Source organism: Chenopodium album, chromosome 4, assembly GCF_948465745.1.
Source record: "Chenopodium album chromosome 4, dcCheAlbu1.1, whole genome shotgun sequence".
Taxonomy (NCBI): Eukaryota; Viridiplantae; Streptophyta; class Magnoliopsida; order Caryophyllales; family Amaranthaceae; genus Chenopodium; species Chenopodium album.
The window spans coordinates 19,396,699-19,468,787 of NC_137837.1; the positions used below are offsets into that span (position 1 = coordinate 19,396,699).

A 72,089-nucleotide genomic window follows, 5' to 3' on the forward strand; every position below is an offset into this window, starting at 1 on the left:
GGGTTTCAATTACAGTGGCCCGTGGGTAAGGTTTTAGGCTAGTGGTGGTGGGATTGGGGGTTTCGAGTTGGTGGGTGCAAAATGGGTACTCGGAGTAAAGGTTTCAGGCTATTTGGTCAGTGAAGGGGTTTCAGGAAGGTGGTGGGTGGGCTAGGGTCGCTAGTGACAGAGTGGGAGGTGGTTGTTGGGTGGTTTTTGTTTTTTGTTTTGTTTTTTTTTTTTTTTTTAATAAAAAAGTTAAAATCAATTTATTCATAAGATAATTGTACAAAAAAAAAAGAACTTATCAATTACAAAGTGTCACATGTAATACTAACCCATTAAGGCCTTGTTCTTTTGAGCTTCTGGGCACAACATAGCAGATTGAAGCAGAGCTGAGAGGAGCAGGGCATATTTCATTATAATTATTATTATTTTTATTTTTTTATTATTATTCTTACTACTACTGCTACTGCTACTGCTACTGCTCCTGCTACTACTACTGCTACTGCTACTGCTGCTACTGCTACTGCTACTCCTACTCCTGCCACTCCTTAATAATATTAATAAAAATAATTAATATTTAATAATAATAATAATAGTAATAATAATAATAATAATAATGATAATAATACTTTCTCAAAAAAATAATGATAATAATAACAATACTTATTATTAATAATATTAATAATAATAATATTTTATTTTTTATAATAAAAATTAATATTTAAAGATAGTAACTAATATTTAAAGATAATACTAATTATTAATTTTTAATAATAATAATTAAAATAATAATTACTAATTTTTAATAATAAAAAAAAACAATAATTAAAAAATATTTAATAATAATTATTATAATTATAATAATTAATATTTAAAAAAAAAACTGCTGCTACTACTGCTACTCCTACTGCTACTACTGCTACTCCTACTGCTACTGCTGCTACTGCTACTGCTACTGCTACTACTGCTACTGCTGCTACTACTACTAACTACTATTACTAACTACTAACTACTACTACTACTACTACTAACTACTACTACTACTAACTACTACTACTACTCAAAATTAGTAATTATTATTTTAATTATTATTATTAAAAATTAATAATTTAGTATTATCTTTAAATATTAGTTACTATCTTTAACTATTAATTTTTATTATAAAATATTATTATTATTATTATTATTATTATTATTATTATTATTATTATTATTATTATTATTATTAAAAATAAGTATTATTATTACTATTATTATCATTATTTTTTGAGAAAGTATTATTATCATCATCATTATTATTATTATTACTATTATTATTATTATTAAATATTAATTATTTTTATTAATAATAATATTATTATTATTAATATTATAATTATTATTTATTATTATTACTATTCAATATTAATTATTAAATACCAATTATATTATTATTATTATTAAATATTAATTTTTAATAATATTATTATTAAATATTAATTACTTATTATTGTTATTATTAAATATTAATTTTTAATATTATTATTATTAAATATTTATTATTATTATTATTATTATTATTATTATTATTAAATATTAATTATTAATATAATAATTCAATATTAAGTTTTTTTTAAGCAGGGCAGAGCAGTGCAACTCTAAAGAACGGGGCCTAAATAGGTTACCAACCTGTTTCGTCCTATTTTTGGAAGATTAGTGTCAAAGGTCGTATATAGGGGGATTATCAAAGATGGTTTTATTTACGGCCGATCGTGCAAAGGTCATAATATTCCTGTCAATTGTTTCATTTTAATAATGGAATTAATTTTCCATGAATTAGAATTTCCCATGGGAATTTACTTCCTACATCAACTAAACAAGGCCTTGTCACATAATGTTTTTTTGTTGTTCCACCTGGATCACCCTTTGGCTAATTCGGATTCATGATCAGTTTTGGGTGATTAGATTCCAGTTCCCTCCCAATTATTATTGTGGAGGATTGAATACGAATCATCCCTACTAAGTATAATCCCAATCATCGATTACTTGAACGCCACCCCTTTTTCTTTCTTCTCTCCACTCTCTTCTAGGGTTTTAATTTTTTTGGTCGTTTAGGCCGGAAATAGTCTAATTTCTTCGGAATTTAGACTATTTCCGACCCTTTTTCATTAATTCAATTTAGTTTTTTGTTTTGTTTTACGTTTTGGTTTATTTGTTTTGTTTTGTTCGATCTCTCCATCTTTAAGAGTCTATCCTAATTTTCTGGGTTTTTCCCAATTTTCTGGGATTTTGATTCTCATCTATGGATGAGAATTTTATCTTTAGGGTTCTTATAATAATTGGGAAGGTGATTTGGATTCCTATGGGTCTGGGATTTGTCATCAACCGGTCGATCAAAACATCAGAGCAGATTGCGGAGGTCTCAACTTGGAAAGATGCAAAGACATCGAAAATCATTACCCGCGTCAAGCTTGAAGCGATGGAGTATGAGATATGCCAAATATGCAAATTAGTTATGATTTTGTTTGTAAAAGTTATGATATTTTCTCTAAATCTGTGGTTTACAGATCCTTATTATTGTAGATGCCGTATGGCTTTTATTTAATGATATTATTCTTCCCGTTCAAAAAAAAAATCCCAATCATCATTAAACCAACATCCAATTGGCAGGTGTAGCAATGGTGGGGGGTGGGATGAAGATGTAGTAAGGGCGAATTTTATCCCCTTTGAGGCTGAGGAAATTCTGAATATGCCATTGCCGTCAACCATGATTGATGATATGTATGTTTGGAGCTATGATAAGTCAGGGTCATACACTGTAAAATCGGGATACCATTTTATTTCTTTCAACAGGAAGCTGCAGGAAGGTGGAAGGGGCTCTTCAAATCCGACAAATTTGTGGCAAAAAATCTGAAAATTGCGTGTTCCCCCAAAGGTGAGAGTGTTTGTCTGGAGATTATGTTGTGGGGCTCTCCCTACTAGTAGAGGTCTTCACAGGCGCATTGAGAGTATCTCCCCGATTTGCAGAAGGTGTGATAGAGCTGCTGAATCTGAATTACATGCTATTTGGGGCTGTAAGTTGGTGCTAGGGGTGTGGGAGGAGGTGAGTATGATGGCTTGCTGTCCGAATTTCTATGAGGTGGCGGATTGGGTTGGTTGGGTGTTAGACTTGAAAGATGCAGAGGAGAGAAGTAGAATTTTGATGACTGCGTGGGAGATATGGAATGAGAGAAACGCTGTGGCAAATGGTGCTGTCCCTAGAGTCCCTGAGGAGATTGTAGCTGCTGCTGACAATCTGCGGAACGCGTTCAATGAGGCACAAATTCCTGCTGTTGTCTCACGTGCTATCCCCGGACGAAGAGAGGTGAACTCTAAGTGGTGTGCTCCCTGAGAGGGAGTGCTAAAGGTGAATGTAGATGGTGCTGTCCTTGGTGAAGCTGGGTCAGGTATGGGGGTGGTCGTTAGAGACCACTTAGGGGAGGTGGTGAGGGCGGGCTGCCAGCAGGTTCATCAGTCTTGGGACGCGAGCATTGTTGAAGCAAAGGCGATGGTTCTTGGGCTGAAATTGGCAGTGCAATGTAATGTGAAAAGGGTAATTGTTGAGAGTGATTGTGAGCGTTTGGTGAAGCTAGTAAATGGGGTAGGGAAGGATGGTTCTTTTCTAGGATTATTAGCTAAAGAGATCAAGTGTGTTGCTGAGTTTTTTGATAGTATTGTTTTTGCTCATGTTTTTAGGGAAGCTAATAGTGTAGCCCATGCTATGGCTCACCTTTCCCCTTTAGAGTACTCTACTCGTGTATGGGTTGGGTGTTGTCCAAGCATGGTTGATGATGTAGTTGCGTTGGATTTTGTTTTGAGTTACAATAATAATCAGTCCATTTGGTAGGCTTTCTCAAAAAAAAAAAAAAAAAATTGGCTTTTTTTTTTACACAATTGTCACACAACGTGGAAAGCCCAAAAGGCAATTAAAAAAAAAAAAAAAAAAAGGTTAAATTGTACGACTATACCCTTCTCCAGTTCTCCTTGTTCTTTGTAACTTGGCCATTTTCAGCCTGCGGAGAACAACCTCTGTTGTCCCCATTCTTGGAGCTCCACCATGTGGAGAACCTCCCTTTCTCTCTCTTCTAAGAGACTACTTTCTCTCTCATCAAATCTAAACCCTAATCTCAACCCTAATCCTATTTCTTCTCTGCAAAAACGTTCTCCATCGTTTGATTCTAGTTATGGCGGATTGAGCTCTTTCTCTCAGCTCTACTCTTCCACAATCCCTAATGAATCCACTAAAATCGGATTAGGGATTAATCAATTAGGGATCGCTGCTACTGCTACTGCTTCTGTTGATGCTTCGTCTTCGCTTTCTCGCGATCTTGTTGGTGTTGTTTCTCATTATGGTCGCTGTTATTGGGAGCTTTCTAAAGCTAAATTAAGGTATACTTGAATTTTGCTTTATTTGATCCATTTTTAGCCTGATTTCGGATCGTAATTTTGTTTATTTGTTTGTTTATTTTATGTGAATTAGAATTGTTTGTTGATTTGGGGATAATGCAATTTGTGATGTTACTAGATCATCAATTTGCATTTGGGGCTGTTTTGTGTATGAATTGAATGTGGAAAGGTAAACTCTTGTGCTTCGATTAAGTATTTGCAATAGTATTGGATCATTATAGCTGTAGGATGCTAGTTGAGATCTTCAGTTTGCCGTTGAAGGGAGGTGTCGGCTATTCCGACGAGATTAAAAAGGTGTTGGATAAGAATTGGAAGGACCTGTATGGTTGTAGAATTGGAAGGTGTTCAACCAATGGAAGCTAGGACATGATTGTAATGTTGCATATCTTGCGATCATACGACAATTCGATTGAAGTTTGAACTTGCAGGTCTATAGTTCTATACGACTGAGGGTTAATGAAAGCTTCCTTCTGTGAAAAGTATTGAGGCTAAAAGTAATGAGATGTATTGATGCTTGACTGCTTATTTGGTGTTATAGGAGACGGGGGCATATAATATTGCCTTAGGTAAGGTTCAATGCTTATCCGAAAAAATAAAATAAAAAGTTTGCAGCACTTACTGATTAGCTAAAAGGTTGAAGATATTTTAGGTTGTTGAAGCAAATTTACATCTGGTATGGTTTAGAGGTAATTTGTCAACTTTGTTTAGTGTAATATACTAATATATGGAGAAGGATAAACATGCTTTGCTTGGTTTTCTTGTGTTTCTTATATGTAGTGATGCCCAGATACATAGCTAGTTAAAACATAAGAAGGTGGGTGATTAGAGGTTAACATCGCAAAATATGGTTAAGTCGTTAAGTTGAAGTCTATTGCTGTATGTCTTGTTTGAAAATCCGTATAGTATTAGTTATCTATAGTTAAGGATGTTGGCAACATTTTTGATCAATGTCTTGATTTAGATAATAGTTGGGAGAAGGGTATAGGATCTTCCGATTTAAAATTGATTCTGCTATTAATATCTAATGAATATCATACTTTCTGTTTGTTTTTCTTTTCTGCTTTATTAATGAAAGATGATTTTCTGACTCTTTTATTTATTTATTTATTTATATATTTGTATATTAATTTGTATCATTCTGATTATGTGCATAAATCTCAGCATGCTGGTGGTTGCAACTTCTGGAACTGGATATGTTCTTGGCAGTGGCCAGGTCATTGATCTTGCTGGCCTTTGTTATACTTGTGCTGGGACAATGATGGTTGCAGCATCTGCTAACTCTTTAAATCAGGTTAGCTGTTAGATTTTCATTGTCACCTGATGCCATATCCCTAAACGTTTGGCTGCTAAATGATAAAACACAATTGTTTTTTTATTTCATATTATTACGTCATTGCTCCATTCTCAGTTTTATACTTTTACCCTCCCATCCTTGATACCCTATTCAGTACCCAAACATACCACTTAATCAATCTCTCCCACTAATTAAGGTTAGGCTGAACATAAACTTTTCCATACATACCATGTGAATAAAAAGTGTGCCAAGGTGCAAGACAACATGGTCTATTTTTTGACCCAGGTATGACAATTTTTCTGTGGTGCACCAGAGGCATGCCTAGGCGCACATCTTTAATTTTATTTTTTTCCTGCACTGTTAAAAAATTAAAACTAAATTAAATGCACCTTACTACAGATATGCCTTGAAAAGTTAACCAATTTGTCAACCCACATAAAGTGATGTGCATATAATATATTGATATTTTTCATACCCACAAATATACGATGAAATTAGGGGTTTCTTAGTTAATTAAACTTGAATGGATTGCACACACAGGGAGGGTATGGATTCAAATATTCATATCTGTGTGGTTGTTTGGTTTAATCCTACAATGGACTGGAATATGCAACATTCATTCATGACATATGTAGTTTTTTCATAATAAATCCAAAAATTATAGAATCTGTATACACTTCGCTTAAGGGAAAAATAAATAAAAATTGAATGTCACTGTCATACATGCAAAATAACAAGGAAAAAAAAAGTTAAAAATAATTTAAAAAATTACCATAAAAAATAATAAATTTTACACCCCAACTTCAACTAATATCAATACACCCACCTCCTCTAAATAAGAAAATTTCCATTGCGTCAATGAAATATTCTATCTTATCAACCCAACAATTTGGGAAAAAAAAGTCAGTCACATTGTCAAAGGAGAAGAAAGGTGGTTAGTGATGTTGGTTGGACCTAAGTTAGTAAGGAGCTGTTGCTCTTGCTGCTGTTGCTTTTCTCTCATCTCTAATATAAGTTAGGGCTTGTATCAGGGGTGGAATGGATTGTGAATCTTAGGGGGTGAGGTGGGTATGAGATTTTAGGGGAATAGGGTGGAGTTAGATCCCTATTACTATGAGGTTCCATATAATTTATAAGTTGGAATATATTCTAAGTCTATTGCAACCTATTACAAAGTTCTAACCAAACATAATCAAAGTTTCATAACTTTTGTAGATAAATTTTTATAGCATATTGTTTTTATAAGTTTTTATAGCATATAATTCTAACAATCTAAAAGACGAATATGGCTTCCAACTTTCTAATTCCTGATATGTCTAAGTTAGAACCCCTCGATGAAAAAAATTATAAACATTGGGCTGTTAGGATACGTTTTTATTTAGAACAAATTGATGTTGCTTATGTGCTTGATGAAATCGTTGAACCTGATTATAAGAATGCTTTATCTGATTCTTATCTCAATGGGATACGAAAATACTTCAAAGAGGGAGGCAGTTTCTCAATCAGAATGACAACAAGGGTTATATCACATTTCAGCACCCATATTGATACATACATTCTCATAAGCATGCACCTGATCAATAATAGGTTTATCACCCTAAACTTTAAAACACAACCAATTACTAACAAAATAACTTTTAGTTCCATCATCATCAGTACCATACTTTTTCTCTTAAGTAACCTAAACATCCTTAGCATGATAAAAACATATATATATATATATATATATATATATATATATATATATATATCCGTTCTTTTTAGTTGCTACACTTTTATTTTTATGGTCTCTTAGATAGTTTTTTAAGAGGAGAGAGATAGAGGGAAAAGATTGTCAAAATTGGAAAGTGTTGCAACTAATTAGAAATTTCCAAAATAGAAAAATGTAACAACTAAAAAGAAATGGAGGAAGTATATCCAACAGATTATACGACATATAGTGCAACAACATGCCTTCACAGGTTCTATTATCCTTAGTAAACTTAACATCAGAATCAAATAAAGCATTCTTAACATTAGGTTCAACGATTTCATCAAGCAAATAAGCAACATCAATTTAACCAGATAAAAACGCATCCTAACAACCTAATGTTTATAATTCTTTCCATCAAGGGAATCTAACTAGACATATTAAGAATCAGAAATTTGGAAGTCATATTCGTCCTTTAGATGGTTAGACTTATATGGTATAAAAATAGTTAAAACTTAGCTCAATGGGATGTGAACCAAATGACACTAGCCGCGTCGTAGATTCTAAAAGACGATTTCCGCTACCTCCCGGTGGAATAGATGCAAATTGGTCGCCTTGCAGGATAAGCACGGTGCAGGAGTTTGTGTGCACTTACAAACCCGACTAGAACTCAAAATATTTGCCCAGAGAGCAATGTTTAAAAGTTTAGAGAGAAGAGAGTTTCTTTGATTGTGTATTATGGCTAGTGAAAGCACGTCTATATATAGGGAAGAAGCAGGCGACGTTAACCCCATTAAAGTGTCTAGGTTCGTTCAACCAAGCGACTAGATACGTTACACCAAAACGGTAAGAAATAAATTTGTCAATGAATTAGCCGAAATCAAGGGCTCTAATTAAACTCTAACAATCAAAATATAATTGAGAAAATTCTGTTACCAAAGCAAGAAAAAAAGATAAAAATTTCTCCAAAAAGATAGAGAGCCCACAGCCCACACATTCCCGCGCATCGCATTCCCCTAGACAGCAAGTCCATGAGTCCCGAGGCCCAGTGCTTTAAAAAGCGCGCTGAGGCGCAAGGCGAAATGGGATTAGCGCTTAACTTGGTCTGGCGAGGCGCATTTGGTTAGGCACACCAAAAACGCACAAGGCGCATCCGAGGCGCACCTGAAGCAAATTTCTGCTAATTTTTCAACTGCTTGTACAGTGCGCCTCACTTCAAAGAGGCACACTAAGGCCCTAGGCGCACCTAGGTGCTGCATAATCCTTCTCGGCTCTTGAGTTTTTATACATGGTTGAGGCCTGAGCCCAATCCGGCTCGGCGGGCGCGCATGTGTGGTATAGTCAACAACCCACTTCCCACTTAATCAACTAGTAGGACTAAGGTACCACAATATTTAAACAAGAGAGCACTCTTTTTCTTTCAATGTGGGACATTTACTTTACCTTTATACCACTCTTTTCTTTTTTTTTTCATCAATAATTTCCAACAAAGGTTTGGTTAGCAGTGTTTGAAGAATTGATGTGCTTAATATTGTTTTGCATTTGGGGAATCTGGTTCATATGGTTAATTTCTCTGATCGAGGTTTTCAACTTTCCATTGTCACGAGGTTTTCTTTAAATGTACATATTTCGACTAGTTTTTTCTCTTCCTATCAATCAGTTTTCTCCCAAATTTCCGTTAAATTTTGTGTCAGACTATGGAGTATTGGGATAGATGATCTATGATTAAATATATATAATTATTTTTCAATTGTATGCTATTAGAGTTGTTAGAGTACACTATTAAAAATTTAAAGCCATTGTTGGGAAAACTCGAGGTGTAACCTTCAATTCAAGGTGATAGGAACGTTTAGATTAAACAGCTGTTTTTGTAAACACCCCACCCCTTACTAAACCAGGAAATCTTGGTTATGTCAATTGAAAAACCTTTACAAGACGACCTAACTGAAACGATGCAGCCATATTTTTGTACCATAATATATGTGGTTCTTTCACTAAATTTAGATGCCCTTTTTATCCATTGCTGATACTGCATATAATCTCATTGCAACTTTTTATGATGATGATGATGATGTTTTCTTGTCGATGTTGCTATTTACTTCAATCTTTTAGGTTTTTGAAATTAAGAATGATGCTAAAATGAAGAGAACGATGCAAAGACCATTACCTTCTGGGCGTCTGACCGCATCACATGCACTTGCTTGGGCATCTACAGTTGGGATAGCAGGCACTAGTTTATTAGCGTGCAAGGTAGCAAAATGATGTTCCATACTTCCATTACGTTTATGTTGTTCTGCTTTCTTTTTCTTGCTTACTGCTTTATGAGACCAAGTGACTAACATTGCTGATCCTGCAACAAGGTTTTTGCAGGCTAATGCCTTGGCAGCTGGACTAGCAGCCTCAAATCTCCTCCTGTATGCATTCATTTACACTCCAATGAAGCAATTACACCCAATAAACACATGGGTTGGAGCAGTAGTTGGTGCTATTCCACCGCTTCTTGGGTAGGTTTTCTATAACGCTCAATTGCACTGTTTGTGTTGTAGATTGTCTAGTTAGCTCAGCTCATGCTTTCCTTTGTTTATCTTAGGGTTTTCTTTTACTGATTTTTGGCTTAGTGCTTGAAATCTCTCACACTCTAGATATCAAGTAATTCTGGTTCATTTTCTGGGTTCAAGTCCAATTTCTTGTGGACCCTCTTTCTTTATGAAGTTCTTACAGGTGGGTAACATTGAAGTTTTTCTGATGCTTGCAAATAAATGATAGAAGAGATAGAAGCTCTATTTTGATGTATCATGAGTTTGTTAACACTATATATTAGTTTGAAAGAGACTTATTCTCGGTTTTCTCGATAATTAGTGCGTGATGGTTTTGAATGTCAGTGATAAACAAAGTAAACAACACAGTTTAGATCATTATATCCTACTGCAGACTGAATCAGGAAGTGTGACCATACAGTTTACAAGCACAATGGTTTGTTCTAAAATCTTACTTTCTTTGTGTTTAAATAAGTGTTACACTTTGACCGGCACATAGTTTTAGGCAATTTAATTGACTTAAATAAAATAAGAGTTGAGTGGAGTAGTTGGAGTATTATAAAATTGTAAAAGAAAGGTAGTGGGGTTAATAATTTATTGAAAAGTAATGAATGTCAGGAAAGAAATAATAAAAAAATAGTAGTGTGTTTAGGTTGGAACCATGAGAGGAGAGAGATATGTTATAAAACGTAGCTTTTTGCCAAAAAAGAAGTGTTAAACATTAAAACACGGCCGCATTTGGTAAGTGTAACACTTATTAAAACACGGAGAGAGTACAAAGGATCTTTTGAAGTGTTGAAAATAAGCCAAAAAAAAAAAAAAAACAAGGTTTGGGTGAGGAAAAATTAATTTGTCTTTTTATGTGTTTATTACTTGAGGAGTTGAGGTGTCACCGTGTCACATGATTTCTTTTTTCTGGCAGCTTCTCGCCTTCTCCTTCTCCTGTATTCTTATAATTACTATTATTGTATTTCCTTGCAACTTTTTTATTTACTGGAAAAGATTAATTATTTATTTTCATATTTTCTTAGCAAAATAATTTCTAAAAATTTTACAAATGTAATTTATTATACTTTAGCTGCCAAGCCCCTGTACCTGTGTACAAATCTCGGACTGAATTTCGAGATTGGCATATTGAACACTCAGATCTGACTCTGTATCTGTACCCGATCCACCTCCCCGAGTCCATGTAACTGAGGTTATGAGAGTTGTTAGGATCACAAAAGGGAGGGGGGGGGGGGGGTTGAATTGATGCAAGGAATTCTTAGCTAATTTTTTCGAAATTAGTTAGGCATGTTCAAGAGAATATTTTCATGATGACAATTTGACAATGTCCAAGGCCCAATAGGAAGTGAGAAATTGCAACCAACTCAAACTTTTCATCATATAGGCCAAATGACTCTGTTACAAGACTTACAACTATTTAAAAACTCGGGTCAAAACTGACCCCTTCATGAACTTGAGTTCCAAAGCAATTGAGCACCCCTTAAATTTGATTGTGGAAATAAGATGATAAAATATTAGTGGTCCATACTATATAAAAGAAGTGTGTCACTTAAAGAGGGTAACTTATTTCTAGCTAGCCTTTGAATGGGTTTTTCTCATGAAAATTTGTTCTTTGCTGGCTTTCTTATTTCCCCAACCACAACTCTTTACTGGTAACTACAAATGAGAAAAAAAAATACCATTTGCAGTAGTCTTGTAAGCTAATCAATGATGTGATCCTGTAAAAAAGGATGCCACATTTTAACATGTAGAATGGGAAAAAACTGCAAATATAATAGTTTTGGTGAGAAAAAACATACCATTTGTAGTAGCCTTATAATCTAATTGATCCTCCAAAAAGAGATGTCGCGTTTTAACATGCGTGTAGAATGTGTCAAGCAAGCAGAAGGAATGGGTACTTCTACTAGGGGGCCAGGCCCGAACTGGCCCCTGTAGAAGATCCGTCATTGATCTGCATGTCTAAGATCTCCAAACTCGTGATTCATGAAGCCTAATATCTGAACAGCTGGTAAAATTAATACAAATAATCAACTATAGATTATAAACCACTATTAATATTACTTGATGGTTTTTATTATTCCAATGGAGGGACTCTTAACCTTCTATCATTGCATTGTGATTTTGTTATTAATATGTGGGATCGACAGTTATGATTGCAAGGTATCGACTGTTAAGTTGCAAGGTATGGTGGGTCTGCCTAGCCATTGTTCTGGAGCACTTGCAAGTTTCCTGTGAATATTAGACATAATGAACTGAAAGGTTGACTTATGAAATTAGTAATTGGACATGTTAATTTCTGGTGCAAGTGTAGCCAATTGACTTGCACCAACTTCTCATGCAGTTTACTCTATCCCCCCCCCCCCCCTCCCGGCGGCGCGCTGTAGCTATTAATCTGTATTTAAACTTGTTAGAAGTCCCAGGGATCAATAATTGATTAAGTTTTTATTTATTCAATGGTCTTCCACTCTGAATTAGCTTTTTATATTGAAGTTGCACTTGGTTATATTTACGAAGATTCCAGTGCTAATTAATTTGGATAAGACACCGCTGTTATTAGTTTTTGAGATCATACTCTTGAAAAACTAGTGAAGATAGCAGTAATCTCAAGTCGTATTGTTATGACAGATAACATTTCTATACTATCATTATACACGTAGAAGTTTGCTTGCATATTGGAAATGCTTTGTTATTAAGCTGACATCAATTATTGGTGCTGCAGGTGGGCTGCTGCTGCTGGTGAAATTTCTCTTAATGGGATGATTCTCCCTGCTGCTCTGTATTTTTGGCAAATTCCCCATTTTATGGCCCTTGCATACTTGTGCCGTGATGATTATGCTGCTGGAGGGTATGCAACTTTTGAAATCTTTGGACTTTAGTACTTTAAGCAGTTTCTGATATGTTTCATGTGAAGCTGTGTAAGTATCGGGATAACAGACATCACAGTGGTGAGAAGAGGATAGTAGATTGTACTTGTTGCATAGAGTTTAACTAGATGTCTATCATACAGTTCAACTCTTTAGGACCTAAGAGATAAAAACCACCAACAAGAGAAACTGCTACTGAGAGTATGAGATATCATGTAGTAGTATACTTGGACTTTGATCAAATTTTGACCTTGATATAAGCCTTCTACTTTCATTGACAGCTTTGCATCTCAAAAATTGCCTTCATGTTATTGTTACAAATCCTGATCAAATGAAATGATTATGTATTTACTTGCTAGTATTGGCATTTATAAACAGATATACACAAGTTACAGTTTTGGAGCTGTATGTTGTAATATCATATTGTCAATTGGAACGTCAGTGATAGTAGGCTGCATGTTAAATGAGATGTGGCACTAACACTAACACGTATGACAAATTCATGATAATGGTTCATGCCAAGAGATATTATATTACCAGACTAATATATTCTCAAAATGCTATTAGCTATGTTGTGGTATCATATTCTTAGAGTTCATCTTTTTTACATACAGGTATAAGATGATTTCTCTTGCTGATGTCTCTGGTCGAAAAACTGCCTTGGTTGCGCTGAGGAACTGTCTATATCTGGTTCCTGTAGGTTACTTGGCATATCAATGTGAGTGACTCCACATGATTCATATACTAATTAGCAAAAATTACTTGGACAAAAGACTACTAGACTAGTATTATTTTCATTCTGCTCCTTTGGATTCGTTCTGATGTTTCATATGTCATCTTTGTTGTTATAGGGGGATTAACCTCTGGATGGTTTTGTCTTGAGTCATCATTGTTTACTCTAGCGATTGGTGGCACAGCAATGTCTTTTTATTTGAACAGAACAACAAAGAATGCTAGGAGAATGTTCCTTGCCAGCCTTCTTTATCTTCCAGTATTTATGTCAGGGCTTATGTTTCACCGTCTATATAATAATTGGCAGAGCTCTTTGGTGGATGATTCAGCTACAGAAACTCTTCCATCATCAAGGTTTATGTCAGAGAGTGAGTCTGTTGACAATGAAAAGCAACTGAAAAATACGGCTTCTGGTAAACAAGTCCGGCCACCTGTTGCTTATGCCTCTGTCGCACCATTCCCTTTCTTGCCTGCTCCATCTTACTCACATTACTAGAAACTGAAGTTTTTATTGCATAATACAGAATACGTCTTTTTTCCTTGTACATGTAGATCATTCTTGTTTCCTTTTCTGTTCTCTTACAATGGATTCAATTAAGCTGAATCTGCAATGGCTTTTTTTATGACTTGGCGAGTGCCAGGTGAAGTTTTGTCCATTTTGTTTTCTTTGATGTAGCTCTCTGTTGGCTTGTAATTTTTATTCTCAAATAAATGAGATTGTATTTTGATTGGTCACTTGTCATCATTTTGAAGAAGGCAGTAAGAAACTACAGTGAACTCTGTTAAGATCTGCTAGTTTTCTACTCATTTACTGAAACAATTTGAAATTACCAACACTTTTTTTATTGTCTTCCTAAAAGTTTGATATTCAGCTCTCCCCTTGCCTTACCTTAGTATGGGGGGCGAAACCTTAACGATGTAGCTGTCCCGAGATGGTGATTTCAAGTTTTAACCATTTGGTTACCTGGGTAGGCAGAACCGCATAAGTCCTAGAATTCAACCTTTAAAGAGATTATAATTATTGTTTATTTATGATGACATAGGTAAGGGAGCTTATGAGACGGGACAAGACAACTTATACGCTACTCAAGCTTAGCTTGGTCAGCTCAATTTCAACAACAATCAATTCTCTACAATTTACGAGCTATTTAGACCATCTCTAATGGTGAGAAGTTTGAGCATTGAAATAAAAAATGAGTTATTTTTAACCTCCAACGGTGATACCATACTCACTTCTCAATTTAGCAACTCATATGAAGTTTAAGTTCTCTATGGTGAGACTATCTAAAGTATACAAATGTCACGTTTAATTTATGGTCCACCAAATCCCTTTTTTTTAATTATCAAATATTGTAAGATTAATAAATAAAAAGGTAAAGCTTAAATAAATTACAAAATATATTATAATATTGAAAAGGACCCACACTTTTTGTCAAATGAGACTTAAAGTTGAGTATCTAAACTTAGCAACTTTCTTTCTTCTAAAAATACTCACTTGAGTCTCACCATTGAAGATGGTCTTAGTCAGAACTCTGGGTTGATTTACAACAGTTTAACCCAAAAGCAACTGTTGTCGTAGACGTTCCTATTTCCATGGCACAGTGGTATTAAAGCACGGGTGGTGACAAATTAAAACAATATATGCAGCTGATATTATATTTCAGAGCATAAAACAATATATGCAGCTGATAAGGATTAATTATATTTCAGGACATAAATCAAAATGGATAAAAATCCAATGGCCCAAATCTACCAAAAAGGCTGCTGTTCCCATACACACAATACATTTGCCATAATCACATTTCATCGGAAAAACAATTTCCCACACCACTTTTCTATATCTAAGGTTTTACATCATAACCAATGTACACTAATTCACATTGTTTTGCATTTGTATAACTTAACCCAGGGGTATAAGAATTTCCCGCACAACAGATAATATCATAGAATTGCACAACCTCTCCAACAATAGGCAGAAACAGGCAAAAAATGAAATGCCTCATGTGGAATATCAAGTCCAGAAGTCACACTAAATTCCACATTCCACTTATCGAAGCTTGATGGTTTCATTTGGAAGTATAACATTTGGGTTTCGGATATGCGGATTAAGTGCAGCTAATTGTTTCCATTTGGCTCCACTGCCATGAAACTTAGCAGAAATACTCCATAAGGTATCACCTGGCTGAGATGCAACTGTGGCTGGCAATGAAGATTTGGCAGCAATCTTTGGTTTCGTAAATGAAGTTTTCCCCTTCCCCATGCCATTTGCAAGCAACCAACGTGATCCTGATTGCTGTTGCGCACTACTGCCCCACAGCTTTTTCTTACCAAGCTCAGTTTTTAAACCTGAAACATGCACCTCACTGATTTTGTACTGAGGAATAAAGTCCTGTTCTGGAGTTTTCTCTTCAGGCTCCTGCTTCTTCTCTTCCTTGGTAACTGACTCAAGATCATCTTCATCACTGCTGTCTTTTGGTGCAGAAACTGTGCTGTATATCTTTGGCTTCGGAGGAACAAAAACCCTTTCCACTTGAATCAGAGCAAGCATTGGTGTGCCAACTGGCTCATAGTCTCTTAAGGGGTCACGAAGTTGGACCATCAAGGCAACAGTGAAATTGTTACCCAATAAGCCACACCTCCTTCCAGAACCTTTACCCTGCTTTTTATCTCCCTTCCTCCCAAACATGTTTAAATCTGTGCTTTTGGCATGGTGGGCAGCTAAAAGCTTTGAAGTCCTCTCACTTAGTCGCTCATCTTCGTCAATTTCACCAGAATCCAGCTTCATCCATTCATCCAATGTTAAAGATAAACTCATTAGCCCATCATCGCTATCAACCCCACTGTTCTCAAGGGCTAATAGCTTCAATCCTGCAGCTCCCTTCAAACCCATTGACGCAATGGAAGTTATACCTTTCCTTTCAATAGCTGAGACTTCCCCGATAGACTGAGCATTGATGTTTGAAGGTGCCTCCTCATCTGACATGCCAGACTGTATTCTCAAACCCTCAATTGATAGTGCTTCAATCTTATCCACTGCCAATGGTGCTAAATCTTCTAAAGATACAAATTCTGACTGTCCCTCATCAGAATACAAGCTTGCACTAGTTTTTTTAGATTTTCGGCCAGAAGAAGGTTGTTTAACTTGTTTATTTCCATCAGATATATGAAGGCCATCTCTTCGCTCATCTTGAAGCATATATTGACTGTGTACGAGGGAGGCAGAGAAACAAGATAGTCAATAAAACAAAGCTAAATTGCAGATGAACAGATAGAGTCAAATAAAAAATATTTTAAAAAATAAAGACTCAAACCTTTCAGACGCTTCCACACGAGGTACAGCTTCCCAAGCTATTTGTTGCATTGTTCTTCCAGTGATATCTTCCAAAGGCATTAACTTACTGGCTTGCACAGATAACTTTTCAAGTCCTATTGAAGCCAAATTCTGTAATATATCTATTACCCCAGACCCCAACTCAGCAGGAACCACAACAGGACTAGATACCTGCATGATTAGGCTGCCACCACTCTTGGCATTCGTAAAGTGGTTAGGGTTCATGGATCGCAAAAATCCTCCGGTCTTGGTTTGAACAAATGGACCTAAGCCTTCTCCAAGGGAAGGTAACTGTAAAGATTCTATAGGAGGGAGATCAATAGGACTGCCGAAGCCACCTCTATTGTCTGGTGGAGAGCTCTGGAAAGCCATCTCGTCCAAGCCCCATTCTTGCATAAGTTCTTGTGTTTCCAAATCTTCCATAACTTTGGCCCTAATCTTGGGATATTCATGCTGATCTACTGTTAAGAAATCAGAATCCTCAGAATACTCCTCCCACCCAGAAATAGTGGGAGCATAATAGTCATAATCTTCCATTTCCTCTTCATCAATATCAAAACCAAATAATGAACAACCACTAGCCTCTGCTTCCTTTTCGAATTCTCTCAAGAGACGCTCTCTTGGAGACTCAGGCTCTGTTTCATAATCAAGGGCAAAGGAAGAATCTTCCACTCCGAGCATGCTTAGAAATTCATCAGCAACAGTGTCTGCAAGGTCATCCAAGCTAACTGAAGGCATTACCATGTTTGGCTCATCCTCATTCTGGTTTTCTTGATCGCTCGATTCACTCTTGGCCTCTGGGGTGTCTAATCCTTCTTTCTCAAGGTCAGCAACATTGCTCAAAACTGACTCCAGATCTTCTAGAAGTGATTCTTTGGTGCACATACTCTTTTCTGCGAAGTTGGAATCATTTGTTACATATTCATCTCTTTTGAAGTCAGCTTCCATTTGACAAGATACTCCAGCATCGTTGTAGACTACAGAAAGATCAGAGCTCATTACATCTTGATTATCAACAATTTTTGCCCCATCCTCCACATCTTGACTATCAACAACCTTTGCCCCATCCTCCACATCTTGATTATCAACAACCTTTGTCCCATCCTCAATCACGTCTTGATAATCAACAACCTTTGCCCCATCCTCCACCACGTCTTGACTATTAACAACCTTTGCCCCACCCTCCACCACATCTTGATTATCAACAACCTTTGCCCCATCCTCCACCACATCTTGATTATCAACAACCTTTGCCCCATCCTCCATCACATCTTGATTATTAACAACCTTTTCCCCATCCTCCACCAATGTTGTCTTCTCCTCCAAATATTCCACCCCCTTCTCAACAAATGAAAACTCAGAATTCCCATCATTCAACATATTTTCCTGATTAGAATCTGATGGAGAGCAATGAGATGACTTTACAGGTTTGTCATCATCTGTAGGCACTTGAATTTCACGCTTATCTTCAACCAAGGAGTCTGAGTCCTCCTGATCAAACTTTTGATACAGCATGCTTACAGAGCTAGATAATTCAGACATTTTTGAAGATGGAACCTCATGGAGAACTTTTACATCATCCATAAAACGAGTTGTTGTAGATGACTTTAAATTTGAAGGAAGGCTTCCAGCACGCCTCATCGAGCTCTTCCCATCACCTAGATTAGATTTTACATGATTCCTGGCAGTTGACTTTGAGTCCAAAAGTTGAAGCATATTCTTGTTATTATGAGCAGTACCATCCCCTAGCACCAAATATCCAAAACTAACATGCATGACAGCACCTTTTGCCTCACCTGATAGCTTAAAGCTTGTTGTCCATGTCCCAGAACTCTTCTCATCCTCCAACTCCTCCAATGTAAGCGGAAGCAGCCTTGTGAGATCAACACGATGCTTTCCTAAATCAAGCCTTGGATGCCCATAAACTGCCGCATAAATTAAAAAATGCTTCGCCTCATACTTGGCAGAATGGTGTGGACCACTCCTACTGCCATAAACTGAACAAGTATGAGTTAGTTTCTGCTCAATTCCAGCGGCTCCTTCGATAACCTTGATTGGGCTAGTGACTACTTCTCCATCCCTTCTCTTCCAATGAACACAAATGCTAATATCATTGAATTTAGAGGGCAACCCTTCAATTTTATGGACTTCAAGACTAAAGCAACAATTAAACCTTCGATTTCTGACATGGGAAAGAGCCTTCAAAGGTTTCCAATTCCAAATCGACTTCTTCTCCTTGGTTGAGGGGGCATCACCGCCATGCTTTGATGTTGGATTGGGCACCAATACATTATTCTTATCAACTGTTCTAGGCAGACTTCTAGCTGCAGAAGAGGAGCTTTTTGACGGATTCCTGTCCAAATAGAGTGCCTTGCTAATACTTTCGATTTCATTTAACAACTTCCCCTTACTGGAATCGTCAGTTCTTTTATATCTAGCAGCATCTCGTGACGCCATGATCCTACTGGACAACAAGTCAACAACAGAGATTGTAAAAAAATAATCAAGTCAGATTTAAGTCTAACACAGCTAATAGTTCAGATGCTAAGATGTTTCTGGCATGACAAAAAAACAATATAGTTCCGAATACCGATGGAAATAGTTGTGTTAACTAGCTTTCTTTGTTCCACAATACTCGTCACTTCATACTTTAGAATACCAGTAAAATAAATTTATTCAATTTAAACAACCTTGCGTAACCAATATAATTATACTTGTCAATTTAGAACACCATGCCTTATAGCCAACAAAAATTTTAATCAGTCCTTGGTACTCACAATAAGCTTATTCTTTGTTTTTCCAATCTCTTCTACTCATTTATTTAGCACATTTAAAGTTAATGATAGATCAGCCGTCACAGATGATGCTTGTGTTAGAATGGCCACTAAGAAGAATATGATTTTAATAATAATAAAAATTCCCCAGAAAAAAGGAATCAAAATCTTGAACTTTGGATGTGCAAAAATGTCATTTTCTTCAAAAAAAAAAAAAAAGAAAAAAATCTTGAGAATAGGCAACCCTAAATTTATGGTATATATTTACAATAGCCTTATATGTAACACAACTTTAAGTTCGCCCACGTAATATGGTTCGGCATTGATGTGATTCTCTTTATAAATGCACCATGTTCACAGTTTCTTTAATCTCTCTGTTAAGGCATTCACAAATTTATAATTCTAATACAATTAAGGTTACATTAGGAGATATCTTGGCCATTCAAGGTTCTATTGGGAAAAAACTTATGTCCAATGTTAGCTTGTATAAATTCCCTTTATTCTTTGAAAATGATAAGGAATAGAATAATAAGCATCTCAAAGATGTACTCCCTCGGTCCTTTAATGTTTGCCCCATTCTCCATTTTAGTTAACCCCTTAAAAGTTTTCCTAATACTACTTTGGTTGTAGGGGACCAAAACTTTACTCTCACACCCAGTAAGGCCACTACATTCGGTCACACCAATTTTCTTTCTCATCATTTCATCCGAGCTAACAATTAAATAAGTAGGCATTGCTCCAATGGAAAAAACAAAAAGGGACGAAAGGATTAGAAGAATACAAATACGTGCTATCCTGAACAACACCACCAAAGATCTTGCATGAAAGTGGAGAACTAAAAAGCACAAGTCTAGAACTAATAATATTACTAGCTTAATTTCTAATTACTACTTCAGCATAAATGCACCAGCTCAAATGTCTTGCAAAATTTTTTACCTTTATTTGCTAATGGGCAACCGGTTACTTGCCTCTAAGTACTAATTTGATCAAAAGCATTTTCGCAATTATAAATGTTAAGCGGAGCTCTTCTACTCCCCCACGCCTATAACGAGGGCCTATCTTATAACACAGGGTTACTCATATGGTAACACTAATAATAACTAAAAATCTATGAACCCTCCTTCATTAAGGCTTGTATCACATAATTGTCAACACTAAAGCTTCCAAAATAAAAGCGACAACTAATTACTTCGATATAGACCTACTTGTTCAATCAACCAACATCATATCATATCACAATCATAAACACTCAGCTACCTAACAAGCTTAAGCTTTCACATTTACTTTGAAACCAACAAAACAAATTAAAACCCCTTTCTCCTCAACCAATTTAATCCTTTCAAAATTATTGCATTTAAATTTAATAATTATGTCAACCAAAATATGTGCTACGAAAATACTCCGTATTGAATTCTTCATTGTCAAATAATTTCTTTGTTTCTAGCTCCCTCTAAATCAAACTTTACTGATAAACAGGTCACCTAACAAACAATCAATGGTGGACCCAGATTTTATTTATTTATTTTTTCTTATTTAGCCCTAAAATAATCGTTGCTTTGACAATATAATTCAAAAAACCATTTTTCCTATATTCATTCATATCTTGAATTAGCAACTAAAACTTTCCAATCACCAAATTCAAACCCAGTTTTTAAAATCCCAAATGAGCAAATAATCTCTAGTTTCAATCCAAAAAATTTCACAAACAATTAATCAACCTAAACATCAATGAATAAAAAATCAACAAGAAACAATTAAAAAAAATATTTTTTTTTTGGAGATGGAATATTGAAATTACCTGAAGTTGAATGACGATGTTGCGAAGTTAAGAATAAGGCTCCTCCACCATTATTAGATCTTGAGGAAGAAGAAATAAGGAATTTTGGGTTAAGTTAGAGTTTGGGGGTTTTCAGACAAAGAAGAAGAATAAGCTAATTGTATTGAATATGCGTCGAGAAAATGACAAGGAGGAGAGAGAAAATGGAGGAGCTTCTCTTTCAAAATTGAAATTGTTTTATGCTGACTCGTCTTTTACAAATTGAAATTGTTTTATGCACTCGTCTTTTACATATAGGCCCTGTTTGGGAGAAAGCTGAAAGCTGAAGGGTGAAGCTGATTGAGTTAGTTGATTTTGACTAGCTGATTTTATTAACTGATTTGACTAACTTATTGTATTAACTGATTATATAAAAGTGTTTGGTAAATAGCTGATAGATTAAAGGTGATTGAGTATGTGAAATGACCAATAAGCTAATTGTGGGGTAGGTAGTTTAGATAGAATTTTAAATTAAATGAGGTTATAAGTGTCATTTCACAATAATTAATGAATAAGCTAATTGAAAAAGCTCCTAAAATGAGCTTTTTCAAAAAGAGCTTATTTAGTGGAATAAGCTCTTTCAATAAGCTTACTACCAAACACTTGTATTAGCTTGTTTGACTAGCCAATCAGCTAAAGTTAGTCAAATAAGCTAATATACTCCCAATAAGCTTACTACCAAACAGGGCCATAAGCTGTCTGTTGAGTTGGTTTTAGGTTTTGTTCACTTCTCTTAAAATAAGATGCTTTCTTAAATTTTTAATTACTTCTTCCGTTCCTGAATACTACTGATAATGACAATACTTATAACTTTAGGTGCTACTCGTATAAATTGATCCGAACCAATTTAAACCGGTCAGATTTGATCTGATCCAATCTGAAAGTAATTTGATCCTGATTTCGACTTATATTTGCCATATAATTTATCACAAATCAATCTTAAAATATACTTGACACAATCGAATGGATTCGATTCCATCATCTTAATTGACACATGTAATTGTATTTGTGCGTATCTGAATACTAACAAGAGTTACACGACAATACTATCATTTTATCGTCTCTCCAAATAAGTCCGCTTGCATAATTTCTTTTTATGACGCTTACTACACTTAGCTTGCACTAATTCTTTGTTGTTTCTTTCTTTCACAAACCATCAAAATTACCCCATTAACTCCACCTACACATTACTTTCATTACTTTATTCTTTTTATTCTTTTATGTTTGTTCTATTTGAAATAATTCATTAGAGATAAAGTTTCTTCATACTTTTACATTAATATAGGCATGAAAAAACAATTATTTTATGTGGATTTTGTTAGAATTCATGTCAATTTGTAACTCCAAATTATATCTATTTATTAATTTTTCATATTTTATTGCTAAGATATGTGCATTTTAAATTGTGAAAAGTTAAATGAAATAAACATAAAGGAACAAATGAATATGGTAGATGTGTCACATAAATGCGAGTAATATATTTCCATAACACTATTGCTAATTTATACTTTAAATACAATTATGAATTATCTTACTAACGAGCGCCCCCGGGGAATAGAGAACAATTTAATAACTACAAAAATAGTATTAATTTGAATAATGCATGTCAAAAATCATGTGTCAATCGATGTAATTAAATTTATTTCAATTTAATATTACTACTCTAATTCATCTAATCCCACGCTCCTAAAGCATTCATCAGCTTTTGCCATTTAGAATACTAATTAATGAAAAAAGTGAGCCTCGTTTAAGAGCAAAGAGTTACAACGGGGATTAAATTGAAATCTTATGTGGCATGAAAAATTTGATTATTAGCTTGCCATTAAAGTTGCTCGATTACAAGAGTATGTATCGTGTAATTAAGACATTAAGTACATACTCCGCCCGTGTTTTTTTTAAGTGTTACACTTTCCATTTCCGGCCGTGTTTTTTTTAAGTGTTACACTTCCTTATTTGGCAAAAAGCTACATTAAAATATTATATCTCTCTCCTCTCATGGTCCCCACCCAAACCCACCACTACTTTTTATATTTTATCTTTCCCCTCACATTCATTACTTTTCAATAAACTATTATCCCCATTATATTTATATTACCAACTACCCCACCTACCTCTTATTTTTTTTAAGTCAATTAAATTGCCTAAAACTATGTGCCGCTCAAACTGTAATACTTAAAAAAACACGAAGGGAATAATTAAGACAATACTCCCTCCGTCCCTTAATACAAAGCCTCATTTCCTTTTTGGGTAAACCAAAATATAATAGGAGTATCTCTTTTTATTTAAAGGTTGTATTTTTTTGACATACTACCATTTTTTTATGAGTTGTCAAATTTTTTCCTTTACTTTTTTGTACTTTTAACATCAATTCCTAACACTTTCTCTCTCTATCTCTTTAATTATTTTCAACTACTCCCTCCGTCCCTAAATTACATTCCTCTTTGGAAATTTACACGGGAACTAAGGAGGAAAGAATAAGACAAATAACAATTATTAGATAATGCAATGGGATGTACACAGATAGATTAGTTATTACTCATGACATGTCATCAATCCTTTGCAAAGAAAAAAGGACCAATCACATGCTCCTAATTGAAAATTTTTAACCAATCATATTCATTGTAATTTGGCACAAGGATTATGAGTGAGATTAGGTAAGGATGGGTGAGAAAACATTAAATATAAAACAGAAAAAGAGAGTTGATTTACTAAAAAAAAACTTACCAAAAATAGAAAGGAGGAATGTAATTTTGGAATACAAAAAATAGAAAGGAGGAATGTAATTTAGGGACGGAGGGAGTACTTTTTTTTCTCTCTATCTCTCTCTAACCACACATGCACATGTGTGCCTTTAATCATTAGTTTTACAAAGTTACAACTTTTTTAATTCTCGTGCAAAAACCAATAGATGCATTGTAGAAAGGATGGAGGGACTAATAAATTATTAATTTATAAGTAGAGGTTTCAAAAAAAAAATATTAATTTATAAGTAGAGGTTTCAAAAAAAAAAATATTAATTTATATGTAGATGTTTCTTGTGCATGAACGCATGAAGTATATCTTAATTTATAATGAACATTTTGGCATTTTGCAAGATAAATGTAACGAGCATAAAACAATTCAAAGAATTGAAGGTAAATGAATGAGAATAATGTGAATCTTGCTGTTATTTAATCAATATATATATAAAGGTTCTAACTTCTAGCCAAGTTCTCCAGAGTATAATTTAATGCAGTCACGCAAAGCACCACGGGGGCAATTCAGTCAGTCTTCTATTTATGAACAATTCCATTCTGCATATATCTTGTTTTTAGAGAAGTTAAATTGAGAATTAGATTTGATAAAATTGACCGTATCAACCTTTTTTTTTGTTTTACAATAATTTGACTAGGTAGTAGGTACATATGTCAACGCATAAGTTTGAGTGTTTGACTATTGATATATGACAACATTAAAATATGAAGCATATATTTGTAAAACAAATTGTTGAAGTTGATATTTTGCAATATATATTATCATAATATCAAAATTTGAGTTTTTTCTTTCAAAAAAAAAAAAATGAGTTTTATATATTATTAAAATATAAATATACAGTCAAAATTAATATACTTCTCCGTAATAAGAGTCCTCAAATAAAAATTTACTTTCTCATTTTTTTTAAAATTCTAATTATTTTTTTAATAGTCTATTACGGAGTATATTCTACTTAGTTTTTTTTTTTTTTTTTTTTTTTTTTTTTTTTTTTGGAGGAATTCTGCTTAGTTGACTATAGGTACTTAATTTAAGGAAAAAAAAACAAATTGAGCATTAATTACAAAGTATATATTTATTAGAGTTAAGTATAAGTTTGGGGACTAACCTTACACATTTTTCACCTTTTGGGACCTCTCATTTTTTTTTTCAGCGTTTGGAACCTCAATATTACAATTCGGCCAAAAAATGAGTCCCTTGGGTTAAATAAGTCAGTCTGTTAAAGTAGGGCTTAAAGCCCTTTTTCATTAATTGATCCTCAAATATATAGAGTACATAGTTTCCTAAAGCATAACAAAATAATATCTTCAAGATATATCTTAAGCCTATAAACTAGGAAACTAAGTATATGATAACAATCACAAAGATATGATAAGATTTCCTAATTATATTCCTAACACCCCCCTCAAGTTGGAGCAGGTGGAGTGAAGATGCCCAACTTGCCAAGCAGTAGATCAAATTGAGCTTTGCCGAGAGCTTTTGTAAAGATGTGGGCCAGTTGTTCATGTGTAGGAACATAGGATGGATCAATCAAACCTTTTGAAATAGCATCTTGGACGAAGTGACAATCAACTTCAATATGCTTCGTCCGCTCATGGAAAACCGGATTCTTTGCAATGTGCAAAGTGGATTGACTATCACAAAATAGCTTGATAGCCTTAGGATGTTGTACTCCTAAGCTCTACAGTAGCCGTTTCAACCACTTCAACTCCATTGTGGTAGCGCACATACAACGATATTCGGCTTCCGAAGAACTTGTAGAGACCGTCTTCTGCTTTTTGGTTTTCCAAGAAATAGGTGACTTACCAAGAAATATTAGCCACCCTATCAAAGATCTACGTGTCAAGGGACACGCATCCCTATCCGAATCGCACCAACCCTGCAAGGTTAATTCACTGTCTGAGCGTAGCAAAATTCCTTGACCCGGAGTTCCTTTCAAATATCTTACAACTCGCAGAGCTACCTCCCAATGTTCAGTTCTTGGAGCATGCATGAACTGAGACAAAATATGAAAGGAATATGCTAAATCGGGCCAAGTGACAACAAGATAAATTAACCTACCAACAAGTCCGCGATACGGTTCCGGATCATCAAGAAGAGGACTGCTTGCTAAGCAAAGCCTGTGATTCTGCTCCATGGGAAAGCCGGCTGGCTTTGATCCCAATAATCCTGCTTCTGTAATGATGTCAAGAGTATATTTTCTCTGGCATAGGAACAAGCCTGAAGAGCTACGAGCCACTTCAATTCCCAAAAAATATTTCAGAGTACCAAGATCTTTCATATGAAAACAATCACTAAGATATGCCTTGAAAGCCCTTAACGCAACGGAATTATTACCAGAAACAATGAGATAATCCACATATGCAAGGACATCAATTTGCACGACACCCTTTGTATAAGTAAACAATGAATAATCAGAATACGATTGTCGAAAGCCATATGCCTTCAACGACTTCGTTTGTTTGGCAAACCAACATCTAGGAGCCTGTTTTAAACCATACAAAGATTTTCGAAGGCGACATACCTTATTCGGATGAGATGATTCAAAACCTGGGGGGAGTTTCATATATACTTCCTCCGCAAGATCACTATGAAGAAAGGCATTGTGGACATCCATTTGATTAAGCTCCCAATTTTTCGAAGCTGCAATAGCAAGAAAAGCTCTAACTGTGACCATTTTAGCAACCGGAGCAAATGTTTTGGTATAATCAATACCCTCCTTTTGATGATTGCCGAAGACGACTAATCTGGATTTAGTCATTCAATACTTCCATCGGAGTTACATTTGATTTTATACACCCACTGACTGCCTAAAGGTCGTTTGCCGAGAGGGAGATCTTCCATTGTCCATGTGCCATTTTTTTCTAGAGCTTGAATTTCATTTTGCATTGATCGTCTCCAACCTGCATCTTTCATGGCCTCCTTAAAAGACCGTGGCTCTTTCCTAGAAGTAATAGCTGCAATATAATTTTTGAAATGTGGAGAAAAACTGTCACAATTAATATTATGTGTTATAGGGTAGGGAGTACCTGAGGGATGCCGTGGAGACGAAGTGTTAGAAGAGTGAGATGGAGATGGACTGTTTGTACTGACTGTATGCGTAACAAAGTCTCGGTATTTGACAATTGGAAATTTTTGTCTCATACCCCGGCCTAATTCTCCCTGTTGCTCGGTGTGCATAGGCTGCGGTACTGTTTCTTGTTGCTGCCGAGTTATGGCAATGGGCTCCGTGCCCCTTGCTTGCATCACGCTTCTGCAGCGTGTCTTGGGCACCTGCTGCTTGCTGCCGCAGCCCAGCAGTAGACTCCGCGCCCTCCCTGCGGCCAGCAGCATCCAGCCGCGGGCAGCCTGCGGACTGGTCTTCTTACTGTCCGTGAGCGCTTGTTGCTGGCTCCTGTGGTGAGGGCTGCTCACGCACTTGTTGTGGGGTTACTTGAGGCACATTACCCCAACCCTCACCAACTTCTTGAAACCCCATACTCACATCATCGAAGTCATACAGCACATCCAAATGTATTGGAACAATTTTTTCCGGAATGATATTTGTGGAAATTGGATCAAGAAAATGGAAGACATCTTCAAAGAATTTAACATCACGAGACACAAAAAATTCCTTTGAATCAAGATCAAATAATCTCCAACCTTTCTTTCCAAACAGATAGCCGACAAAAACACATATACGACTCCGACTAACAAATTTATCACCCTTAGTTTTTTTATTGTGAGCAAAGCAAAGACACCCAAAAGTACGAATGGTAGAATAAGATGGGTTTGTGCCGAATAAAATTTCATAGGGGGATTTATTTTTCAAGACAGGAGAAGGAGTTCAGTTTATTAAATGTGCGGCCGCAAGAATACTCTCACCCCAAAAATATATAGGCAAATTAGCTTGAAATCTTAGCTTGAAATCTCAAAGCTCTACCCACATTTAAAATATGTTTGTGTTTCCTTTCAACACGACCATTTTGCTGTGGAGGACCCACACATGATGTTTGAAATAAAATGCCAGTTGCAGTAAAGAAATCATGCAAACAATTAAATTCGGTGCCATTGTCACTTTGAACTATTTTAATTGTTTGAGAAAACTGTCTATCCACCATTGCCACAAAAGACATAAACATATGGAAAACCTCAGTTTTATCAACTAGTAAATAAATCCAAACAGCACGAGAAAAATCATCAACTATAGTCAAGAAATAACGAGCACCATAAGACGATGCATGTTTATAAGAGCCCCATAAATCACAATGAATTTTTTCAAATATTCTAGAGGCTTTATTCTCACTTAAAGGAAAACTAGATCTAGGGTGTTTAGCACGAAAACAAACTTCACATGCTTTATTTAAACTACCCTTACAATGATGAACGGGAGGGAGAAGTTTCACAACTTGTTCCGACGGATGACCCATACGCTTGTGCCATAACTCTAATAATGCTGAAGATTCAGAAACAACCACATGTTGTACCGAAGCTCGTCCTTCGAAATAAAACAGTCCATCCCGCCTAACACTCGTTCCAATCAGCTCCCTTGACTGGTCCTGTATAGCACACATATTTGAGTTAAATTGGACAGTGTAATTTGTATCATCAATCAATTGAGATACAGAAATTAATTTGCAACACAAATCAGGAACAAATAACACATGGTTAAGAACAATTTTCAATGACAATCGAACCGAGCCTTTCTTTGTGGCGTTTACTGTTTTGCCGTTTGGAAGTCCTACCGGACAATGAGAGATGGTTCGAGTATAAAATAACCATTTTTCATTGCTTGTGACATATCTAGATGTCCCTGTATCAACAATCCACAATTCGTTGTCAAACTCACCATTCAAGCGATCATCGGGAATTTTTGTATTACCAAGAAAACCGGCAATTGCTTTCCATTGCTCTGCAGTGAATGTTTGTGAGGAGCCACCCGAAGAGTCTAAATTACTTGCATTAGAAGACCCTGATGCAATTGCATTTGCTTGAGCCTGAGGTCTCCCTTTGATGCTTGACTGTTGTGACTTACCACGCTTAGAAGGATTCGGCCACCACTCCGGGTAGCCCTTTAATTCGAAATAGCCAGAAACTAAGTGATCATTCTTCTTGCAGTGGGTACATTGAAGACTTAATTTATCAGGTTTGTCCTCCGTAGTTGCTTTCTTGGTCTTCCCTGTGCTCGTGCGAAGGGCGAAACCAACTGCTTCAGGAGGCTGCTCTTCAGGGACCTGTTTAGCAAGGCGAACTCGCTCATCTTGCGAGGCCAATTGGTATGCACGATTCAGAGATGGAAGGGGATCTTGGGACAATATGTTAGTGCGAGTCTGAGCATTGAAATCTGTATACAAACCCATCAAGAACTCATGTAAACGAGTGGTCTCGCGATGTTTCTCTTGTTCCAAACCTGCTGTGCACTTCTCACAACAAGAACAAGTAATAATAGGCTCATGATTATTTAATTCCTCCCATAAGGCAGTTAGTTTACCAAAATAGGAGGTGTAGGGAATATTTCAAGCATTATCCCTAGCTTGAACCCCACTGTGATCATACACTAAATTACGGTGGCGTCCAAAGGAAAAAAAGATAGAGCAAAAGAGTCGCCAACAAGTTTTAGGAACTTGTAAACCGTTCACGAGGTGAAGGTTACACCCCTTAACGATCCAAGAGATCGTCAACTCCAATAGGTCTGGAATCATGACTGGTAGTTCGGGGATGAAGGTACAAATTCAACCTAAAAGAGATTGAACCTGCCCTAATAATAGGCCTCTACTTTATTCTGATCGTATTCATGTGCGCTTTCTAACTAACATGCAATCAATAGGATTATCCCTAAACCTGTTTATCTATGTTGGTTGAATATTAATGCACAAATAAATCTATTATTGGTGATCACTTGAATTATAATCGAATTAACCCTAAACAAGATTATTAATTATCTTATTAAGCGTGATTACAAATACCAATTCCCTTTAAACATGCATAAAAGGCGTGATCAAGCAATAACAATAAATATATATCAAGCAACATAATAATAATAAATTATAAAAATAATAATCATGTTAAAGCATAATAATAGCAAGATCCTAGGCATGATACTAACAAGATTAATAACAAACCCTAGCATGTCACTAAGCACTAAAACTCAAAGCTTTAACCCTAACATGATACTAACATGAATATTAGGAAAGAAAATAGGAAGCATCATAGAATTCATAATTGACATTATATTCTTTACCCTAAACATGATATTAGGAATTTATTGTTGTCATTCTAAACATCAAGCATCCTAACATAATACTAGGAATCAAAATAACAATCTAAGCATGATTTCTATATCATAACATCAATAAATCAATTAAAGCACTTACTTGGATGCCTCGTATCTCTTTCTAATAACAACATACACTTGTTAGTAACTTCAAGGAAAATATAAAACAAACAATTAAATTAAATAATTGAAATAAAGATTAGGGACCAAACCCTCAAAAATATCAAACCTTTCATGTCTAGGGCGAAGACAACTTCAAACTTGGCTAGGTGTGTCTAGTGCTAATGTATGAGGAATTGTGTTTGTAAAAAGCTAGGCTTAGAAAGAGAGAGAGAGAATCAAGAAATTCTTGATGAGAGTTGATGAGAATTGGCTATTGAAAAAGGGGAGATATGACCTCTATTTATAGAGAAAAAAGAGAGTCGAAGAATAAGAAGAGAATCCGAATTCGAATCGAAATAGAACTCAATGGACAACAGTTTTTGCGGATTTTGTTTTTATCATACCTTTTGATCCAGAATTCCAATAAGACATATAATATGTAGTTGGAAAGCTATTGAAGTATAATTTCCAAACCAATTAGAATCAGATTAAAATATTTTGTAGATAAAAAGATATGGCCTAAATAGTAGGACGGTGCCAGTTTTGGATAGAGTTTCATATCTCATTCATATCCTTTTCGTTATAGCTCGGATTTAATATTATAATATATCATTGAAAAGATAATTTCAAGATCTACCCAACCATATAAAATTTGAATAAATATTATGAGGAACGAAAATAATATCTGACTGTCTTTGAACATCTTTAAATTCGAATAAAATTAGGATTTAAGAAAAAGGAAAGTTTTTATAAAAGGAAAGTTTTTATTTAACTCAAATTCTTTAATCTTAACTTTTCAAAAAGGATAATTAAGATCTTTTAGAAACTTATAGAAGCTTCCAATTAATCCTAATTAGTTTAGGAATAGGATTAAACCTTTGGACCCTCCACATGATCATTGGGTCGCAGGTAAAATCCAGTTTGGGCCCAATTTAGTATTTTGGCCATAACTTCCTCATTATTCATCGGAATTGGGTTTATCATATATCGTTTGAAAGCTCTTTTCAAGCCCCATCCAACTACACTATTATTGGACCCATATCATGGATAAAACTAAAATGGAATGCACGTTTTCAAAAAATAGGGTAAGAAAAGAAATATTTTCAAAAACAGAAAGAAGAGATATTTTAATAAAAACATCCTCATCACTAGACTTTTCACACTTTCGCTTTGTTCGATAATCAAATGACATGAAAGGTATTCATCACTTGGTTTGGTTTTGGGGAGACACAAATGGGTGTCTACAGGAGGCAATCGACATATCTCTCGACTGCTCACACTTCGCAATTGAGGCCTTCAACTGTTGAATCCAAGGACCATTGATGGTGGAAAACCTCATCTTGAGAGTATCCCACAACTGCTTCGCATCCTTGTACTTGGATAGAGTGCTCTTTACCTCGGGTTCAATGGTGTTCATGAGCCACGAAATCAACATAGCGTGGATTGTATTCCAATATGTTTGAGTACACAGAGAGGATGGAGTGGTTATAGTCCCATCAAGAAAAACAAATTTACGGCGTGCCTCTAACGTGGTTTGAATATCACTGGCCCATTCATCGTAATTTTCTCCATGAAGTCGGGTCGGAGTTATGAAGTCCCCTGGTCTGTCATGAGGGCCAAGGTAATAGGGTGAGGTAGTGTCAATTCGTGGTGGTGGTGGTGGTGGAACATCATCATCGGCGATGGTGATGTTTTAGAAAATTGGTTTTTTTTTTTTTTTTTTTTTTAATTTTTTTTTTATTTTTTTTTTAGAATACTCTGGAAACTGATACCATGTCAAAGTAGGGCTTAAAGCTTACCCTTGTTCATTGATTGATTCTCAAATATATAGAGTACATAGTTTCCTGAAGCATAACAAAATAATATCTTCAAGATATATCTTAAGCCTATAAACTAAGAAACTAAGTATATGGTAACAATCACAAAGATATGATAAGATTTCCTAATTATATTCCTAACGCAGTCCCTTACGGTTAATAATGTTAGTTCCTTAAAAAGTGACAAAAAGAAAAATATTCCCTTTAAATAAGTTAGTCTCTTATTTAATGCTCATGCAGGTTGATTTAATGGGGGCGTGTAAAAAACGAACACGTGGGCACGGGGAATGTAAAGCTTCTGCTGCAAGTTTGAGAAAGAACAACTGAACAAGTGACAATTTTTATATTTTTGCTGGAAACTAAACTGTTGTTGCTCTCTCAATAAAACAACACATTCTTCCTCCTTTCTTATATTTTTAAGGGGGGGGGGGAATAATTTTATTTGTTTTTATTTATATTTTTTTGGGAATTTTTCTCTCCTTCCTCATTTTATGGTTAATATGGGGGGAGTAGGGTTGTAATTAAAAAGAAAAATAGTACAAAATTATTATAAAAAAATGGTTTCAAAATAAATAAATAAATAAATAAAAAGGAAAATGAAAATGTAATCGTGGAAAGAAATTGTGGTAGTGAACTAGTACCATGAGAATATGTGATGTTTGATCAAAATGAGATAAATAATAAGGCATGACAATTTTTTTAGGACTCACTTCAAATATTTAACATACCCTCTGATTAAAACATTTCAGAGAAATTTAGAGTTAAACGCTCATTTAATTATAGTGTGTCTCCGAAGATTAAGAAAATGGTCTTTGGTTTATAATTAAAATGTAAACTATCAATTGCATTTTATCTAAATAATTTTATTTAACAGCTGGTTGGATAATTAATTTTAAGAAAATGGATTTATGTAAACTATCAAAAAAATCTTTTATTCCTTTAATGGCTAATTGGATAATTACAACAGTTTGTTTATTTTTTTTGTTTTTGTTTTTTTGTTTTTTTGTTTTTTTTTCCAGTTGCACATTTGGAATGTACTTTATTATTATTATTATTATTATTATTATTATTATTATTATTATTATTATTATTATTATTATTATTATTATTATTATATATGCATGATTATTAATGAAAGGACTGACTTTATTTGGTAAAAAAAAATAATGAGGGGACTAACTTTTTTGGTCAAATATTCAATTAAGGGACTCACTTTTCTTTCGGTGAAGGTGGGTTAAATGACCTGAAAGTTAACTAGAGGTCCCAAAAGGTGAAAAAAAAAATGAGAGGTCCCAAAAGGTGAAAAAATGAAAAAGTTAGACCCTAGTTTTATACTTAACTCTATTTATTATTTGTAGGCCTAAGTGTTAACAATTTAACATACATATAGTTACCACGATAAAAATACTAATAATGTTCAATCAAGGTTAAAATTAACAGGTTAAAAAAAAGGTTCAAATTAACAAATACATCACTTGCATATAAGATAGGCCGGTGTCATTGTTAAAGAACTATAAATCTAATATAAGGTAATTTTGACTTTTTATTCTGTTCAATAAAGAATTGGGTCTATAAGAATAATTTGGCTCCAAGGCACCAACTTAAAAATCCAGAAGTTTAGGGAATACATGTTTATCATGTGTCCTTATTATATAGACATAGTTGTTTTATTTTAAATTAAAGCTAATTGGAACAAATACCATACACATTCATCAAGTTTGTGAGCACCCTTTATTAGTAGGGTAAGGGTCTCAAAAGGTTTAATAATAACACTAACACTATATTTCTATTTCTTCTTAGTAACAGAGAGACTAATTTGTCGCTAATGTTCGCTTTGAAAGTTTGTATACTCACAATGAAACAACAAAGTACGCTCCAAAGCAAATATTTTCATACAAGCACGAAGATGCAAAATTGTAAATAAAGATTACTCGAGATGGAAATAGTACATCTCTATTGAAGGTGTCTCTAATTTATTTTAGATTTGGGACGTGTATTGTTTAGTTGACATCACTAACTGTGTTGGAGCTGGTGAGGGAATTTGGTACTGCCTTGATCAACTGTGCTTCCAACTCAAAATTACCTGGAGCAGTTAATTTCTACTCCTGGTCTATAAATCTTTTATTTCATTTATTTGATTAAATCTTGTATTAGTTGACTGTTTTGTTCTTTAAATTGGTCTTGTTAACGCGTGTTTAATTGTGTTTGTAAATATGTTTTGAGCGATTTGGTTAAGAAGCGTACAACTGATGATGATATGCAGACAAGGGTGTAAAAACAACTATGTTTGTAAATATGTTTTCGAGTTATTATACTGATAGAACAGACTGAAAATGTTGCAGCTAACTAGAGTCGTGAAGGATACTAGTCTTCCTCCTTGATTTGATGGGAAAAGAAGACCATTAAACAGCAAAAACATTCTGTCATTTCAGTGTCATGTACAATGAAACTTATATGAGAGAGAATATTTTGATTTGTGGAGAGCTTAGGAGAAAGATGAAACATTGCACTGTACTAATTTATCACTATATATTATAAATTCCTAATGTTTATGTTGTGTTTTAGGCTTTTAGCTAGGTTGCTACCATGCGCCAATTAAACAAGTGCTTTGCTTCATCACATATAAGATATTCTCAAAGTTTTACCAGTACAACAACTGAGAGTAAACAAACAACTTCTGAAAATTCCTCGAATTTCAAGATCATGCTTCAGGAAGCACTTATGAAAAACCAAACACCAAAAAACACAAAAAGTAGAGAACGGAAACTCGTCAGAGGGTCAGTTCCATAATAGCAGAAACAACATCACCATTATTAGCCTTGAGTGCCCTGATTGCCTTGTTCTTTGAGACATTAGCCTGTGTCATCACTACTTCAATGTCCCTAGGATCTAATCCGGTATCCTCATAATCCTGTTCCATTGCAGAGAATTCATGCTTGGATATGACATTAGTCATGTCCGGGGCCTTGAACTGCTCTACAGCCTGGGTTTGAAGTTATATATAAATAAGTACATATGAATACGAAAATATGTATGTAATTTTTTTTTTTACTTTTTTTTTATGTATTAAATTGGAAAAATATTTAACCCTGTATTGATACTATCTAATAGGGTCATGTCCATCACATATCCTATTCATTAAAGGCCCTATAAGTTTAGCCTTCACCATATTGGATTACCCTATCCAATAACCAGGTCTATTCACACGCTGTGAAACTTCTAGCTTCGTATTTTAAGTTACAACAGAACTTCCAACACAATCAATCAAACACACAATTATTGAATAACTTCTCCTGAGGTAGGTCAAGAATTAATAAAATGACACTACATATCCTGACATCAATGAAAAAAAATCCATCCTGAATGAAATGCTAATAACAAATGAACTGATGAGATTTTTTTATACATAAAATCTTCTTTCAAACTACATTTCAATCAATCAAATTATTACATCTTTCTTCAATTTTGAAAGGAATTTTTTTTTGTGAAAAAGACCTTTTAAGAGAGCGGCTTTATGAAGAAGGACCTTTTAACATAAAAGTTGTGAAAAAGAACCTTATATGTTGTGTGAGATTGTGAAGAGGGACGTTGGTTGATTTTCCGGCTAATCAACGCCTTATTATTCTGGCGTTGACTTTACGTGCCTAGCAAATGACACTGAAAAATGAGCCCCAATTCCTCATGTGCCTAGCACGAGATTGTTTAAAATAGAAGAAAATGTGGGGGAAAAAAGTATGAAAGTGTTTTTTTTTTAAGTGTCATGTGCTAGGAACATGATAGTCAATGCCGAAGTCACGTATTGACTAGTCAGAAAACCTACCAAAATTCTTCTTTACAACCTTACACAGCTTATAAGGTCCATTATCGCAACTTTTGTCTTAAAAGTTCCTTATTTTACAAAGTTGACCTCTTAAATAATCCCCCCTCACAAATTTTCCATCTTGAAACAACCATTAATCCAAATAATAATAAACAAAAATGAGATCCAACTAAAAAAGCCTAATTACTACTCTAGTAAAGAAACAAATCCTAAAACATTTAACAAACATTTAGTCCTAATTAAAAATAAAATAAAATAAAATATAATAAAATAAAATAGAAAAGCAAATTGAACCCAGAAATGAAATTAAAAATTAAGAATCGTATTAAAAAACATTTGTACAGATAAAAATAGAGAGAGGAAAAAGGAGTATACATCGATTTTCTGTTGTTCAAGATGAGTGATATGTCCATTTTATATAGTAATTTACCCCCGTCCCTTGGTCATAATTAGTAGTGTTTTTGGCTCTTTCGAGCCACTTTTATTACTAATTTGTGTTTTCTAGTGTTTTCATAGTTTTAGTTGTATTTTACAGGAAATTGCACTTTTGGAGTATTTTCCCGGGTTTTATGGATCAACTACGGAAGATAGAAGGACACGACCACTTTTGAAGCCCAGGATCGGTGAGAGCCGATGATTAAGGGCTCGGTATGAGATACCGAGGTTATTGGATCGTTTAATCAAGACCCGATGAGGAAACTTAGATTGGGCCGAGGAATTGATCCCAATCGAAATCCGAGCCTCGAAGAAGAAGACCGGGCCCGATCGGGCAAGCATACGCCCTATCGGGCGACTGCGCGCATAAGGACCCTCAAGGAAGAGACGCGTCCGATATGGTGAGCATAAGCTCGATCGGGCGCGGCACACCAGTGGCGGGCAAAGCAAAAAAGGCAGGCCCGATCGGGCGGCCCTTCGCCCGGTCGGGCGCGTGTTTTTACCAGACCTGATTAGTTTAGTTTTAATTTTTGTTTTGGGGAATGTTTAAGTACGAATTTTGTATGTAATTTTGGTTTACCTTCTTTTTTAGATTATCTCTCTCTACTTAGGATATTTCTCTCTGTTAAATTCTCTCTCAACTTATGTTCTTAATTACTTCCATTAATTCAGATTTCCTTTGGTAACAATTTCTTCTCCTTTAATTTCAGCTATTTCATTTCTTATTTGATTATGTTTTGTTTTATTTATTTGATTAGTTTAGTTATGATTATGTGTGAGTAGTTTCATTCTAGGGTTTATGGGGATCCGTAATTAATATGAAGGGATAATTTGTTATTATTGATTATTGGTATTGCATGATAATTTCTTATTGAATTGTTTTAATTCTTTGCAATTAGATTATGAATCGAACAGATGTAATTTGATTGTGAATGTTTAGCAATATTGAATTGATGAATCGAGCAGATGTTAATTTAATATTAAAGACTATTTTTAATAGGAACTTAGATCTAGTAAATTGCGAGAGCCTGTTAGATCTATGTTGATTAATAAATTGCGAGAGCCTGTTAATCATGTTATTTGTGCAATGTTAATTATTAATTATTATGTTTTATCCTGGAATATTAATTATTGGTGAACCTGTGACCCTAGGCCTTCTTATTATTGTTTTTCTCCCTAAACTTATTCTTCGTAGTATAGAATTTATTCCCAAAAATATTGGTTACTTAGATAATTTAGATTATAATTGATTAATTAGGAATAAAAAGACTTGTTTCCCTGTGGAATTCGACCCTACTTCCCTATCTACTCTAGTTAGAGGACTTAGGTATTTACTTTTGATTAAGGGATACGACTCTACCCTGTCAAAATTTGGCGCCGTTGCCGGGGAAACGGTTTTATTTTTGTTTTCTGATTATATTTTTTTTGTAGTCTAGATTATCCCTTTTGTCTTAGAGAACGTTAGTTCTTTGAGGCAATTCTCATATTTGTCTTTTAGTTCCTTGTTTATGCCCAGGTGTTCCAGATCAGGTTACATCCCATTCGATCCTGAGATCGAGCGCTCTTTTCATAGGCAAAGGAAAATCTATAGACAAATTCTGGCCGGTTCTGAGGAGGACAACAGTCGAAGTGATCCTCCCTCTGATTCTAGTGACACAGATATTCCTTCAGATTCAGAATCAGAGATGACGGCCCAGAAGAAACTCAGTGACTACTCGCAGCCGAAGCTCACAGATTTCCCACACCTTACTCCCACTCTGGCACTAGATGGAGTTCAATTCGAAATCAAGCCCTAATTTATCACTATGATAGAGAGGAAGCAATTCAGTGGAGTTAAGGGTGAAAATCCTAATCTTCACATCGCAGACTTCTGTCAATATTGTAACACCATTAGACAAGCCGGGGTAACGCAAGACCAAATCAGGGAGATTCTTTTTCCTTTTTCATTATGTGGCAAAGCTAAATTATGGTTTAATGGTTTGAATAGAACTGCACTTGTTATTACGTTACTGACTGGGAAACTCTTGCTCTGAATTTCTATAATAAATATTATCCTGTAGAGGGAACAGCGGTACTAAGGAGTGCTATTCAGAACTTCGCTCAAGAGGCCGACGAAACGCTATATGAGGCTTGGGAGAGGTTCAAGGATCTACAGAGAGAGTGCCCCCACCACAATCTAGCACAATGGCAATTGATCCAAGCATTCTATAATGGACTTGGAAATTCTTCTAGATCAGTGCTAGATTCTGCAGCTAGTGGGAGGTTCATGAATTTAAATGTGGACGATGCAGGACAGGTTATCGAAGACATGGCAATACACAATTCCCAATATGGGAATCCGAGAGGGTTTGCAAATAAAGGAAAACATAATGTCGATTCCGTATCCTTTTTGCAAGCTCAATTAACGTCTATTTGTCAAAAATTAGATAATATTACTGTTGCTCCTAACTCTGTAGCTAATGTTTCTGCTGTTGCTAACAATGAAGCTTTTTGTGAAAATTGTGGAATTGTAGGTCATTGGGAGCAAGATTGTAGGAGCTCTATGGAACAAGTTAATGCCTTTCAAACCTATAGGCAGAATAACCCCTATTCCAATTCCTACAATGCCGGTTATAAGAACCATCCATATCTTTCATACCGGAGCACCAATGTATAAAACCCTCCACCTCCGCAACAACCACAACAACAAACCCCACCACAGCAAAAATATTATCATCCTAATTCCGGCCAGAAAAGCCAAGCATCACCCTCATCATCTTCCAACCCTGCCATGACAGAAATTAGAGCAATGCTTACCAATATGCAAAAGCATATGGAGAGTAGGGATGCGCAAATTGATTCTATTCTAGCCCATAATAAAATCATAGACAATCAAATTGCACAACTTTCATCTACCCTACAATCCCGTCAGCAGGGAGCTCTACCATCACAACCTATCCATCCTACAAATCATGCCAATGCAATCACTCTAAGGAGTGGTTCACATTATGATGGACCTCCTATGCCAAAGGAAGATAGACCAGTTCCTGATCTAGATTCCTTTATACCAAACGCTAATCTTGCTAGCCCTGCAGGGCTACAAATAGATACTAACTCTACTAATGTTTCTATGCAGGGTAAATCGCAGGATAAGGGAGGAGATGTGCAGAGCCCGGTTATCAAACTTCCATTCCCTAATAGACAACTGAAGAGTAAGTTTGATAAACAATTCGGTAAGTTTTTAGAGGTTGTGAAAAACCTGCAGGTAACAATTCCTTTTACTGACTTAATCACTCAAGTTCCTGCTTATGCTAAATTTATGAAGGACATTCTGACTAGGAAAAGGGCCTTTAATGAAGTAGAAACTGTAGCTTTCACAGAGGAGTGTAGCGCTTTATTGCAAAACAAATCCCCTCCTAAATTAAAGGATCCAGGTAGTTTTTCTATCCCTTGTCAGATAGGGAATGTTTTTATTGATAAAGCTTTGTGTGTCTTGGGCGCTAGTGTCAGTGTCATGCCATCGTCTGTCTGTGCTAAAATTAATATGGGAGAATTAAAAGTTACTAATATAACTTTGCAAATGGCAGATCGTTCGGTAAAATACCCTTTAGGTATTTTAGAGGACGTCCCTGTCAGAGTTGGTAAATTTTTTATTCCTGTTGATTTTGTTGTGTTAGACATGGAAGAGGATACACAAATACCCATTATATTAGGTAGGCCTTTTCTCCATACCGCAGGAGCAATTATTGATGTTAAAAATGGTAAACTAACCCTTTCTGTAGGTGACGACAATGTTACTTTCAATTTAGGGAAGGTTTTGAAAGGGCCTATGCTAGAGGAAAATTGTTGCTATATTGATGTAATTGATATAATTGATGATATTTGTGATGATAGCTTGCCACAGGTTCTTGCGAGGGATCCCCTAGAGGAAGTTCTCTACGGGAATTTATCTAGAGACAATGCAAGCGTTTGGGGTAATGAGGTACAAGATATTGAAAAGGCTCTTTCCTTAAAAGAGTTAAGCCCCAAGGAAACAATGAAGGTAGTAAATTTAGTTCAGGAATCAAAACCTGCAGAGGTCAAGAAACCTGAGCTAAAACCTCTCCCTTCTCATTTAAAATATATTTTTCTGGATGAACAGGAACTACACCCCGTGATCATCAGTACTGCACTTACTGACCTACAAACTTCCCAACTTCTAGGGGTTCTCAAAACCAATAAGAAAGCTATTGGGTACAGTATTGATGATCTCAAGGGTATTAGCCCTGACTTTTGTATGCACAGGATACATCTAGAGGACAACTATAAGCCCTGCATTCAACCCCAACGAAGATTAAATCCCAACATGCAGGAAGTAGTCAAGAAGGAGGTTATGAAATTACTTGATGCATGTATTATCTATCCTATTTTTGACTCCAAATGGGTAAGTCCTGTGAAGGTAGTGCTAAAAAAGGGTGGGATGACTGTGATAACAAATGAAAAAAATGAATTAATTCCCACTAGAACTGTAACAGGGTGGCGTATGTGCATTGATTATCGTAGATTAAATATCGCCACTAAAAAGGACCACTTCCCTCTTCCCTTTATAGATCAAATGCTTGAGAGGTTAGCCAATCATAAATTCTTTTGCTATTTGGATGGGTATTCGAGATTTTTCCAAATTTCGATTCACCTTGAAGATCAGGAAAAGACTACTTTTACATGCCCTTATGGCACTTTTTCATATCGTAGAATGCCCTTTGGTTTATGTAATGCACCCGCTACCTTTCAACGTTGTATGATGAACATTTTTTCTGATTTCATAGAGTTTATTATGGAAGTCTTTATGGATCATTTTAGCGTGTATGGTTCTTCATTTGATTCATGTTTAATTAATCTCGCTAAAATTTTGAAAAGATGTGAAGAGTGCAATTTAATTCTAAATTAGGAAAAATGTCACTTTATGGCGACAGAGGGAGTAGTCCTAAGTCACATTGTATCTGATAAGGGCATACAAGTAGACAAAGCTAAGATATCAGTGATTGAGCAATTACCTCCCCCAGCTAATGTTAAGGGAGTTAGAAGTTTCTTGGATCATGCGGGGTTTTATCGCCGTTTTATCAAAGATTTTTCTAAAATTGCTAAACCACTGACTCAGCTTTTGCTCAAGGATGCTCCTTTTATTTTTACTGGCGAGTGTCTTGAGGCTTTCAACAGGATTAAGCAGGCGTTGATAACGGCACCCATCATATGTGCTTCCGATTGGAACGTTCCTTTCGAGATCATGTGTGATGCAAGTGACTTTGCGCTAGGAGCCGTGCTCGGACAGAGAAAGAACAAGGTTTTGCATGCTATTTATTATGCAAGCAAAACTTTGGATGAAGCTGAAGTCAACTATGCCACTACGGAAAAGGAGTTTCTTGCTGTTATTTATGCTTTAGAAAAATTTAGATCATATCTTGTTGGTTCTAAAGTCATTGTTTTTACTGACCATGCAACATTGAAGTACTTGATAGCTAAGGCGGAATCAAAGCCAAGGCTACTCCGATGGGTTCTTTTGCTCCAAGACTTCAACATTGAAATAAAAGATAAAAAGGGAGCAGAGAATGTAGTGGCAGACCACTTGTCACGAATCAGGTATGATGAGGGTAAGGATTCTCTTCCTATAGATGATTCATTCCCTGATGACAACCTATATGCAGTTGTAGAGCAACACCCTTGGTATGCGGACTTCGCTAATTATTTAGTGGGTGGTACTCTACCTCCCGACTTGTCCTACCAACAGAAAAAGAAATTCCTTTCTGATGTTAAACATTATTTTTGGGATGATCCTTTTTTATTTCGTGAGTGTGCAGATGGATTATTTCGCAGGTGTGTTCCCGAATGGGAAGTTCATGGCGTTCTTACCGGCTGTCATTCCTCACCTTATGGAGGACATCATGGCCCCACTAAAACGGTGGCTAAGATTAATGAGTCAGGCTTCTTTTGGCCCACTATGTTTAAGGATGCTAACATTTTTGTGCAGGCTTGTGACTCTTGCCAGAGGACTGGCAACATTTCGCGGAGGCATGAGATGCCCCAAACCGGGATTCTTGAAGTAGAAATATTTGATGTTTGGGGTATTGATTATATGGGGCCGTTCCCATCTTCTAATGGGAATTTCTACATACTTGTAGCCGTCAATTATGTGTCCAAGTGGGTCGAGGCCATAATTTCATCAACAAACGATGCCAAGGTAGTCATCAAGCTCTTCAAGAAGATCATATTTCTGAGGTTTGGTGTTCCACGGGCTATTATTAGTGATGGAGGTACTCACTTCCATGAAAGACAATTGGATAACCTCCTTAAGAAGTATGGTGTATATCACAGAACCGGGCTTAGTTACCACCCTCAAACTAGTGGTCAAGTTGAGGTCTCTAATAGGGAAATCAAGGCGATCCTAGAAAAGGTAGTAGCCAAGTCAAGGAAATATTGGAGTATGAAGCTTGATGACACACTTTGGGCATACCGAACGGCATTCAAGACACCAATTGGTACTTCGCCTTATATATTAGTTTATGGTAAGGCATGTCATCTTCCCGTGGAGTTGGAGTACAAAGCTTTTTGGGTGATCAAGGAGCTTAACATGGACTCTAAGGTCACGGGTAAGAGAAGACTCCTCCAACTCAATGAGTTAGATGAGTTTAGATTGTCGGCATATGATAGTGCGCGAATCTACAAGGAGAAGACCAAGAAGTGGCATGACAAGAGGATCTTACCAAGAGAGTTTGCACTGGGTGATAAGGTTCTTCTCTTCAATTCTAGATTAAAGATTTTCCCAGGAAAGTTGAAGTCTAGGTGGTCCGGTCCCTTCACTGTCACAAGGGTGAACAAATTTGGTTCGGTAGAGTTGGTCAATGACAAGGTTGAAGAGTTTAAGGTAAATGGCCAATGATTGAAAATGTATCATGAGGGCGCTACTAGTAGAGATGTGGAGGAAACCCTCCTAACTCCACTTCCAACCTGAGCATCAAGGTGGTAAGAAGGCCGTGCGGGACCTAGATAAACCAGCGCTTTGCGGGAGGCAACCCGTATTTCTTGCTTTCTAGACTAATTTTTTATTTTATTTTTATTTTTAATTTTTCTTAGATAGGTGAGGAGAGTGAATTTTACCTTTCATGAGTGTTTTTGTACAGGTTTAGATCACAAAGTACGGAGGTTTCAAGAGAAAAAAAAATTAGGCGAAGAAAGAGAAGCTCCAAGTCTGGGTACGGGCCCGATCGGGCAAGGCTCGCCCGATTGGGCGCGCACCTAAGGTCCAAAGATCGAGTTCATTTCGCCCGATCAGGCGAGGAGTCTTGATTGGGCGCGAACCTACAGTCATATTTCAGCAAGAACTTTGCCCGATCAAGAAAAGACGCCCGATCGGGCAAAGACGCCCGATCGGGCGCGCAAATATTGATTTTATCGGAGTTTAATTTCGCTCGATCGGGCAAGGAGTCCCGATCGGGCGCGCAAGTCAAGGAAGAAATCGAGGGAAATTTTTCCCGATCGGGCGGAATTTTGGAGAAATCGAGTGCCACAAAAAGAAATATCGGGCGAAGCTCGCCCGATCGGGCGAGCAAAGGGTGATTTCCAGGTTCGAGTTCGCGCCCGATCGGGCGCACTTTGCAAATTGGCATAAACCACCTTCGCCCGATCGGGCGCGCCTTTTTATTCCGGGGTTTTAAACCTCTCTCTCCCTTTCTCTTTTCTTTTTCTTTCTTACTTCTTCTTTCTCTTTCACACTTTCTCTCTCTAAAAAATATATTTTCACACCTTCAATCCAAGATCTCCTCAAATTCACCCATCAAAACCTCAAATTTCTTACATATTCTTAATCCTCACACCTTCCTCTACATTTTCCACCTCTTTTCTCCCACTTTCTCTCATACTTCCTTCAAACCCTTAGAGAGAGAAAGCTCCAAACACCAAAATTTCCACATATAATGGCTTCAAAACGTTCAAGGACACAAAGGGGTGAAAGTTCGAGGGCACCACAACCAACGGTCAACCCGAACCTTCAAATTTCGGGATGAGAGGAGGTTGTCATCACCTCGGAGGAGCAACGGGCTAGGATGTTAAACCTCATTGATCGACAGGTAATCTCAACCCGTTTTATTCATCATCCCACACTAGCTAGATTAGGTTTAGATAAATATGTGGAAAAATTGTTCAAAGGTATAGGCATGAGTGGTTTCTTTCAAATGTGCCATGATACGTATGACTATTTAACATTAGAATTTATTTCAAGTTTTAATGTTATTAAAATGAATGCACTAATCACTCATGTACAATTCCGATTATTAAACAACAATGTGAGACTAACTCTTAAAGAATTCGGAAAGTTGTTTGATTTGAAATCGGATAAACCGATTGAACCCTCTCAAGACCACACCGACGTGGTCTACAAGAGGCTAACTGGGGAGGATTTGGTTAACCTCCAACATGCCAAAGGGATGTGGATTCAACATCCCATCCCAAAATTTTGGCAAAGATTTGTCGGCCTCACTATTTTTGGGAGGCATGAACCGGCAAATGTGAGGAGAGATGAATTGGAACTTTTGGCATCCTATGTAATTCTTAACGCTGAAAAATTGAACATACCTCATAGGATAGCCAATCACTTCCAAAGGGCGGCTAATGCGGCCGAGGCTAGTAGGTCTAGGGAACCTATTTATTTTGGGGGGTTAGTGACCCACATTGTCAAAAAACACCTAGGTTGGAACCCGGATGGGCATAGGAAAGTTGTAGGATCAAAACTCATGGACCTAGCCTATTTAGGGATTCTAAACTGGGTGCAACCCATGGGGGGTGACACTTGGTGGATAGTCCACCGACAATCGGGTAGGAGGGACCAAGCCTTCACCTTACCCAACCCCGCCTTGACCAAATTTGAGAAGGGGAAGCCTTCTTATACTTTCGAGATTAACGGTCAAGGTGAGGTTCAACCACCTCACCCTTCACCACAACCCCACCAATCTCCCCTAGACCACTTCCCCACTCACCATTCACCACACTACCCACCACCTCCACCCTTCACCAATGGCATACCCACTTCCTCGGTCGACTATAACGTCGACCCCAATGCCCCTTATGACTTTTCGGCTTTTAGGAGCCAATTAGACCGTATCGAGACGGGGCAAGGGAGAGTTGAGGGTATGATGCAAAACCTAGATTCTAGGTTAAGCACCTTGGATGGGCGGGTAGGACACATAGAGAGGAACCTTAGGAGGGGTCTATACCCCATGTACGATGATTATGCACGCCGAGGGGCTATTCCCCCCAAGGCATTAGTTCCCGATTGGTTCCAATACCCCCAAGGAGGGTTTTCTCACCCCGGTGCGTATGGTACTTATGTGGACTACTCTTCAGTCCATGGATATGGGGGTGACGCTCCTTTTGGGGGTATTGGGGGGGGGAGGAATGTGAACCCTAACTACTTTGCAGGTGGTTCGGGTTATGGTGCTGGACCAAGCCAGGGTGGTGCTGGCTCGAGCCATGGAGGAGGATATGAGAGGATGGATGACGATGAGGAGTAGCTCCTCCTAGCTACCCTCCCAAGTCAATGAGGGCATTTCTTGATTTGGCTTGGGGGAAGATTTCTTATATATATGGTAACTTTCTTTCTCTCTTATCTATTTATTGCTTTCCTAGTGTAGTTTTTATTGCTTTCTTATATATGAAAAATACAAAAAATTTGAAAAAAAAAAAAACAAAAATAGGTTCCAATGAATTGTAAATCATGCTTCCCTGTTCCCCTTACTTGAGAAAATTTGTTTTGATTCTTGGTTATTGATAATGAGCATTGTGGATTTGTTGGTCATGATTTGAAGTCTAATTGTTTGGATTCCTAAACATGCGTCAGTTTTGCCAACTATTTGTGAATATAGTGCTTGACTAGTTGATTTGGTTAGGAATGTGTGATAGTTCCATAATTCCTGGTATATCAATGAATTTGAGTATTGATTTGCAACTATGAGTAGTGTTTCATGACTTATTATTATGCACATAAGGAGGACGAAGACGTTCATTCTTTTAGGTAGCCTTCAGACGTTATTAGATACATTTGTTCCCTTATTATTACCCATGTTGTTGCTTGTGCCCTTTTATTGTTTATTTAGCCACATTACAAGCCTATATGAGCCCCATTGGTTACTAGTTCCAAGCTTTGCTTGGGGGAGCTATTAGTTGGTAAGGTGAGGGAGTTGTGGTGTGCACATTATTTGCACAATGTGGGAATAAAAGAAGAGTGATTGTTCTTTGATTTTTGATTGGAAAATATTGATATGTTGTGTTACAAAGTTGAAATTTCCAATATGAGTAAAAAAAAAAAGAGAAAAAGAAAAAATTTTAATGCTCAAATGTTCTATTTGAAGGTTGTTCAAGAAGAAAAAAAAAAAGAAAAAAATTCAAGTTTGAAAAGAAAGAAAAAAAAAAGAATGAGTTCAAAGTTTGTATTTCACTCAAGTTCTACATTATCATATTCTTATGAGTGAATTTTGTAAGTAATGGGTTTGTTTATGTTGATTGGAGTTGTATTTGGTGGTTTTTGTTGGAGTTAGTTATGTTATTGGAGATGTATGATCATCATTTATTTTTGATCATGGGTTTGTTAGGATTTGGCTCCCTTAATGCATAGCTTTTCTCTCACATACTCCCAAATTTATCCTACCCTTTACCCTAGCCTTACATTACAAGCTTTAAAGACCTTCCGACCTTGTGCATAGAGTTGTGTAAATGTGAAAGTGTTGTTTATCAATGCAAGTTATGACTTGACATATTTCGAGTCGACTAGTAGGTTGAGCATTCATTGTTTTAAACACACGAGAGTGTGAGATGGGTGGGCATTGTTCACAATTAAAGGGGTTGGTTGGAGAGTGATCGAGTACATCTTTTACTCGCCACATAAATGAGAGTTGAGTGTGTGAGCACTAGTCTTGAATTCTATATGCTCTTGTGGTTTGCTCTTTTTGACAATTGTTAGGGAGGAAGGGTGATTGGATGAATAAGATTGATTGATGTTGAAGCATGTTCATTAGATTTGCCTTGAATCGTTTGTGCTTGATTTGATTATTGGGGTGAGGCATGTTTTATATGTTCATTGATGAGCTTTTTGCTTAGGGACAAGCAAAGGTTTGGCTTGGGGGAGTTTGATATGTCCATTTATATAGTAATTTACCCCCGTCCCTTGGTCATAATTAGTAGTGTTTTTGGCTCTTTCGAGCCACTTTTATTACTAATTTGTGTTTTCTAGTGTTTTCGTAGTTTTAGTTGTATTTTACAGGAAATTGCAATTTTGGAGTATTTTCCTGGGTTTTATGGATCAACTACGGAAGCTAGAAGGACACGACCACTTTTGAAGCCCAGGATCGGTGAGAGCCGATGATTAAGGGCTCGGTATGAGATACCGAGATTATTGGATCGTTTAATCAAGACCCGATGAAGAAACTTAGATTGGGCCGAGGAATTGAGCCCAATCGAAATCCGAGCCTCAAAGAAGAAGACCGGGCCCGATCGGGCAAGCATACGCCCGATCAGGCGGCTGTGCGCATAAGGACCCTCAAGGAAGAGACGCGCCCGATCGGGCGCGGCACACCAGTGGCGGGAAAAGCAAAAAAGGCGGGCCCGATCGGGCGACCCTTCGCCCGATCGGGTGCGTGTTTTTACCAGACCTGATTAGTTTAGTTTTAATTTTTGTTTTGGGGAATGTTTAAGTACGAATTTTGTACGTAATTTTGGTTTACCTTCTTTTTTAGATTTTCTCTCTCTACTTAGGATATTTCTCTCTTTTAAATTCTCTCTCAACTCTTGTTCTTAATTACTTCCATTAATTCTGATTTCCTTTGGTAACAATTTCTTCTCCTTTAATTTCAGCTATTTCATTTACTTATTTGATTATGTTTTGTTTTATTTATTTGATTAGTTTAGTTATGATTATGTGCGAGTAGTTTCATTCTAGGGTTTATGGGGATCCATAATTAATATGAAGGGATAATTTGTTATTATTGATTATTGGTATTGCATGATAATTTCTTATTGAATTGTTTTAATTCTTTGCAATTAGATTATGAATTGAGAAGATGTAATTTGATTGTGAATGTTTAGCAACATTGAATTGATGAATCGAGCAGATGTTGATTTAATATTAAAGACTATTTTTAATAGGAACTTAGATCTAGTAAATTGCAAGAGCCTGTTAGATCTATGTTGATTAATAAATTGCGAGAGCCTGTTAATCATGTTATTTGTGCAATATTAATTATTAATTATTATCTTTTATCCCGGAATATTAATTATTGGTGAACCTGTGACCCCAGGCCTTCTTATTATTGTTTTTCTCCCTAAACTTATTTTTCGTAGTATAGAATTTATTCCCAAAAATATTGGTTACTTAGATAATTTAGATTATAATATTAGAAAGACTTAGGTATTTACTTTTGATTAGGGGATACGACTTTACCCTGTCAAGTAGCTAGAAGCTCTTCTTAAGTTTGAACAGTCATGGCGATTGAAAAAACGGTAAAAGGATGTTTGAATTATGTGATTAAGACATTAAATATATATTGTGTGATAAAGAAATTAAGTGCACCACTGCATGTGCAATTATTAAGACAATAATAAATTATATAAATTCATATGTAGGATCGCATAACAGGTGTATATCTTAATGTATAATTAATGTTTTGGCATTTTGCAAAACAAATGTAACGAGCATTATAAAAATTCAAAAAGTCAAAGGTAATTAAATGAATGAGAATAATGTGACTCTTGCTATTATTATTGAATCAAAATAATGGGTTCTAAGAACGGTTTATATATCTCAAAATGCTCTCTCTTTCTCTCTCTAGTTTTTTCTCTTCACGAGATTTTCCTTCTCGCCTTGGCAAGGGGGCTATGAGAGTCTCCTTGAGCGAGGACTAAACTCTTTTCCTCAAATTGTTTTCTCTTTTGTCTTCTTTTTCTTTTGCAGAAATTGAAGCCTATATGATTCGCTATGTTCAATTCGTTTTATGTCTATCCAACATGGCCGACAATCCAATTTTGGATACTAACATGCATGGAGGAAGCTACTTCTTCAACTCACAATAATCTTCCATTATTGTAGACACCCATTTGTGTCTCCCCAAAACCAAACTCAGTGATGAGTACCTTTCACGTTGAATCATAATCGAATGAAGCGAAAGTGTGGAAAGTTTAGTGTTGCGGATAGTTTTAATTTCTTTTCTTTTCTCTCTGTTTTTGAAAACTTATTTTAAGAAAACAGCAAATTCAGTTTTGTTGGTCCATGATATGGGTCCAATAGTAGTGTAGTTGGATGGGGCTTGACAAGAGCTTTCCAACGATATATTATAAGCCCAATTCCGATAAATATTGAGGAAATTATGGCCAATTTACTGAACTGGGCCCTGTTTGAGCCTTATATGCGGCCCAATGATCTAGAGGAGGGCCTAATATAGATTTATCATACCTAATTCAATTAGGAATGGTTTTAGTCTTCTAGATTCTTCTAGAAAGTTCTTTTCATTACTAATTCAATTAACATTGATAAATTGACTTTTGTTGACTTTTCAGAGTTTTAATTAAAATCAAAGAGCATTTTTGAGGGAAATACGATTTTATCCTCCTGTACAACAATTTTTATCTGATTTTAAGAAAATGCGTGAATTTCCAGATCAGCGCCAAACGCCAGCTGTAGCGCCTGGCGCCAATAGCCAGCGTTGGCGCCAACATCGTTTTATGTGCGTCAGAACTCTGTTTTGATATTTTATCTTTTTGGCTAATTTTCTTTATAAATAACGTCGTAAAAACTCCGTTTTCATTCACCCAGATTCATCCACAATCATCAACAATCATCTACAATTTACCAACTCTCATCAAGATTCTCTTGATTTCTTCCTCTCTATCTCTCTCTCTTTTTCTAAACTAGCTTCTCTCAAATACAAAATTCCGCATTCATTAGATTTAGATACATCTAGCCAAGTTCGAATTTTCCTTCGCCTTAGACGTGAAAGGTTTTAATTTCTGAGGGTTTGGTCCCAAATCTTTATTTCAATTATTTAATTTAATTCTTTTGTTGTTATTTTCCTTGAAGTTACTAACGTGTGTACTTTGTTTTTAGAAAGAGGTACGAGGCATCAAAGTAAGTACTTTAATGGTTTAATTGATATTATGATATAGAAGTCATGCTTAGATTGTTATTTTGATTCCTAGCATCATGTTAGGATGTTTTATTGCTTCCTAGTATCATGTCTAGGGTAAAGAATAAGTTCCTTATATCAAGTATGATTGTTATGATTCCTTTTATGTTCTTCCTAATATTTATGATTGTTAGTATCATGTTAGGGCTAAATATATGATTTTTATTGCTTAGTGACATGCTAGGGTTTGTTATTAATCTTGTTAGTATCATGCTTAGGATCTTGCTATTATGCTTTAACATTATCATGATTATTTTTATGATTTATGATTATAATTATTTTTATTATAATTTTTATGATTTATTATGTTGCTTGATGTTTATTATTTATTGCTTGATCACACCTTTTATGCATGTTTAAAGGTAATTGGTACTTGTAATCACGCTTAATAAGATAATTAATAATCTTGTTAGGGTTAATATGATCATAATTCAAGTGATGGCCCATAATAGTTTTATTTGTGCATTAATATTCAACCAACATAGATAAACAGGTTTAGGTTTAATCCTATTGCTTGTATGTTAGTCAGAAAGTGCACATGAATACAATCAGAATAAAGTAGAGGCCTATTATTAGGGCAGGTTCAATCTCTTTTAGGTTGGATTTGTACCTTCATCCCCGAACCCTATTTGGTTCAAGACCTTATGGAGTTGACGATCTCTTGGATTGTTAAGGGGTGTAACCTTCACCTCGTGAACGGTTTACAAGTTCCTAAAACTTGTTGGCGACTCTTTTGCTCTAGCTTCTTTCCCTTTGGACGCCACCGTACTTTAGTGTATGATCACAGTGGGGTTCAAGTTAGGGGTAACGCTTGAAATATTCCCTATAATTAGACTCCAAGGATAACCAAGAAACTCTTCGCTTTTGGAACATCTTACCTTGCCTATCACATCTAACACTCTTATTATCTCCTTTAGGGAAGCAGTCAAAAGCTCACCCAATGGTTTTTTGCGGCCCGAGAAATAGCAGTCTCCACCCTTCAATGGGAAGATGAAATTGTTCCATCTCCTGACCTTCCTACATCGGTCTCTTTTGCTAAAGAAACCCTTGATAAACTTCATCACCATTGGAAACTAATCCTTATGAGAAAATGCCTAGGTATATCGGTTAGGCCATCCTTTATCACACAAAGGGTGACAGCTATGTGGAAACAAAAGGGCATCTTAGAAGTCATAGATCTCGGCAAAGATGTTTACATATTTAGGTTTTTCATTATGGATGATTATGAAAGAACCCTCCTAAAGGGACCATGGTTCGTCCTTGATCACTATCTAATGTTAACGAAATGGAAACCAAACATCCGCCCTTCCATGAATCCTTTTGATAAAATGACCGTTTGGATTCGCTTCCCGGAACTACTGGTAGAATATTATGATAATGGGAACTTCTTTTTTGCAATGTTATTAGGCCCAGCAGTACCACCAAGTGCACTCTTTTAAAAAAAAACAATGACAGAACAATAGTTATGCACATAATTCAAATATGCACAAAAGTCATTGCACAACCATATAAAACAATTTACCTTCTTTACTGCTCTTTCTTCTTTGATCTTTCACCCACTCAGTGTCCAAATGGGGTCTCCCTGCATCTTTCTTTGGTGAAGATACAACAACTGGAGTTACAGTAGGGTTTTTGCATAGTGTCCTACCTGACCACAGTTCCTACATGTGCTTCTCCTTCTGACATGCTGCTACACTTGGTGGCTCTAGGCTCCCTCTTCTCCCTGTTGTAATTTCCTTTTCTTAAATTTAGGCCTTCCAGGCTGGATTTTGATGGCTGTTGGCTGAGGTGCTCTAAGCTTGACCTTTTCCCAATGGTGTGGGTCAGGCATTGGTGTTATTTCATACCTATATGCCAACATATAAGTTTCCACATGATATGCACTGTCCACATAATCTTCTAGGTCTGCCCTTTTACCCATGGTGCATGCATGTACATGGACACACTAGGTGAAAAAAGGCATTTGGCAGCGGTTCAAACCCGGTCTAAGGCACCGGTTTGAACCGCTGCCTATTTGAGGGGTGCCAAAAACCAAGTTTTTGGCACCGGTTCAAAACCGGTGCCATAGGGTGGAATAGGCACCGGTTAACCGGTGCCATAGGGTAAAATAGGCACCGGTTAACCGGTGCCTAAAACTGCTCTCCCGCCAATTTTTTTTTTGGTGGTAGATATTTTAGGCACCGGTTGCTGCCTAACCGGTGCCTACTCACCAAATTTTTTTTTTTTCCATCGTGCAATAATATTTAAAAAAAAAAACCTGTTTCCAGCAATAATAATAACCTGCAATTCCAGCAATTATATTAAATATAATAATTAATAATACTATTATTATAATAACTAATAATAATAATAATATTATTAATTATTACAATATGATACAAAAATAATATTAAAAAGAAGAATTCAATAATATATATAGATATAAATATTCCCAAACGCAATACAAAAAAAAAGTTGCTTACATATACAAATAATAGTAAGTACATATATAATGAATAATAAGTTATATAGTTCAAAAGTTAACATAAATAATTTACAATTACAATGCCATTTACATGTTGAAGGTGATAAAAGACGCCAACATGTCACGAACTTCATTAAGCTCCTTGATTGTCAACGGACCATCCTTTTGGACCTTGCAAAACTTGAAATGCAAAAATATTATTTTAAAAATAATTAATTAGGCAAAACAATATGTATTTTTATCAAATATTACCTATATGACTTATATATAGCCCATTTCCTACATTACTTATCAAATGAACTATTTCTTTCTCATAACATGTCAATATTGGATAGTTGTATGTGTGTAAGCCCTAAAATTGTATAGGAGAGCATTTTATTAAGGTTTATGACGCTTTTTACTCAAAATGGCCCGAATATGGCCTATATGACTTTACTTTGCCCATTTACTACATTTCTTATTAAATGAAATTTATTTATCTCATAACATGTCAATATTATCTAGTTATAGGTGTATAAGGAAAGAAATCATATCAAAAGAGCATATTAACACAAAATGGCCCTAATATGGCCCATATGACTTCTATTTAGCCCATTTTCTACCTTTCTTGTGAAATAGCCTTTTTGTTTCTCATAACATGTCATTGTTGGATAATATTAGGTGTATAAGGCTAGAAATCACATCAATATAGCATTTCAATAAGTTTAACAACACATTTTACTCAACATGGCCCAAATAGGGCTTATATGACTTCTATGTAGCCCATTTTCTACATTACTTATCAAATGAACTATTTCTTTCTCATAACATGTCAATGTTGGGTAGTTGTATGTGTGTAAGCCCTAAAATTGTATAGGAGAGCATTTTATTAAGGTTTATGACGCTTTTTACTCAAAATGGCCCGAATATGGCCTATATGACTTTACTTTGCCCATTTCCTACATTTCTTATTACTAACTTTAAATCAAACTACCTCATTCTGAAATTCCTTCGTTGTGGTCTGATCGCATATAACCTGCTTCGTTGTCTATGTCATTTAGTACAACAGGTCTAGGAACAGTGAAAGGTGCTGAATCATCAAACGCATCATATTCTTCCTCATCCTGAACATCTCCAATGCCTAGGATTCTTCTTTTGCCAGCTAGCACTATAGACCATTTTGAATCTATTGGGTCAGTTACGTAGAACACTTGCTTAGCTTGAGATGCAAGGATAAATGGTTCCGCACTATCATTCAAGTGGCCAAGATCTATAAGAGTAAAGTCCTCATGTTTGACGTTACGCCTGATATTATCAACCCACTTACACTTGAAAAGAGCAACCGTGAAGTCACAATAATCAAGCTCCCATATTTCTTGAATTCGACCATAGTATGACAACTCTGCATCGACAGGTGATTTATCCTTAGAACTTGCAAACTCCCTTGACGATGCCACAAGAGTTACACCACTGTTTTGGGTGGAGGAAGATTTCAAATCACGAGCCTCGGTCCAAAAAGTGTATCCATTGATGTCATATCCCTCAAATGAACGGACATCATCCCTAGGATCGTACGCAAGCCACCGTACTGTATCGGTCACATTAGTATCATTCAATCCACTCATTACTCGTTCACGAAACCAATCAACAAATTTCTTATTATGCAACTGCATAAGTACCCTTTCACCTTTGGATGGAAATTCGGCACGCAAACAAGCCATGTGCTCGTCTAAATATGGGTGCACATCTGAAACATGGTGCAACACATAAAGGTGTGCTTGTAAGAACTGATCTCGGTCTGGTGACATTCGTTTCGACCCAATTGTGCCATGACCATCAAGTCTACCTTCATGTCGAGAAGTAGGAAGACCAATAGGTTGAGCAAGGGCTATGTAATCCGCCACAAAGTTACCTATCTCCTCACCCACTGTCCCTTGCATTATACTTCCTTCAGGGTGAGCTCGGTTCCGTACTTTATCTTGTAATGTACCCATGTGTCTTTCAAAAGGGTAGCACCACCTCATGAACACTGGACCGCACAACTTAATCTCACGCACCAAATGAAGAACTAGATGAACCATTATGTCAAAAAATGAGGGTGGGAAATACATCTCAAATTTGCACAAAGTCACAACCACATCTGCTTGCAAAGCATCTAGTGTACAAGGATCAAAAACTTTGCTACAAATTGTATTGAAAAACGAACAAAGGCTTGTAATCGCTTCCCTCACGTGTTTCGGTAGAATACCACGGATTGCAATCGGTAGGAATACTTGCATCATAATGTGACAATCATGGGATTTCATACTTGTCAGCTTCAATTCTCCATTTAAGGTTACAAATCTTTTCATGTTAGATGAGTACCCTGATGGAACCTTAATGCCGTACAAACATGCACAAAACATACGTTTCTCTACCCTTGACAATGTATAGCAAGCCGGGGGTAAATAATTCTTTTAATCCTTCCCTTTACCCTTAACTTTCTTCTTTGACGCATCTTTGGCCTTTCCCTTTCCCTTGCTCTTCTCCTTCCCTTTTTTCGAAACATTTTCATCTTCTATTCTCGGCTCCTTCCCCTTTCTAACCTTTTCTTGAGGCCAAAATTCTGGACGAATCCCCATCTCTTTCAAATCTAACCGTGCACCCTTTCCGTCCTTTGTTTTGCCTGGGATATTCATAAGCGTCCCCAAAAGAGCATCGCACAAATTCTTCTCTATATGCATCACATCAAGACAATGCCTAACGTCATGTTCTCTCCAGTACGGTAGCTTCCAAAAGATTGATTCTTTCTTAAACAGAGCAGCTGAGACCACAGTTTTTTCTGATTTTCCAAACACCGTTCGTATCCCTTTCACCCGAGCACTAATCTCAGCACCAGTCAATGGTCTAGGCGCAATATCCTCTTCCACGGTTCCATCGAAAGCCTTTTTCTGCCTACGGTACGGGTGATCACGCCTAAGGAACCTTCGAGTCCGTAGGTAGACATCTTTGTGAGAATGAGTCAGGTATACGCTTGATGTGTCATCAATACATATGGGGCATGCTTTTTTCCCTTTGACCTTGTACCCACACAAGTTGCCATATGCAGGGAAGTCATTCATGGTCCTCATAAGGGCTGCACGCAATGTGAACATCTTGTTCTGATGAGCATCGAAAATGGAAACCCCTTCGTCCCACATCTTTCTCAAGTCGTCAATAAGCGGCGCAAGGTAAACATCTATGTCGTTTCCAGGTTGCTTAGGACCAGTTATTAGCAATGAAAGCATTACATACTTACGTTTCATGCACAGCCAAGGAGGCAAATTATAAATCACTAAAAGGACCGGCCATGTGCTGTGTTGGGTACTAAGAGTGCCAAATGGATTCATCCCGTCCGTGCACAACCCAAGCCTTAAATTTGTGACTTCATTACCAAATTCCTCAAACTTCAAATCAATGTTCTTCCACTGTGGAGAGTCAGCTGGATGCTTCAGCATTCTGTTTTTCTTTCTTCCCTCTGCATGCCACCTCAAGTTTTTAGCGTCTTTTGGTATTGAGAACAGACGCTTAAACCTTGGAATAATGGGAAGATACCACAACACCTTAGCAGGAGGTCCCTCCATGCCAGGATTGCAACTCATGCTCTTGTACCGCGACCGCTTGCATCGTGGACACTCCTGCAGTTTTTCATACTCATTTCGATATAAAATATAGTCATTAGGACATGCATGTATCTTCTTATACTCCAAACCAAAGGGACACATGAGCTTCTTTGCGTAATAATAAGACTTAGGAATTTCATTCCCATCAGGCAACATATCACTTAATGCGGTCAACAAAGAAGTAAAACTGATGTCCGTCCACCCATGCTTCGACTTAATGTTGAAAAGTGTTAGCACGACCGATAGTTTGGAGTATTTTTTGCACCCGGGATACAAAGGCTTTTTGGAAGCCTCCGATAATAATTCAAACACTTCACCTTCAACACCATGCAACATCTCATCCACTTGTTCATCCTCGACCTCATCCGCCTGATCTTCATCGGCTCCATCCTCACCATTATCAACAATATACTCATCATTCTCGTATTCCTCGTCCACATGAATCTCATTGCTTCTAACACGCACATCATTCCGATCAAGATCCCCACTGTACTCTCCACTTTCTCCGTGCCAAATCCACACATGGTATAATTGCATAAACCCATGACATAATACATGATCTCTAATGATTTCAACACTATCGACCACATTCACATTATTACAATCAACACAAGGACAATAAAGGCCTTTGCCTCCTAGTGTGCGTTGATAAGCTAAAGCCCTCTCGCAAAACTCTTGAACCCCATTCCAAAATTCTAATGTATCGCGTCTACCATACATCCAACCACGATCCTTCTCCATTTAGTAAATTGTCTTTAAACATATATAGCACCATATAATTATAATGTGTAAGTGCTACATATTTTATGTAAATCAAATTCAAGTACAAAACGTGAATATACCATTCATATAGTGAAAAAAATGCATGTTTCCAAAGGGTCCTTATCACTCCAACCTAACCCATCCTTGAATGTCTACTCTCACTAGTGAATGTATGTCAACTTTCCAATTTTAAGGAAAATCCGGCAGCATTTCCCCCTAGTTCTCCAAGTACACGATGTAGATAATTAATTACCCACATATGTACCCAGAGAACATAGTGAGGAAATGGTAAGCCAAGATGTTCCTTAAAATCGAAAAGAAAACATACATTCACCACCTAAGTGAGAGTACACATTCAAGAACAGTCCCAACCGAGGACTATTCAAGACTTTCTCCTAATGAGAAAGCCTTGAACGGGTATCTAGGCATATGATGATGCAATTCAAGTATTCTATATATTGTTGTATTTATTTGCAATTAAACAATACACAAGTTGCAATTTCATGAATAAACTTTTATTAAATGGATAAATAGAAAGAAATATAGCTAAGTAAAGTTTATAAGTCATACCAATATAGCAACTACCCACTTGAGCTCAATATGTAGTCCTCAAGCTAATTAAACTCGTGCTTCAATTCAAAAATCTTGTTAAAAAAAAAACAATATACAAAAATTAGGTTAAATATAAGGTATGTACTATTTCTTTCTCATAACATGTCAATTCACTAATTTATTTATAAGCTAAAACACATCATTCATTGAACTAACAATTGCTAAACTAACAAGGTTACTAATCTCTAATTTTTTCAAAATTACCCATCAAAACAACTTAAAAGTAACCAGTCACCCATTCCAAAATTCATCTACTGTAGTAACAAGCAAGGTTACTTAGCTAATCTCAAATTAATTCAAATATACCCATCAAAACAATTTAATATTAACCATTAAAACATTCCTAAATTCAACTTATTTAATAACAAAGTTAACTAATCTCTAACTTATTTAAAATAATCCATCAAAACAACTTCAAATCAACCATTAAAAGTAAAATACCAAATTTCACCTATTTAATTAAGTATCAAGATTAATATATTTTCTATAATTATTTCAAAATTATCCACCAAAACACATTAAATTAACCATTAAAACATAATAAAATCCAACTAATTGAGTAACAAGGTTACTAATCTCTAATATTTTCACAATTTTCCAATTATATTCAAACCTAAAATTGAGAAAAATTATAATCAAACCTAAAGTTTAATTTACTAACAATGGTTCAAAATGCAAAAAAAATTAATATATATAATTATATAATTGGAAAATAATGTAAAAAAAAAAATTAAAAATAAACATTGAGACAAAATAGGCAGCAACTAGGAGGAGAGGCAGTCACGGCAAATGGAGGATGGCGCGGCTCGGTGGTGGTGGAGCCTCAGGGGGGTGGCGCGGCTAGGTGGTGGAGGAGACAATTAGGGCAGCAGCTTGGAGCAGTCACGGAAGATGCAAGGACCCTCAGGCCTGTGGCGCGGCTCGGTGGTGGAGGAGCCTCAGGGGAGTGGCGCGGCTAGGTGGTGGAGCAACCTCAGGGCGGTGGTTTTCGAAACAGAGAAAGAGAGGTGACGGCTGTGGTTTTCGAAAGAGAAAGAAAGGGAAAACAGAGAGAGGAAGGATTGAAGGTGGTTTTCGAAACCTCTGGTGGCCGCCAGTGAAGGTGACGGCTGTGGTGGAGGGAGAGAGAGGAAGGAGAAGAGTTAAGCGCGATTTTTTTGCCCAGCTCTAATGAAACAGTATACTGAGAAAGCTAAGAATGAAAGAGAAAGAGAGGAAGGAGAAGAGTGTTAAGCGCGTTTTTTTTTATTTTTGAATTGGGACCGGTTCAAACCGGTGCCAATTTAATTTTAGGCACCGGTTCAGGCCAAACCAGTGCCTTTTCTCTTTTCCAAAAATCCCGCCCATTTCCAGACCGGTTTTGGCCACCGGTTTGGCCTGAACCGGTGCCAAATAGGGGGTGCCTATTACTATTTTTCTACTAGTGACACAAGGGACCTGTAAGCTCCCAATGATAGCAAGTGCATGAACTTTTGCCAAGGTCAAATGTAACTAGGTTAAAGTTGAGCTCAACCTTATATGCATCATCCCTAAACACTTACACAATACAATGCCTTATAGCTGGTTTTATCCTTTGAAATGTTTTCCTCATACAAGGAACTACTTTCCCTTCCATTTTCTGATAACACTCCCACTAATCATGGTTTATTTTCACCATATGCCTCCTTAGCCACTCCATTTGTGTCAAAATAGGCTTATCCCTAGCTTCTTTTATCACTGCATTAAAGGTCTCACAAATGTTGTTTAGAAGCATGTTTGATTTTCAGAATGAGCTGATGGAATGTCAGACCACTACTTTCGTGGGATGGGCAGCAAGGTACTTATAGGCCTTTTCAGACAAAGATTTAATTAATTCCATGGAAACTTCAAATTCAAACTAAAAAAGAAAAAAAAAACAACTAAATAAATACCATATCACCCACTCCTTAACAATTAACACACAACATACCAGTACAAACAACAAACAACATATCACACAATTAACCAAACAAATCTCAAATACTTAAGAAATAGAGCAATACCAAAGTTGTTGCTTTAGCTGTTCACTAGAATAGCTCTTTGAAATTAGATCCATCAAACTACAACTTGAAGTTAGCCCATATATTCCTCGCACAGTACCTAATGTCTGCATATGGTACAACTTACTGCAAAGCTTCTAGCAGGTCCTATAGATAAAGCAAATAAGAGCAGCAACAACAAATAAGAACACCATTGAAACAACCTTATACACTTTAAAACATGCTTACCTTTTTCCTATCTAACATAAAGGTATATCCAAGACCTTGATTTCATCTTTAAGGGTCTGCCTCAGCTACTCAAGGAAGAAAATCCAGGTCTCTTTTTTCTCTATTTCAATTGTAGCCCAGGCAATAGGGTACATTTTTATTATTGTCATCCTTGCCAACTACTACTAGGATATGTCCTGGATATGGACCCTTTAAATGTTTTCCATCAAGCCCAATTAATGGTCTACAATCAGATAGGAACTCTTTTGCCAAAGGTTCAAGGCACATGTACATTCTCATGAATAATAATGGAGGTAGGTTCAGGTTTCTCTACTCCATCAACTACTACACAATAACCAGAACCAGGGCTATGCTTCATAATAACCTTCCCATAGTCCCAAACTCTAGCATACTGTTCTGCTGTCGAGTTATAAATCATGAGTTTAGCCCTTGCCCTTGCCATCCAAGCTTTACTATAGGTTATTTGAATCCAAAGGTCACTTAAAACTCTCCTTCTGAAATTTTTAATCTTCCACCCTGCATCAGTTCTAAAATCCCCAATATACATCTTAGCTAAGTATTCATCACTTAATAAGGCCTTGTTCTTTTAAGCTTCTGGGCAGAGCAGATTGAAGCAGAGCAGATTTCATTATTATTATTATTATTATTATTATTATTATTATTATTATTATTATTATTATTATTATTATTATTATTATTATTATTATTATTATTATTATTATTATTTTTATTATTATTATTATTATTATTATTATTATTATTATTATTATTATTATTATTATTACTACTATTACTATTATTATTATTATTATTATTATTATCATTATTGTTATTATTATTATTAGTATTATTATTATTATTATTATTATTATTATTATTAAGTGTTATTATTAATATTATTATCATTATTATTATTATTAAGTATTATTATTACTATTATTATCATTATTATTTTTGATAAAATATTATTATTATCATCATCATTATTATTATTATTAAATGTTAATTATTATTATTAATATTGTAATAATTAATATTAATTATTATTATTATAATTCAATATTAATTATTATTAATAAATATTAATTATTTATTATTATTATTATTAAATATTAATATATTATTATTATAATAATTCAGTATTAAGTATTATTTTTAAGTAGAGCAAAGTAGAGCAGAGCAGGGTAGAGTAGAGTAGAGCAACTCTAAAGAACAGGGCCTAAGTTTTTATGCTTCTAACCCTTAGACACTTATGCTTTAAATTCAAGTTCTTTATCTGCTAAAAATCCTGATTTACAAATTAAACCTCTTAGCAACCACCCTAAAGTGGCATCTCTTACCCCCTACACAAGTACAAAGAGGAAATCTACATTTTTTGGCATTCCATTTGCATTGACACCTCTTCCGCCTATATATTGAATGGTAATCTTGCTACTATCATTGTGAAAATACCAATATTCATATCTGTTTTCAATTGCATTAACCCCAAGAGCTTTCCTGAGCACTTTGTTGTTGAGGAAATTCTGGTATTTCACCAATTAAATTGGTCTTTTGAAGTCAGTTGAAGCATGGAACCAAGGACTATTTTCATGCTCATCATCATCTAATTCCTCAGAATCAGAAGTGTACTCCCTCTACAGAGTAACCTCATTGATTAGCAATTCACTTTGCAGCATCAATTGATGTTCATTCTTGTCTTGAACATCCTTCAGACTTACATTCACTTATTCTAAAAAGTGGTTGCTAGTGTTGTCCAGATCTTTGGCATCTACATTTCCCTCATCTTCCCCCTCCTCTCCCTTACTTCCCATTCTATATTAGTGTCATTGAAATCTAAGCTTGTGAATCAGATCCAATTTCTAATTCCAGCTCAAGCTTTCTCTTTGTCTTTTTCTTGCAGTCCCCCTTTTTTCTCCCTTTTCCCTGCCTCTTTCCCTTCAATTTGTTACCCCTAGATGGACCTTCCTTCTCACCTTGTGTAGACACCCATTTGTGTCTTCCCAAAACTAAACCCGGTGATGAGTACCTTTCGCGTCGAATCATGATCGAATGAAGCGAAAGTGTGGAAAGTCTAGTGTTGCGGACATTTTTAATTTCTTTTCTCTTCTCTCTGTTTTTGAAAAATTATTTTAAGAAAACAGCCAATCCAGTTTGGTTGGTCCATTATATGGGTCCAATAATAGTGTAGTTGGATGGGGCTTGACAACAGCTTTCCAGCGATATATTATAGGCCCAATTCCGATGAATATTGAGGAAGTTATGGCCAATTTATCAAACTGGGCCCGGTTTGAGTCTTAAATGCGGCCCAATGATCTAAGGGAGGGCCTAATATGATTTATCATTCCTAATGCAATTAGGAATGATTTTAGTTTTCTAGATTCTTCTAGAAGGTTCTTTTCATTCCTAATTCAATTAGCATTGATAAATTGACTTTTGTTGCATTTTCAGAGTTTTAATTAAAATCAAAAAGCATTTTCGAGGAATAGATACGATTTTATCCTCCAGTACGGCAAACTTATCTGATTTTCGAAAACGCGTCAAAAACAGGCCTGGCGCCTGACTCCACGCATTGGCGCCTGGAACCAGGCCTGGCGCCAGCCATTGGCGCCTGGTGCTAGCCATTGGCGCCTAGCACCAATCAGCTGGTGCTGGCGCGAGCTCTGTTTTGCTGGCGCCAGCTCTGTTTTACGTGCGCCAAGTGCTCTGTTTATTTTAACTTTTTGGCTGATTTCTCTATAAATAACGTATTTAAAACTCCGTTTTTATTTAACAACAACCAGTTTTCAATTATATTCACCTACAATCAGTTTTCATTCATCAATTCTCTCTCATTCTCTTCTATAATAATTCATCTTTCTCTTTTTTAAAACTTGCTTTTTCATACAAAATTCCGCATTCGCAAGATCTAGAAACACCTAGCCATATTCGAAGCTGCCTTCGCCCTAGACGTGAAAGGTTTTAATTTCTGAGGGTTTGGTCCCAAATCTCTCTTTCAATTATTAAATTTAATTGTTTGATTATTATTTTCCTTAAAGTTACTAACGTGTGTATTTTGTTATTAGAAAGAGATACGAGACATCAAAGTAAGTACTTTAATGGTTTTAATCGATGTTATGATCTAGAAATCATGTTTATATCGTTATTATGATATTCCTAGTATCATGTCTAGGGTAATTTTAATACTAATTATGATTTCTATGATGCTTCTTATGTTCTTCCTAATATTTATGATTGTTAGTATCATGTTAGGGTTAAAGATTTGATTTTTATTGGTCAGTGACATGCTAGGGTTTTTTATTAATCTTGTTAGTATCATGCCTAGGATCTTGCTATTATTATGCTTTAATATTAACGTTAACATGATTATGATTATGATTATTATAATTTATGATGATTATGAATATTATGAATATTATTATTTTGATGATGATTATTGTTATGATTATGATTATTGTAATTATTATTCATGATATTGATTATTATTATTATGTTGCTTGATATTTATTGTTATTGCTTGATCACGCCTTTTATGCATGTTTAAAGGGAATTGATACTTGTAATCACGCTTAATAAGATATTTAATAATCTTGTTTAGGGTTAATTGTGATTATAATTCAAGTGATCGCCAATAATAGTTTTATTTGTGCATTAATATTCAACCAACATAGATAAACAGGTTTAGGGTTAATCCTATTGATTGCATGTTAATTAGAAAGCGCACATGAATACGATCAGAATAAAGTAGAGGCCTATTATTAGGGCAGGTTCAATCTCTTTTAGGTTGGATTTGTACCTTCATCCCCGAACCCTTATTTGGTTCTAGACCTTATGGAGTTGACGATCTCTTGGATCGTTAAGGGGTGTAACCTTCACCCTGTGAACGGTTTACAAGTTCTTAAAACTTGTTGGCGACTCTTTTGCTCTATCTTCTTCCCTTTTGGACGCCACCATACTTAAGTGTATGATCACAGTGGGGTTCAAGTTAGGGGTTAACGCTTGAATCTATTCCCTACAGTTTTTGGCGACTCCACTGGGGAGGATTTCTATTTTAATTCCTGAATTTGTTTCAGCAATGATTTAGAATGAGTGGATGAGACTCGAAACGTTCTAAGTATTTCATGTGCGTAATTTTGATTAACATTATTGTCATATGCATAAAAAAGATCTCATTGGAAAGACCATCCGTAATGAGTTAAAAACATAGGATTTACACGTAGGAAATTTGAGAAATATCTTTCACAACTAGGACTGAAATAACACCACGCAAAACTGGATACTCTAGAAGGTTCTTTTAAATCCTAATGGAGTTAGGATTGATAATTATGTTTTAAAGAGTTTGAAATTGAATAAAACTACTCCTTTTAAGAATCCTTGTTTTGTACAAAGTGGAATATATTCAGATTTTATTTTCGTGCCTCATAATATTTATCCAAATTTTATATGGTTGTATAGATCTTGAAATTATCTTTCCAATGATATATTATAATATTAAATCCGAGTTATAATGAAAAAGATATGAATGAGACATGAAACTTTATCCAAAACTGACACCCTTCCACTATTTTGGCCATATCCTTTTTTTCTTCAAAATATTTTAATCTGATTCTAATTGGATTGGAAATTAGACTTTAAGAGCTTTCCAACGACATATTATATGTCTGATTTGGACTTCCGGATCAAAAGATATGATAAAAACAAAAACGCGTTAAAAACGGGCTTGGCGCCTTACTCCAGGTATTGGCGCCTGGAACCAGGCCTGGCGCCAGCCATTGGCGCCTGGTGCTAGCCATTGGCGTCTGGCGCCAATGGCCAATGCCTGGCGCCAAAATCGTTTTGCGTGCGCCAAACTCTATTTTGTTAATTTTATCTTTTTAGCTGATTTTCTCTATAAATAACGTATTAAAACTCCGTTTTCGATAACCAGATTTCATCAATTCTTATTTCAATTCACCAACTCTTATCAAGATTTTCTTGATTATTCTCTCTCTCTTTCGTTTTCTAAACTTTGTTTTCACATACAAAATTCCGCATTCGCAAGATCTGAAAACACCTAGCCATATTCGAAGTTGTCTTCGCCCTAGACGTGAAAGGTTTAATTTCTGAGGGTTTGGTCCCAAATCTCTATTTCAATTATTTAATTTTATTTTTTTTCCTTGAAGTTACTAACGTGTGTATTTTGTTATTAGAAAGAGGTACGAGGCATCAAAGTAAGTACTTTAATGGTTTTTATTGATGTTATGATGTAGATATCATGTTTACATTGTTATTATGATATTTCTAGTATCATGTCTAGGGTAACTTTAATATTAAATATGATTTCTGCGATGCTTCCTATGTTCTTTCTAATATTTATGATTGTTAGTATCATGTTAGGGTTAAAGATTTGATTTTTATGGCTTAGTGACATGCTAGGGTTTGTTATTAATCTTGTTAGTATCATACCTAGGATCTTGCTATTTTTATTATGCTTTAACATGATTATGAATATTATTACTGTTATTATGATGATTATTATTTTAATTATGATTTATGATTGTCATGATTATTGTGATTATGATTATTATTTTTATGATTATTATTATTATAATTTTATTGCCACGATTATAATTATTATTTTTTATTGATTATTATGTTGCTTGATGATATTTATTGCTTGATCACATCCTTTATGCATGTTTAAAGGGAATTTGGTACTTGTAATCACGCTTAATAAGATATTTAATAATCTTGTTAGGGTTAATGTGATTATAATTCAAGTGATCGCCAATAATAGTTTATTTGTGCATTAAAATTCAACCAACATAGATTAAACAGGTTTAGGGTTAACCTATTGATTGCATGTTAATTAGAAAGCGCACATGAATACGATCAGAATAAAGTAGAGGCCTATTATTAGGGCAGGTTCAATCTCTTTTAGGTTGGATTTGTACCATCATCCCCGAACCCTTATTTGGTTCTAGACCTTATGGAGTTGACGATCTCTTTGATCGTTAAGGGGTGTAACCTTCATCCTATGAACGGTTTACAAGTTCCTTAAAAATTTGTTGGCGACTCTTTTGCTTTATCTTCTTCCCTTTTGGATGCCACCGTACTTTAGTGTATGATCACAGTGGGGTTCAAGCTAGTGGGATTAAGGCTTGAAATTATTCCCTACAATAAGCCTCTGGGAATTCATGCTCCATCTACCCGATTGAACGCTCGGTGCAACAAAGGGTACATCCGAGATGTTGAATTCACCAAACCATGGAAGCGAGTTTTTCTAAACTCGCGGTGTCCCATCCACTCGCGCCAACCCTTCACGGTTAGGCTTCCGCGCGGTGCATCCGGAAAATTAACCATGGACCCTCTATTGACTAAACCATATCCCGAACTTTAGAGAACTAGAGCCATGGTTAGGTTGCAAACGCATTGCATCATATTGTGCCTACTTGACTAATTGTGCATTATTTGTTGTGCATACTCTATGTGATTTTTCCTAACCGTTTGTTTGACTTGTGTTAAGACTAAATAAACTGATTAATGACTAAAGGACTTTGTTTAATTAATTAATTAATTAATTTGAGCTAATGAATAAACATAAAATCGAGTCATAGTTCCTTTAAGTCAACCCGGATTTTTATTCCCGTATAGTGCACAAGAGTCAACTTGTTTTGGTCATAGATGGAGTTCTAGATAGAACTACGAGTCGTACAGCCTATGGATCTGTAGCCCCGAGTTTTATCTTTAATTTGGTGTTGGTTTCATCTAAATCAAAGTCATAGATAAAATGTTATGACTAAAATACCACAGTCTATCATGCTTAATGCATATACGTGAAGTCTTAACTTAGTCTTTGCTTGAGTCTAGTCACATAGTCTAGCCACGTGGTCATGACACGAGTCTTAACGTACCATCTACACTCACTAGTCTTAGCACACGCTTTGAGTATATGTCACCATGACCATGTCTTAGGTTCATGCATGAGTCGGTCTTTTTCCGTCATTTGAGTTGGGGGGTACATTCTATTCCTAATTCTTCATATCCCTCCACCTCCATCATCTTTTTCTTTTTTCACATTCTATTCCAATCTTTCTTCACTTCCTCCTTCCATTGAATGTTGAATGAAGTTTGAGTCAAATAATTAACAATAAATATCCATAATTTCCTTTTCCACAGTACTTGGTCGAGGAGAGAAGGGCGATTAATCAAGGACAACCTCTTTGTTCAAGTCTCACTTTTTGATAAACCGATTCGTCAAAAGAGGAAGGCTAAGAAGATAATGGCAACTCAAGATGAAGTTAATGAACTTAGGAGTCAATTGACTAACGTGACTGAGACATTGAAGCTACTCACACTCAAGATCGATGATCCCGTGAAGCAACAACAAATGAACCTCATGCAAGAAAGTCTAAGCAAGCTATCTAGCGATTATAAATTTCAGGGCATGAGTTCACAAGGGGTCTCGCTGGACAAGGAACTTCTTCCGCATAAGTTCAACGCCACTGACATCCCTAAATTCAAGGCAACAGATAACCCTTATTTCCATTTAAGAGCTTTCGAAACCATAATGAGTATTAAGGGTATCGATAAGAAGGTTTTCCCCTCTCTGTTCTCACTATCTCTTGAAACCGTTTGCCAACAATGGTACTTCTCCCTTGACAAAGAGAAAACCTCTACCTGGGAATCGATTGTAAACGCTTTCGTTGATAGGTACAAGTGCAATATCCAAGTTGAAACCGACCATAGACAACTTGAGATGCTAAGACAAAAGAGAGTGAAGGCTTTACTTCTTTCTTTAATAAATTGAGAGAAACTTCCGCCAAGATGATTGAGGTCCCCACTGAAAAGGATTATGTGAGGATGTTTATCAAGAATCTCCAAGAAAAGTATTCAAAGCATTTAAAATATCAACACAATCTGAATACTTTCAAGGCCGTTTATGACATCGGAATTGAAATCGAAGACGACCTCTTAAAGCAAAAAGCTACTAACATTAGTAACCAAGGTGGCTGGAAAGGAAAGAAGAACGACAATCCTTCTCCTTCCGAAAACGCCCACTCTAGTAATAATGTTAGTACCTTTGACCATAATGGTGTCTTAGCCATGGATAATCAAGGATCTAAAAGGAAACCTAGGCGAGAGTTCACACCCATTGGAATGACCTACGATGCTGCTTTCGATCGTCTCTACGATCGAGGATTAATCAAACCTATTGGCCCTACCGAGGATCCAACACCGGAAAATCGATCTTCGAGATGGAATTCAAACTCCTATTGCAAGTACCATCGAGGAAACGGTCATACTACTGATGAATGCTACTGGTTTCAAAACCTCATTCAAGATCTCATAGAGGCAAATAAGATCCCATTGCCTCTAGCTAGCGAGAAGACTGGATGATGACGGAGCAAACAACACAAGATAGAGGCGAGCTTCAACGACAAGATTTCATGACCTCTTTTTCTATTTTCTTTTTCATTTTTTCCTTTCCCCAATAAGTCTAGCATAGGCACCTTTTCTTTTCCCTTAGATTAATTTTGTAGATTCTTTCTTTTCCTTTAATAAAATGAGTATTTATTTTCTTGCATATGATCATCGCATTGCATTGCATTAAAAAAAATAAATAAAAAAAAATAAAAAATCCATGTCGAATTAAGCACAAGGTATACCAATGATTTGAGGCACCTATTGTAGCCACATCATATCACATTTCACCCTTCAATTATACAATCCTACATCTATCTAACCTTGGGATGGGACAGTGTGCAACTTATGCAATTCTAAAGAAATCTTGAGCAAATTCAAAAAATTAAAATAGCAAAAAATAAATAAAAGTGTATAAAAGGGCAAGTGTTCCAATGTCTTTGATATGAAAATATCTTCGATATGAACACGTCTCAGATTGCGTCTCTTATCGAGTGCTCGGTACCGTGCCTGAGAAACATGAATGCCAAGTAAGTGATAGACTGCATGATCGGGATTTCCCACACTTATAAAAATAAAATGGATGCTAAAGCAAAAGATAAAAAAGAGCTAAAAAAGAGTAGAAAATCAAGCATAAAAATATAAAGATTCAAAAGCAAGGTTGCACACCTTGGGGGCTTATCTAGGGTCTTGAGCCTTTATCCCCTTCTTCTTCAACCTTTAGCCTAACCACGTTACAACCCTTAAAAAGAACTTTTTGAGGTATACACACACTTGTGCGAGGTTCGGCTAGAGCTAGGTTCGGCCTGATTCCTAACGGATACGTAGGCAACCTCACATCGAGGTGCGGCCGTAATAAACATGCATTCATATTCACATTCACACACTTACACCATGATCATATCAAGGGATCTCCTATGCTCATCCCTATTCACTTAGAGCTAGACTTGGGGGCTTGATCCTTACATCATTAGCTTACCTAGCCTAAGAGTCACCGTCATTTGACTCTTTTAACAAACAATATTTCCCCACACACTTAGCTCTTGTGGCCTAGGTTTAGTATCACTTTCACACACTGCACATATACATGACCAAATATACTTTCCCTTAGGAACCCTTTGTCTTGAAATCTGAACATAACGCTGAAGCATGCCTTGTCATATCAAAATCGCTCATCAATCATAATCATCATTGCATTACAAAGTATGAAGTACTTAGCCTCCGTGCCTAAGTTACCTAAATACTTTCATCATGGAGTCAACAGTTGAGATAGCCTAGGATGGATTAATCCTTGAACCTTGAGAGATGGTATCAAACAACATTTGACTAAGCTCATTCAACATGCACCTTCAAAACTTTCGATTCTTTTTTCGCGTCTTTATTTTCGGGAGAAAGTCGGTACCCTCCACACAAAAATGACGAAATTTTTTTGCGTTTTTGCATTTTTCGAGTCGCACGATCACATTACAATGCACACACAAGTCATGTACACATTGAGTCATGTCGTGTGATATCACTTTGATTTGAGTCTAACACACGTGTCTTTTCACTTCGAGTCGAGTCAACCTCGAGTCAGTCGATCACAGCGAGTCAAGTTTATGCCTTGAGTCGTGTCGAGTCAATAAGTCAAGCAATGCTAAACCTTAGGTCAACCCTAAGATAATTAAAGAGATTGGCAAAGTTCTATAGTCAAAATAAATACAGGTGCAGCAGAATAGGGAAGACCCTATCACAACGTTCGGCGACAGAGTCAATTCTTGGCGCCATAGATATTTCAGCAGCGACAGAGCTCAAAGCCTCTCAGAAAGGTTATTTCGATCTCATATAGTAATTTCGGGTTCCTTAGTACGCCAGTTAGCCTCTATAAGCAATTTGACATGATTAAGTAGTCAGTTTGATTACAATCACAATAAGTGGTTGACCTGATGAAAGATCGTCTCACTTAGCTTAAAGCGCCTAAGAATGGGCTCATCACGGAAACACCGACATACTGGTTTTAGCGGAAGCAAAGTTCAGGCGAGCTTTAGAGATCGACAAATGTTGGTCTTCGGAAATTTTTCTTCAGAACATTATCACAACAAACATTCAAGTACCGAAGCTCTATTGTCCAGAGACGCGTGGGCATATCATCAAAGCTCTTTTGTTCAGAGACTCGTGGACATTTATTTTAAGCTCTTTGCTACAGAGACGCGTGGGCATATTATTCAAGCTCTTTTGTTCAAAGACGCGTGGACATTTCCTACAAGCTCTTTTGTTCAGAGACGCGTGGACATTCCTTTCAAAAGCTCTTTGTTCAGAGACGCGTGGACATATCATCAAAGATCTCCTATTTTCAAGCTCTTTTGCTCAGAGACGCGTGGGCATCCTATTTTCAAGCTCTTTTGTTCAGAGACGCGTGGACATTTATTTCAAGCTCTTTTGCTCAGAGACGCGTGGGCATCCTAATATCAAGCTCTTTGTTCAGAGACGCATGAACATATCAAAAAGAAGCTCTTCGTTCAAAGACGCGTGGACACATCATTCAGAAAATCATATAAAAAAGAAGCTCTTTGTTCAGAGACGAGTGAACATCGAAACAGCAAGGTGGCGTTCCCTAGATTATGGAGAGTTGTCACAAACAAATGAGGATTGTTTCAAGAGAAATAATCTTCGATAGTATTCCCTTGGACATGGAATAGTATCATAGCGGAGGAGGATCGTTTCAGGCGAAGCAATCTTCTAATTTGGAAGCCGTTACGGGCGTAGTAGTTTTTAAGTGGGATGGCATTATCTAGCTTGCAGGAGGTCATCAAAACAACAAGGATACAACAACAATCGGTTACTTTCAGAGACGTGTGCTTCACGGTGCAAGATACGCGTTTCTTAACTCTTTTATCTGTTTAACTAACACTAGTTTTACAGGTATCGGCGTTACAGAGTGGTTTAGGATCGCAGAACGTTCTGAATCATTCTCCGTCCCTATCGATACTTTGACTTTCGTTTTCAAAACTTGCGTTTCTCCAAACTCAGTCAAAGTGAGGGCTTCTGTAGACACCCATTTGTGTCTCCCCAAAACCAAACCCGGTGATGAGTACCTTTCGCGTCGAATCATGATCGAATGAATCGAAAGTGTGGAAAGTCTAGTGTTGCGGACAGTTTTAATTTCTTTTCTCTTCTCTCTGTTTTTGAAAACTTAT

General features: G+C 36.1%; 3 protein-coding genes across 4 annotated transcripts; 2 read left to right on the plus strand and 1 right to left on the minus strand.

The window, feature by feature from the left end:
- The first annotated feature begins 3,412 nt into the window (after nt 1–3,412).
- Nucleotides 3,413–3,850, plus strand: LOC145627757 (uncharacterized). The gene has a single exon (XM_081680107.1). It carries the CDS (start codon nt 3,413–3,415, stop codon nt 3,848–3,850), a length of 438 nt encoding a protein of 145 aa, XP_081536233.1.
- A 136-nt stretch (nt 3,851–3,986) lies between these two features.
- On the plus strand, nt 3,987–14,322 carry LOC145626800 (protoheme IX farnesyltransferase, mitochondrial-like). The gene is made up of 7 exons (XM_081679274.1): nt 3,987–4,392; nt 5,572–5,701; nt 9,507–9,644; nt 9,765–9,898; nt 12,657–12,782; nt 13,416–13,519; nt 13,653–14,322. The coding sequence occupies exons 1-7, from the start codon at nt 4,061–4,063 to the stop codon at nt 14,027–14,029; spliced, it is 1,341 nt and encodes a 446-aa protein (XP_081535400.1). The 5' UTR covers nt 3,987–4,060; the 3' UTR covers nt 14,030–14,322.
- Nucleotides 14,323–15,217: 895 nt separating this feature from the next.
- LOC145629007 (protein PLASTID MOVEMENT IMPAIRED 1-RELATED 1-like) lies at nt 15,218–21,661 on the minus strand. Of its 2 annotated transcripts, none has more exons than XM_081681474.1 (3): nt 21,437–21,661; nt 16,845–19,325; nt 15,218–16,736 (listed from the first exon to the last, which is right to left on the minus strand). In XM_081681474.1, the coding sequence occupies exons 2-3, from the start codon at nt 19,319–19,321 to the stop codon at nt 15,581–15,583; spliced, it is 3,633 nt and encodes a 1,210-aa protein (XP_081537600.1). In that variant the 5' UTR covers nt 19,322–19,325; nt 21,437–21,661; the 3' UTR covers nt 15,218–15,580. The 2 variants fall into 2 exon arrangements, with proteins under 2 accessions (XP_081537600.1, XP_081537599.1); XM_081681473.1 differs by having other exon boundaries at nt 16,845–19,328.
- Between the last annotated feature and the right edge of the window lie 50,428 nt (nt 21,662–72,089).

Bases quoted from the DNA above. Each gene is read 5' to 3' on its own strand.
- LOC145627757 (XM_081680107.1), top strand. From the start codon at position 3,413: ATGGGGGTGGTCGTTAGAGACCACTTAGGGGAGGTGGTGAGGGCGGGC.
- LOC145626800 (XM_081679274.1), top strand. From the start codon at position 4,061: ATGTGGAGAACCTCCCTTTCTCTCTCTTCTAAGAGACTACTTTCTCTC. The intron at 4,393-5,571 runs GTATACTTGAAT...CATAAATCTCAG, and splicing joins CTTTCTAAAGCTAAATTAAG to CATGCTGGTGGTTGCAACTT. The intron at 13,520-13,652 runs GTGAGTGACTCC...TTGTTGTTATAG, and splicing joins AGGTTACTTGGCATATCAAT to GGGGATTAACCTCTGGATGG.
- LOC145629007 (XM_081681474.1), bottom strand. From the start codon at position 19,321: ATGGCGTCACGAGATGCTGCTAGATATAAAAGAACTGACGATTCCAGT. The intron at 16,737-16,844 runs GTTTGAGTCTTT...CCTCGTACACAG, and splicing joins CGTGTGGAAGCGTCTGAAAG to TCAATATATGCTTCAAGATG.